General features: G+C 35.0%; 3 protein-coding genes and 1 long non-coding RNA gene across 8 annotated transcripts in view; 2 read left to right on the top strand and 2 right to left on the bottom strand.

Moving 5' to 3' along the window:
• LOC125659378 (stAR-related lipid transfer protein 7, mitochondrial-like) overlaps positions 1-5,952 on the bottom strand; it is a 10,948-nt gene extending 4,996 nt beyond the window's left edge. The window contains exons 1-5 of the mRNA XM_048891032.2: positions 5,463-5,952; positions 2,896-3,059; positions 1,831-1,880; positions 1,612-1,722; positions 348-392 (exon numbers count right to left, since the gene is read on the bottom strand). Of these exons, the coding sequence (XP_048746989.1) occupies positions 348-392; positions 1,612-1,722; positions 1,831-1,880; positions 2,896-3,059; positions 5,463-5,857 (765 nt within the window). The 5' untranslated portion in view covers positions 5,858-5,952. The remainder of the gene's footprint in view (positions 1-347; positions 393-1,611; positions 1,723-1,830; positions 1,881-2,895; positions 3,060-5,462) is intronic.
• Positions 5,953-14,697: 8,745 nt separating this feature from the next.
• On the bottom strand, positions 14,698-60,384 carry LOC125657953 (transforming acidic coiled-coil-containing protein 2-like). 4 transcript variants are annotated; one of them, XM_048888919.2, is made up of 17 exons: positions 59,984-60,384; positions 58,774-58,852; positions 56,045-56,264; positions 53,813-53,868; positions 51,243-51,303; positions 43,216-43,270; positions 38,623-38,743; positions 34,199-34,261; positions 31,406-31,468; positions 28,611-28,631; positions 27,306-27,484; positions 26,019-26,062; positions 24,556-24,623; positions 23,859-23,951; positions 22,565-22,671; positions 19,422-19,542; positions 14,698-17,348 (listed from the first exon to the last, which is right to left on the bottom strand). In XM_048888919.2, the coding sequence occupies exons 1-17, from the start codon at positions 60,382-60,384 to the stop codon at positions 17,286-17,288; spliced, it is 1,815 nt and encodes a 604-aa protein (XP_048744876.2). In that variant the 3' UTR covers positions 14,698-17,285. The 4 variants fall into 4 exon arrangements, with proteins under 4 accessions (XP_048744876.2, XP_048744878.2, XP_048744879.2 ...); XM_048888921.2 differs by lacking the exon at positions 28,611-28,631; XM_048888922.2 differs by lacking the exon at positions 34,199-34,261.
• LOC125657954 (uncharacterized) lies at positions 43,493-61,562 on the top strand. 2 transcript variants are annotated; one of them, XR_008798531.1, is made up of 4 exons: positions 43,493-44,000; positions 56,084-56,164; positions 60,182-61,321; positions 61,416-61,562. It is a non-coding gene; the product is annotated as an uncharacterized LOC125657954 (long non-coding RNA). The 2 variants fall into 2 exon arrangements; XR_008798530.1 differs by having other exon boundaries at positions 43,511-43,814.
• Positions 61,563-68,679: 7,117 nt separating this feature from the next.
• LOC125658528 (uncharacterized) lies at positions 68,680-70,942 on the top strand. The gene is made up of 3 exons (XM_048889805.2): positions 68,680-68,802; positions 69,021-70,145; positions 70,818-70,942. Exon 2 carries the CDS (start codon positions 69,032-69,034, stop codon positions 70,142-70,144), a length of 1,113 nt encoding a protein of 370 aa, XP_048745762.2. The 5' UTR covers positions 68,680-68,802; positions 69,021-69,031; the 3' UTR covers position 70,145; positions 70,818-70,942.
• Positions 70,943-72,089: the final 1,147 nt, after the last annotated feature.

Genomic DNA, 72,089 nt, shown 5'->3' with positions numbered 1-72,089 from the left:
CTGGTGATCATGATGAGATATTGAACTAGTGGTTTTCTGGTAACCATGGTGAGATATTGTACTAATGGTTTTCTGGCAACCATGGTGAGATATTGTACTAGCGGTTTTCTGGTAACCATAATGAACCATGATGAGATATTGAGCTAGTGGTTTGCAAATAACTACGGTGAGACACTGTACTAGTGGTTTTCTGGTAACCATGATGAGATATTGATTTTCTGGTAACCATGGTGAGATATTGTATTAGCGGTTTTCTGGTAACCATGCCAGGCTAATATATAATTTTGAGTAACATTTTTAAATTGTCTAAATAAAACCCACCTTATTTTTTCTTAAATTAAACCCACCTTAAATCTTCTGATGTAAAGGAATTCTCTGCTGTACCATGTTGCCTGCAGAAATGAATGGATGAAATTTATAAAATTAATCAAACACATGACTTCGTCTTGTCATCTTCGCTAGCCAAGGGTTTACGATCTGCTCTGCTTCTGTAGAAGTTTTTGTTGGAAAGTAGAGCGGATCGTAAACCCCTGGCTAGCGAAGATGATGAATTGTCACCATACATTGTATTAAACACACCCCTATACAAGACGTATACGTGATAAATTCAATGAGACAAAGGGCAAGATCTTGCTCATTTATGGGAGATATTTGAGGGGGGAGATTTTATTGGTGTTGTAATGATATAGATTTTGACAAATTTCCCGTAAAATAGTCATGTATATATTGTTCTTTTTTTTTTTTTTTTTTTTTAACAAAAACTGTCCCTCCTTTTCAAACAAATGTAAAACAAGAATAAGATCTTTATTTACTAGAATATTAACATCTAAATTAAAAGCTAACATTACTAACAAATACCAATTTTATTAAATTCATTAAAGAGGAAAATAAATTTTATGAAAGACATTAAGACATTTCTCTGCAGTGAGTGCTATCACAACTGCTGATCAGCTGTGGCAGTTGGCCTCTTTATCACACTCACTACAATCCAATTAATAATTAATTACAGACAGCTTGCTATGTGCAGGATCTGAATACACCAAAGCTAATTTTAAAATGTTTGCTCACTCAATCAACATTTTTTTCTACCCACTGGTACCCATTCAATTGGGAAAAACAGCATCAAAATCGAACAAATTGGGAATTTTCTACCAATGTATCGGCAAATGATTTCAACTAAATTAAAAAAAATCAGGAATTGCCATAGGATCACTCTAGAATTGTCGTAGCTCTACAACACACGCACTGCCATGATCTATACTTTTGATTTAATACCAGAAGTGAACATTTTAATTAACTCGTACAACGTTTCAGACTAAGTAAATTACGATGTCAGCGGTCTATTTTTCGGCAAATTAATTGGGAATATTTAGTCTCAAAATTGGAAAAAATCAACGTTTTTTGGCATTGGGAATGGTACCATTTATCAGTACCAGTTATATAAGGGGGGAAAAAACATGCTGTCAATAATACAGAAAATGAAAGAATGGAAGGGGAAATTTTTTCAAGGGGAAAAATGCTGAATTTTGGTACAGTTAATTTAGCTTAGATTAGTCTCTGGTTCATATTTAATCTAATTATGAACATTTTAAAGACAAACCATGCCCTTACTGGATAGTTTGTGACCCACTGAACGACCTCCGACTTGGACTTTGGATCCTGGTCGACAACATCCAGTTTAACGACAAAATGATCCCACTTCTTCCTGTATTCCAGGTCAATCTGTCAAACAAAATACAATGTCAAACATAACACATATATATATACTTCACATGGTATCTTTCTAATGAATCATTAAAGTTCTCAAGTCGTGAAAGAGGCAAGACTTGCCTGTACTTGGTAAAATGCTGACGGTGTAACATCATCATACTTTCCATACACTGAAAAGAAAAAATCGCTATGGAAATACAAGTTACAACATATATATAGATATATGTGTGTGTATATATATATATATATACACACATATTCATGGAGTAATACAGTTAATATATCAACAACTGAGGCCAAAATAAAACATATGTGTGTTTCCAGTTTCCCGACCATACCTACCTTTTTGCTGCCAACCCTTAAGATTTTATTGACAATATAAGTAAGATACAAATCTGCAATTTTCAAAACTGGAATTTTTTATTCTTGACTATTGATCTTCCAAATGTTTGAAAAGTAATTGTAATGTATATATACCTGTATTCAAAGTGTACCAAAAACTGAGATTTCAAATAAAATATTTCAATGAAATAAAATGATTTACCTACCCACCCTACCTAATTTTTTGGGGGAGCGAAATAGGAAACACCCATATATTTCATTTTGGCCAGATCTGTGATGTATTTCATCATGATCGCATTGCTAGGCACATGTTCATAATCATTGGCAATAAAAATTCTTTTACTCCATGCATTTTCAACAATAAGACAAATTTGAAAATGTAGTAAATAAAAGTGGGCAAACTAATTTTCTAACCAATTTCTCAATGTCAGATGCCCAGAGCTAGTGAAAATAAAATCAAGCCTTTTCAAAATGTTCAATGTCAGATGCCCAGAGCTAGTGAAAAGAAAATGGAATCCTTTTAACATGATATTCAAGCTCCAAGTACCTTAGTATTCCTAAACACAGGTGTGAATGGCATGTACCTAAGTATTCCTAAACACGGGTGTGAATGGCATGTACCTTAGTATTCCTAAACACGGGTGTGAATGGCATGTACCTTAGTATTCCTAACCACAGGTGTGAATGACATGTACCTTAGTATTCCTAACCACAGGTGTGAATGACATGTACCTTAGTATTCCTAAATTTAGGTGTGAATGGCATGTACCTTAGTATTCCTAAATTTAGGTGTGAATGGCATGTACCTAAGTATTCCTAAACACAGGTGTGAATGGCATGTACCTTTGTATTCATACAAGTGGGAATTGGGCAGGGGTCGTCTCCAGATTTTCAGTGAGGGCTCATTGACAATGAGAGTCCAGTCCATCAAGCATCCCTTGGGATGAGTCCCGTCCAGCTGGTGATGTCGGCTCATGTCCTGGATCTCCGACATGTCATCAATAGCTCTGAAACGAATTGCCAGAACATGATGTTTCAAACAGAGGCACTTCAAGGGAGGAGAGGGATGGAAAGGGGATGTCTTCCCATTTTATAAATTACCATAAGTTAAGAATTTACACTTCAAAATTTCATGAGCCACCTTATTGCAGGCAATTAAACTTTGAAGTAATTGAAGCATGATTCAGTTGTGACATTTTGCTTGGCTGTGAGAAGGACTGAGAGTATATACACAGGTTGACACTGAGCTTTATGAATTTTTTTTTGAGCTACTAGTGAGTAAAGCTAGTAGGTTTGACATTTTTCCTAGCCCAATGAAATGTTAACTTGCACAGAAAAAAAAAAATAATAAAAAATGAAGTTGCATCATTTAATCTCTTTCAATTTCATATTCTATTAAATAGTGTCTCAAACATGTGAAATGATCATTGCTTCTATGTTGCAATTGTGCAAAAGCCATGGTCTCCCTTGGTAACCGTCGTTGCAAGCCACACCTATTGTCTCCGTAAGATAGGGTAAGTACTACCGAACTAAGTAACCATTGCTAGCGACGATGCTTGGTACCATGTCTCTTGAAATATCCTTACACTCCATCTATTTCTTGTGCTTACTTTGTTTTTGATTTTTAGCATTTTTTGTACCAAAACATCAAAGGTTTTCATTTTGAAGGTCAAGGACATAAAAAAAATGCTTTTAAACATGACATTTCATTTTTATTCCAACATGTTTCTCTGTTGATATCAACAAGAGTAATCTTTTTAATAATAGCATAAGTTTAAGCTTTCCGAGTTTACAAATTTTCTACTTTGGATTTTTGAAGCATCTTTGGAGACAGTAGTATCAAGAGTGGCTCATTCTAAGACATAATGCTTTTAATCCAAGTACATCGGTGAAATAAACATAGTCTGTAAAAGTGACATCCTTTTGTATACAAAATAATGTTTATTTGATAGAAAGGCAACATTTTTATTATTGTATCTCTAGATTCTTAGCGCGTCCTCGGGTATAACCAGCTAAGTTCGGTTTGGCTGGATTTTATCAGAATTAAGTACGTGCTAATAATTCAAACTTGGAACAGTGAACGTGAAAATGGATTAATAACATGCATGTGTTAATTTCCTTGTGACAAATGCATGCATTGATTTTAAAGTTGTGGATAACTCGTCTGTTACTTAAATTCAAGCATATATGAGTCTAACCTCGGCTGAATATTTGGACTGAAGCCTTCACCGAATCTTGGACCAGTCCTTCATAATTCATGTCTGGAAATTTGGAACACTTCTAGTATACCAGTCCCCAAAATATGGCGCTATAATACGTGCCGCAGAAGGCGTTTAGTACCGAAGGCGGTTTAGTATATACGATTGCGTTAGTGATCGGTAATCACACAATCGGTAAACTAAAATCGTTTAAACGGCAAGAAATCGCAAAAATAAGCCCAAAATTAAATTCCTTGTGTAAAATAAAGTTTAAAAATCTGGTTTTTAATCACAGTTTTTTACATTCAAAATGAAAACAGAAAGCAAAAAAGACATACAATTTATGCTCCAAAATAGATAGAATCCGTTGTTTAGGAAATCGTCACGTGTGCGTTATTTTACGTATTTCTCCTGAATATTCTCGTCACTGATGCTGATGTAAGGAAACTGAATTTCATCTGGGATTGAGAAAGGACATTGATTATTTCTAATTTACGAAAATCTTAATCAGTTCAACATTGAAAAAAAAACTTTTCAAAAACGTTTTAATCAACATTTTAGCCCAAAGACATTTCCAAATTTTGGGCTGCCCCCAACGTCCTCGCTTAATTCTTTTTAAAAATCTGTGACAGTCATAGACTCAAATGATCAGCTTGACGTATCAGGGACTGCTGCTCCCAAGCCCACGCTTAATTTCCCTCAAACACTTCGGACCTTTCTGATCAATTTTATTACCCGAAACATTGAAGAGTTTCACATCTCAGTATCCGAGGTTAAAATACAAATGGCAGCGTGTTTACTGTCTGCTTAGCAATGGCAAGAACTGCTCATGCACAGTTGCTTGCTATTGGAGACCGGTATACTAGAAACTTCCCAGAAATTTATTTTCAGCTTCAGCCGGTTCTAGCAATTAATGGAGATTTGGTGGAGGCATCAGTCCAAATATTCAGCTGAGCCGAATCTCGGCCAGGACTAATATGAGTCGGAATGTTGATTAAAGCGTAAACCGTCACCGGTTCCACCATTTACACATTTTTCACAAGTTTGCAAAGACAAGTGCCTGTTCAATGCTCTAAAGAAAATAGTCCTGACCGTTTAACCATTTTTGATTAGTCTACAGCACGTACGTATCAGTGCAGTGCAGTGCATGGGTCTGGGATGAATGGAAAAAGGAGCGAATGATTTCGAACTTTGTGTAAAAATTTCAATCACCTTGTAATTTCCTGATCTGATACATTTTCCTCACTCCATGAAAACAGCGACGCTGCGAATAAAACCGACAATTGTGGCCCCTTTCTGCTCCAGAAAGCGTTGCGAAGACTATCTAGAAAGCGGATGAGAGACTTATGGCCATGCGTGTTCTCATACTTAATCGTCCGCCGAATCTTCTGAGCAATCACTCCTTTGTACTGAGTTTTTACTTTTTCAGAGAAAGTTTTGAAATTCTCTGTGATGTATTCGATGTATACACGATACCGGGGATCTGCTTTCAACCTCGAGGACAGACGATGGAGGAGCTGCGATCTCTCCGTCTCAGTTGTATGATTAACTCTAATCAGTCTTTGTGAAAATTTTCGGAATGCCATATAGAGTCCTTCTGGTGCCATGATCAGAGAATAAAATACGCTTAACGTCACTCGTGTTGTATAATACAATTTGAAGGTTATCAGCCCAACTGTCGACCATGTGTACCGGAAGTGAACACTGCACGGTATAATATCCCGATAAGTGTAGAGGTCGGATTTACCGGCTCCGAATCATCGGTTATCCGAATGATATTTACTTAATTTTTAAAAGAAATTTTGAATAGTTTTGTAAAGAAACAGTTTCGTGAAATTATCATGAATACTATTATATTGTTTTTACTACAGTTTTTTATGAAATTTTGATAATGCTGTTGAAGAAAAAATACAATTTTCTGAGGTTGAGATATATTGATTTAATTTGTATATCATTATGTATGTCTTACATATCTTAAAAAGTATGATGACCTACATATTTTATTTGATAATTCAATAGTTTTAACTCTAATAAATTGAAATAGATAAACAGTTAATTTAAACTTTTATCAAATAATAATGCGAGGATGATCGAGTTACCTTAAAAGATAGGGGCCTAGGTTAAAGTTTTTTAAAAGTAGGTCTAACTCCTAAGTCAAGAAGTAAAAAAAGGTCCTGTCACAAGGAATGCACAGGTCAAACTCCAAGGTCACAAGATAAAAACTTTAGGTACCAAAGGATTGATTGATAAATCATTGTAATCATTATAATCATTGTATATATTGTTTATCGTTCCTCTCAAGAGTTTTTCACTCGTATGGAGACGTTACCAATTAGGAAATGCTTTGCCAAGAGGAATACATGTGTGAAATAGGAAAGCCCGATCACCATCCAGTCAAAAGTTATGGGCAAGGTTAAAGTTTTTACAGATAAACAGGCAAACTGATGGACGGACCAAATGCTACCTATGCCCACAAATCTCTGATTACAGGGGCATAAAAACAAAGAACAAAAAACCCCAAAAAGGGAAAGTTATATATATATATATATATATATATATATATATATATATATATATATATATAGGGCCATATCACTAAATGAAAGGCAAAGATAACAATGAATCATGAGAAATATGTCATGTGATTTAATTAGTTTCATTGATGAAGATCAAATAGTATGTATCCTAAACAACATTTCTTACCATATAGAAAGTATTGACATATTTGGATCCAAAAACAACTGGGAGTCAATCCTTAACTTATTGAAAGTTTCATTGTTAAATTTCAAACAGCATTTTTAAACATCAGTGGCGTAGCTACATTGTAGCACTGTAAGCACGTGCTTACAAATATTTTCGTTAAATTTTTATTACGAAAAATGTCCTCAGCTTCTGGGGGGCTGCCGCCCCCCCGCCCCCCCCCCCCCCCCTGACCACAAATATTTAAAACCTAGCTATGCCACTCTAGAAACTGACATTCATCACAATATATGACACAGTGACCTTTACCATCTGATCAAAACAGTATATTACAGTAGTATGGAGCACCAAATTAACATAAACTCAAATAATTGAAGATATCTTTAAGGTATTCCATGTATAATGAAAGGATAATGAACAGTTTTGAAGGATTTAGATCAACATAAATGTTTATTGTTAAATAATGATGAAAGTGAAGTAGATGAAATTCACATGACTGGTAAATGATTAGAAGCTGACCTTTTTGCACTTAAGACTTTTTGGAAGAGTTGTCTGCCCTTTGTAAAATCAAGAAAAATCTAATTTTCTAAAAATGTGTGTGGTCAATGATTAATTTTATTTCATATTTTCACTAAGAGAAAGTGTTTGTAACTTTCTACCAAGAGATTTGTGTGAAAATATAATTTCTTTTTAAAATATTGTAATAAAACATGCTTTTCCCATATACTTCAATGTTAAATCCTAGGTGAAATAAATCAAGCAGTAAACAAAATTTTGAAAATTCCTACGGTGGATTATTTTTATTTGATGAACCCTTCAAAATGATACCATGATTACAAAAATTCCACCATCCATTTATTAGATATGAAATATAGTCATTACACATTGAATACCTTAATTTGACAATATCATCAAATAATTGATAATATCTTAAATGTGGAATTATTGCACACATTGTTGATAGCATACATTATTCTGCTGAATTGATACTGTGTACTCGAGTGCTGTAAATGAATTGTTTCTTTCTTCAAATGAATTGATGAATGCTACAATCAACTAATTGGTCAGATATTCCTAATGTGATGTTTCATTCCTATATAAGGCTTAATAAATGTTTCAGTGAGATATGCAGAAACTGTCTGTTGATCACCATATGTGACCAGATGAATTAATGACATACTGGCCGATTAAACTTTATGTGAAGTTTTATTACTAAAACCCAAAACATTACTATTGAAATATCATCCGGAAACTGAACCAATTCTCTTGTCATTTTCTAACCTAAAAAAACAGTAGGGGCCACATGTTAGTCTTGTGAAGTTTCAGTGCTATTAAAAGCTGTGTCTAGAAACTAAGGTGTCAAAGCCACACAGACAGAAGGACAGACCAAAAATAACATTCCATTTTTCCTGAAGCAGTAGACCAAAAGGAACAAATTAAGTTCCAACTCCTGATATATGCGAAATCCCATTGGATTAAATCAAACTTAGATGTCCGATTAGAAATGAGAATTATTGTTATACTGATAATGAAACTTCGTATGTAACAGTATGTCACAGTATGTGACTGTTTCCAAAATAGTGAAACAGAAACAAGCTCAAATACTCTATGGGCTGATGTAAAGTACTCGGGCGTTCCGTTAACTCAGTTTTATCCAGCATCTTGTGACGAAATTCGGAAGTCGATAATGAAATCTCCGTCTAAGTCCTGCGATCTCGATCCTCTGCCAACTCGCATGTTAAAACAAAGTATCGACGAGTTTGTACCAATTATAACAGCTATGGTCAACAAATCTCTCAGTGAGGCGTTCGTTCCAGGAAGTTTTAAGCATGCAACAGTAAGACCACTACTTAAGAAACCCGGACTAGATAAGGAAAATTTAAAGAACTATCGCCCGGTATCGAATCTCTCATTCGTATCTAAGATTACGGAGAAAGTAGTGTCACCAAGAATTGAACACCATTTGAATACGAACAATCTAATGGACAGAAAACAACCTGCTTATCGTTCTTGTCATTCAACGGAAACGGCTATGTTGAAAGTCCATCATGACGTGGTGAAGGCACTTGACAATAACTGTTGTTGCATTCTTGTTATGTTATATCTATCAGCCGCCTTCGATGTAATCGATCATCAGATACTTTTTCAACGTCTTGAATTTAGTTATGGAATAACTAGCTCTGCTTTATCTTGGATACAATCATATCTGAGTGACAGATGTCAGCGTGTAGCCGTTGGTTCCGAACTGTCTGAATCCCAGGAAATTACGATTGGAGTTCCGCAAGGTTCTGTGTTAGGGCCTCCGCTCTATTGTTTATTCAGCAAACCGATAGGACAAATATGTGATCTTCATGACATGGACTATCACTGCTATACTGATGACAGCCAGATCTATATTGTAGTCGAACCGCGTCAAAACTGGGATGATGTTTCGAATAGGTTAACACAGTGTCTCTCAGATATCCGTAAATGGATGTGTACTAACCTGCTAAAACTAAATCAAGACAAAACAGAATTAATGGTGTTTGTCCCAAAACGAAGCAAATACGATAACAATAATTTCAACATAACTTTCGATGGAAACATCATTTGTGATACTGAAAGTGTGAAAAATCTCGGAATGTATCTCGACAAATCCCTTACAATGGAAAAACAATGCAGTTCCGTTGCAAGATCATGTTACATGCATCTACGTCGGATAGGCAGCATTCGACCGTTTATAACTGATGATGCTTGTAAAATTCTAGTGAATTCTCTCGTTACATCGAGGCTGGACTATGGTAACGCTTTATTGTATGGAATCAACAAACAATTCACAAGCAAACTCCAGCGAATTCAAAACACCGCTGCAAGGATAGTTACACGGACTAGAAAACACGATCATATCACACCTGTTCTGATCAATCTTCATTGGCTTCCCGTTGATTATCGTATCCAGTACAAAATTCTCCTTTATGTGTTTAAAAGTCTCCACAACCTGGCTCCAGGATATCTAATGGAACTCATTATTCCATACAACCCGACAAGAGCCCTGCGTTCAGAAACCGCAAATCTATTAACTGTACCATCAGTCAGAACTAAGACCTACGGTGAACGTAGATTCGACAAGGCTGCATCCACACTCTGTAACAATCTGCCTAGCCAGCTCAGAAACGCCAAAAATCTTGAATGTTTTAAACGTCTGTTAAAAACTCATCTTTTCTGTCAATCCTATAACCTTTAAATAGCTATGTACTGTTAAATTTAATGAACTTTGGGCACATTTGTGTTTTAGATTCCTTTGAGTAGTTTTACTTGTTTGTTTTTCATATATTTAGGACGTTGTATGCTTGCATCATATTTCATACTTTAAATTGTCTTGATTTGTACTTTTTATCCATTACGACATAATGTTGCATTCATGCTTATATGTGTAAGGATTATTCGTTGTGTATTCTATGGTTTTTCTTTTAATTATCAATAGTAAATTTTAGTATGTTGTACAGCGCTTTAGAGTATTTTTAGATAAGGCGCTATATAAGTGTATTTTTATTATTATATTATTATTATTATTCATACAATTATATAGAAGTTTGCAACTGATATCTTAACTAATTCTCTTAAAGTTTGCTAAAAATTTTCATTGAAATGGCCTTTGTCACGAAATGATGACCTGTCACCTATGAGATCAGGTCGAACGGCAAAGGTCACCAGGTCCTGTTGGGTGTTTGGATGATACATCTCTAATATTGTGATTTAGCACTGAAACTTACAAGAGTCTCAAATGTTTCCTCCTTTTTATTGATTGATTGGTTGTATTTTGCTTAACGTCTCGTTCGAGAATTTTTCACTCATATGGAGACGTCACCAAGACCGGTGATATGGAGCGCCAAATTAACATAATCTCAAATAATTGAAGATATCTTCAATTATTTGAAGATATCATCAATTCATTTGATGCGCTCAACATTTAATTAAAGATCTCTTCAAATAATTAATGATATCTTCAATTCTGATTTATTGCGTGCATTAAATGAATTGATGATAGCATTAATTCGATCTTCTGCTGAATTGATGCGCGCTTTTAATTGAATTAATGATATCTTCAAATGAATTATTGATATCAAGAATTGAATTGATGCGCGCTACAATTCAATTGAAGAGAGCAATAATTGATATAATGCGCGCATTAAATCAATTGATGAGAGCAATAATGGATTTAATGCGCGCATTAATTCAATTATTGCTCTCTTCAATTGAATTAATGATATCTTTAATTCATTTGAAGAGAGCAATAATTCTTTTAGAGAGAGAGCAACTATATAATTAAAGATATCTTCAATTCAACATATCCACAATTGAATTAATGATCTCTTTAATTCATTTGAAGAGAACAATATTTTTTTTAGAGAGAGCAACTATACAATTAAAGATATCTTCAATTCAACATATCCACAATTGAATTAATGATATCTTTAATTGAATTGTTGCTCTCTTTAAAAGAATTGATGCGCGCATTAATCCCTTATACAAAAGCATTGTAAATGATTAAAGATATCTTCAATTGAATTAAAGAGATCATCAAATCATTTATACCGAGCTCTAAATCAATTATTGCGAGCAATATTTCTATGAAATTGATGCTCTCATTAATTGAATTGAAGAGAGCAATAATTGAATTAATGCGCGCCTCAAATCTATTATTGCTCTCATTAATTCAATTGATGCTCTCATCAATTGAATTGAAGAGAGCAATAATTGAATTAATGCACACATTAAATGAATTATTGCTTTCATTAATTCAATTGATGCACGCATTAATTCAATTGATGAGAGCAATAATTGAATTGAAGAGAGCATTAATTCATTTGATGAGAGCAATAATTGATTTAATGCTCGCATTAATTGAATTAAAGAGAGCAATAATTGAATTGATGATATCTTCAAATAATTGAGGATATCTTCAATTATTTGAGTTTATGTTAATTTTGGCGCTCCATACGGTGAAGGGCTTCAAATTTAGGCCTATGTTCGGCGCTTACGGCCATTGAACAGTGAGGGTTCTTAAGTGTGCTACACCTACTACTTTGACACGGGGCATCCGTTTTTAAGGTCATCTCCGAGGACCCGTGACCTTCACACCTGATGCCAAGCGTTTGGCGATGGAACTATCACTACCTGTTTTAAAGGGACTGATTCACGATTTTTGATAAAAATATTTTTCATTTTTGTTGTTAAACATTAAAAATATAACTCATTTAATGTTGACAGCCAAAATTGTGACCTTCTGAATGCAAGAATAAAAGCAATATTTTAGCCTTAAATCTTTGTTATGTAAACATTTTCATGTAAACAAACAAATAAGTGAAATGTTGATTTAAAGGATCTTAATTTTGCATAGACACAAATTTTAACTTTAGATGACACATTTTACCCCAAAAATGCTTGAAATGTGAAAGATATAATAAACTTAGATCGATATCCATTTCTTTTGAAAATGTCGTAAACAATAACATACCACAATCTTTGTTTACAAAACAAATTAAAAAGTTTAGAAACATGCGATGTGTCCTTTAACGAGCTTCTGTAATAATGTATAACATTGATTTTTATGTGAAATCTTTTAAACACATTAGACAGTAGATTTTGATCATTAAAAGTGAATTAGAAAATTTTGGGGGAAACCGTGAATCAGCAGTCCCTTTAATGTGGTTCAGATACTATATTTCAATGATTTTCCAAAACAGCAATATCCAAATGAACTATGATTCTTTTTTAAGATAATGTGACATTGTAAGAGCTCTCTACAACTATTTTTGTATGTATGTGCAGTGTAATGCATTGAAAGTAAGCTATGACTGATCGTTACAAGCCATGCCTGAAACATACAGCTGTGGCTTACAACAATGGCTAGGACTCCTTTTCAAACAACTCTAAATTTGGTCTGGGAGCAACTTTAGGGACCAAGGTTTGTACATGCCTGAATCATCATAAATACGCACATTTATGAGAAAAGTTATTTAGTTCAATATAGGAGATAATACTCACGTACACTGATTGTAAGAACCATGCAACAGAAGAGGCATGCTGGGAGATTAATACTCAATGAACATTGATTGATTGTATCTGGAGAATTTTTCACTCGTATGGAGACGTCACCAAGACCGGTGAGGGGCTTCAGATTTAGGCATATGCTTGGCGCTTATGGCCACTGAGCAGTTTAAGGTTCTTTAGCGTACCACACGACATCCATGTTTAAGGTTATCTCCAAGGACCCGTGACACTAATACCAGGTGGCAAGTGTTTGGCGACGGAACTGTCACTACCTGTTTTGACGACATAGGTCTGTCACGGCCTGGATTCGAACCTCCCGCATGCGGGGCGAACGCTCTACCTCTAGACCACCGCGGCGATTCAGTAACAAAATGTTACCATTAGGTACGAGTGCGAGTCAATAAGTAACCAGCCTAACTTATTTCCGGTTGAGAGCCACCTCTTCTTTTTCGAAGTAATTGCCCTCTAGTATGATGCACTTAGATCAACGGTGCTCAAGTGCCATCAGCCCAGAACTGGAAAAGTCAGGGTCCTTTCCATTGACCCACTCCTCAGCTGTCGTCACTACTTCTTCGTCAGACCGGAAATGACGTCCATGGATATCCTTTTTCAAGTTTGGGAATAGGAAAAAGTCGCCAGGAGCTAGGTCAGGCAAATAGAAAGATGTGGTATTAATTCATACCCGTTTCGCTCTACAGCATCCATTGCAAGTTTGGACTTTCACGTTGTCCTGTTTCAGCAAAACACGTTTATAGAGTTTACCTCGGAGGTGGATCTCAGCTGGTCTAGCAAGTTTGCATAGTACACTCCAATTACTTGGTACTTCTCTTGGGTAAAAAGTCCAACATAATCAACGTCTTTTGCGTCCCAAAATATTGTGGCGCCAGCAGATGGTTGCATCTTGAACTTCCCTGGCCTTGGGGACCCAGGCCCTACCCACTGAGCTTTATTCTCTGGCTCATAATAATGAACCCAAGTCTCATCTACAGTCACCGGACGCAAAAGAAAATCATCTTTTGACCTAAAACGCTTCAATAAGGCGCTGCATACTGATGCTCTGGTTGCCATTTGCTCATTGCCAAGGGATTTGGGGACCCAATGGGCTGTTAGCTTGCGCATACCTAAACGATCATGCAAGATTGTTGAAACACTACCATGTGAAATGCCTAATGCCTGCGCTATTTCTTCCACCTGAATTCGCCCATCAGAGTACACCAGATCCCAAACTTTCTTACACATTTCCTCGTCGGTGGCATCAAGTGGGCGTCCAGACCTGGCTTAATCTTTTAAAGACGTTCTACTGCGTTCAAATTGCCCTACTCAGAATTTAACCACAGCATGAGATGGTGCAGAAGACCCATAAACACCAGTTAACTTGCCGTGTATTTCCGTGCCTGTTTTACCATTTAAATACAAGTACCGGATTATAGCATGGTACTCAACTTTAGATGAAAAGCATGCCTTTGCATCACTAGCCATGTTTGACATTTAATATCTTATTAAAGAACGACTCGATACGCGTGCAATTTTGTACCCAGGTATAAAACAGGTATTGAAACAAGGCACGGTCACCGTCTCGGTCAATCGGAAATGGGATAGGCTGGTTACTTATTGACTCACCCTCGTATAAACTATCCGATACCTGTCAGTGATCATAGATCATCCTATAGATATTATACCTGGTACTGTCCCGAAAAAAACCAAACAACGAATGTTTCACATCTTCCTCTTTAGTGTTCATTAAAAATCATAGTCAATATAAATAACATGCACAAGTGTAATAGCAACAAAATGACCAGATACAATGATAAAACGATCTCGGTGTCTAAACTGATTTGTCTCTACACGGCTAAAGTTCATGCTCCTAGAGTTTCCCCCATTATCTGCTGAAGCAAATTAGAGTAAGCCTTTGAAATATTTTCTATTTAAATTAAGTTTAAAACTTTTTATAGCTTTCTGGCTAATTAACATCTCATACTCATCACAAATGACTTTGTTTTAATTCTTAATTGTTATACAAATTAAGATTGATTCATAACAAATTACACAATACTGTGGTGGGGAACATTAATTTTGCTCTCTTAGAAAGCGATTTCTTCAATGTGGAAGCAAATTACATCATTTGTTCTTTTACCAATACTTTTCCAAAAGGATAATCCCTTTCTTCTTATCAACAAGTATACATGTACGAGTGAAACAAACTTGACTGTACTTTATGTTGATATAACAACATATGATTGATGTTGAGGAGACTGTGAGACAGTGTAATGGTTAAACCAAGTCAGGGACTACAGGACCGTAACTATTGCAGAATTATCTCCCCCTACATAGCCAGGGACTGCAGAACCATAACTATTGCAGAATTACCTCCCCTCATATAGGGACTACAGAACCGTAACTATTACAGAATTATCTCCTCTTACGTAGGGCTGCAGAGCCGTAACTAATACAGAATAATCTCTCTGTATACAGTTAGGGACTGCACAGCCATAACTATTACAGAATTATCTCCCCTTACATAGTCAGGGACTGCAGAACTGTAACTTTTGCAGAGTTACCTCCCCTTATGCAATCAGAGACTGCAGAAGCGTAAATATTGCAGAATTACCTCCCTTTACATAGTCTGGGACTGCAGTGCTATTACTATAAATTTATCTTTATTCTAAAATCAGACAGATCAATAACGGTACTACAGTCCCACATACATTGGCCAAAATTCACTCGTACATTTCAGAGATTCTTGATTAGATGGGTAGCAAGCCTAACGATTTTAACCAGAGTTGACTTCTTTCCATATTTTTAAATCTCATTTTGCAACTTGGGTACTTGCGAAAAAGTTAACAGTTTTATATCAATCACATAATTTCCTTTGACTTTTTACAGTGTACTAAAATACCAACAACCACAAAAGATAGCCCTGACCCTCGTTTTCCGAAAAATTAATTAAAAAGTTAACAGCAGAAATAATTACAGGTGTAACAATGCATCCAATAGGCGTATCAAAGAAATATCATTTCCACAGCAAATGAAAATTTGCACCGTAAATATAACAAATTGTAACAACATATAGAAAAATATTTCAACAGATTCTATATATAGTGTCATATCAAAACAAGAACAAAAATTTTCTTCAATATCACATTCTATACCCAGTTTTCTTGATGTTTCTCAGTTTCATGCATTTACCTGAATCAGATTGGGAAAATTGGCAAAAAGTGAGTATATTTAGTAAAATGAACTCTCTACACGCAATAAGCCTTCATTAACTTCAAAAGCAGAGCAGAAGTAAAATAAAATTGAACAAATTACTAAGAGGTGGATATACTTAAATTTCCATGATAAATATTCAATTGATAAGTCATATATATATATATATATATATAATATTACATAAAATGACTTTAAACATTATGTAGCAGACCACCCAAGAACCATGCTGACATTGGAAATGAGTGTGAAATGTTCTAAAACAGCTTTCAAATGAATATTTTTGACACCATATAGTGCTATGGGAGTACATATTGAAAATCAAAATAATTTATCCATATACTGCCTGCACAAAAAGATAACAGAGAATTTCTAGTGTTTACTACAGACAATTAGAAAATACAGTTATCTGCCCTTTATACATACTTAAAACAGCGCAATTTTGTAGAATGTTAATCTCACTACGACAAGGGCCTACATGTCACTATATCCACATTTACATTTTTGATAATTGAGCTTTGAAAACGTTCATCACTAAATCAGCAACTGCGTGATTCTGACATGGACTGCTATTTCATTAAAACATAAACATGAAACATGTTGGCAGTATACGTGAATTCCTTCACACAAAAGCAGATATACAGTTTACAGCATTTAACTTGGCATCAACATTCATTCTCGTAAAATTCTAAATCGATTTTCATGAAACTTGGTATCAGGTTCCTTAAGGACACTTGATACAAACAAAACAACAACAACAAAAAAAGAAAAAAAAAAGTACAATTATAAAATAAAATTCCTTAAAAAATAAGGAACAATTTTCTACTATGTTCAAAATTTGAAATACAATACTATTCCCTTAATAACTCTTTTTTCCCCAATGTTTGGACTGAAATGAGAAATCATGGAAATAAATCACATTCCATACAATAAAATGTATTCATTTTACATGTACTTATAAAACCGTAAATTTAGTTTTCATTTTTATTAATCTTGAAAAAAAGTTTGTTTGTAGCAAGTGTCATAAAGATGATAAATGTTATATGTGAGGTGCAAGAGTCTGTCACATGACTTAGTAGTATAGGGAAGGTCCTTTCAGCTCCCAACTTTCGCTATCAATTCATCACATATTGAAGTCAGCTCTTCATTTTCTCTGACCTGCAAAGAGACGGAGATATTTACCAATACAATATGGATGAAAAGTGGAGGATATGTTCAGCAATATTTTGAAATTGAAAACTTTCAAATTTACTTTATTTAGTCGAACTCGAACCCACAATCTGCAGTTCAGTAGCCGATGTAAACTACTGAGCAACTTAGCTAAGCCATTATTTTTTAAATGAATAGACAGATATTGCTGATATTTATATTTTTTAAAAGGAAGTCAGCCATTAGGACGAAGTTGAGTACCTCCTTAAACAGTACACATGGTTATAAAACATACTGATCAAAAAAAGAAATGCAAAATAGTAATACTTTGCTGCATCTTTACAAATACTGTAAAACCAACTTTTATTTGCATGCACGAAAATTTCATGAGAACCTCATCGTCGCGAATATTTCTTGTTGCGAACCAGTCATTGAATGTCTGTCATAGGCTTGATTGCAAAAATAACTTGCCGTGAACTAGTGTACCACAGTTGAATCGCAAAACAAAGTAGCAGAGAATAAAAGTTGGTTTACAGTAATTTTTTCATGCATTTTTGGGGTCTAGAATGAATAGCCTGATTACTCCTTGGTACATCTAACACTATTATTTACTGGATAGATATTTTTATAGAATTTGAGGACCATAAAATGTGTTTTCATAAAATCCTAAATCAGTCTCTGTAACTTTAAATTTTAAGTTCCTAATGCACGCGATTCAGGCACCTGTAGTCTATTATATACACAGGTTCTCTGTATTTGATTGCGTTGTCTTTAAATGTAACCGCACTTTGTGAAATGCAGCGTCTGAATGATGAACAATACCATTAGACGACTGGAAGCAGGTGTGTCACAATTTCAATGTTGCACAAAGCACCATATCTCGCCTTTGGCATAGAAATCAACAGCTTGGTTCAACAAATGATCGTTATAGAGCAGGTAGACTATGCTTAACATCAGCAGCACAGGACTGTATCATCTTCCTCAATGATAACAACATCGTCATATACAGCATCTGCCATTCCTGGGATTCACAGAATATCAGATCACACTGTTCAGAATCGACTATGGAATGCTGAGATTAGAACGCGCAGACCTGTTTGTGGCATTGTTCTGACTCAGCAACATCACCGGAACCAACTTCAATGGTCTCTAACTCATAGAGAATGGCTGCAGCAACACGGGTGGACAGTTTGGTTCAGCAGTGAATCTTGATTTTTACTGCAGAGGCCTGATGAAGACTCAGAGTGTATAGGCGCCAAAATGAACATTTCGCACAAAATTGCATTTAGGAGGCTGACCGGTTTGGAGGGGTAATGTTATGATATGGGCAGCAATATCCTATACAGGCAGGATAGCATTGGTTCACATACATGTACAGGATACTGTGATAGTTCAATGGAATATTGATGAAGTCAAACAGCCGGTCCCAATACTGCAGCATCTCGGAGCAGTATTCCAACATGACAATGCCAGACCACATACTACTCATCTAACACGTGATGTTTTACAGATATAATATCCAGGTTCTTCCTTGGCCATCCAAATGACTAGATTTGAACAAGCATGGGACAAACTGGATAGGCACATCCACCAACGACAACCACAGCCTTAGACTCTGCAACAACTGGCCCAAGCTCTGCAGTTAGAGTGGAACAACATTCCTAGACAATTTTTTAGAGACTTCATTGCATTCATGGGAAGGGGTGTTATCAGGCAGACATTGGTGCTCGTGGGGAAAACACTAGATATCTAACTTGGGTGACCTTGAACTGTCAATGAGTGTAATTATCATTAGTGGTTGTGATACTTTGATTATTCACCCAGCGTTTACATCATTTTTGTGTTATCAATAAATCAAATATTGAGTATTTCTCATCTCTTAAAAATGAATATGAAATTGTACTATGCATTTCTATTTTTGATCACTATATTTTCAATAACGATGACTTCACATTTCCCTATATGCAAAGAAAAATCATTAATTCTACTCCCCACCCTCAAATCTAAATGATTCACCTTAGTACCCCCTACACTCTATCAGACAATGCCCCCCTCCACCCCCTCTACTGCCCCCACATTTACCTTTTGATCTAGAGATCTTTGTAAACTATGGACTTGAAGATCTGCCTTTTTCACTGCAGCCTCCAGGCGGGCAATGTCCGATGCCGCTGTTTTGCGAGTGCGCTCCATTTCACTAGTAGCACTACAAGATATAAACTTCAAATTTCACAAGAACTCCTCTGTTATGCGAGGTTAGGTAATAAGTTTTTAATATGAACTTTACAAAAATATTTGGTCCCATCGTTAAAGCGAAATAAAAGTTCACGCATAATAACAAGCTAACTAATTTGCTTATCAAAAAACAACAATTCTGTTAATCACTTATCTATCATATTTCTGTTAAAACTATATTTGCTTAACAAGAGGTTCATGGGCCACAATGCTAACCTGAGTCACATTGGCCCTGCTGTTCTTAATAGAAGATTTTTTACCTTTTCATTGTCATGAAATATTTGGACCGATTATTATGACCCCACCCTAGCCCAGGTCATGACTTAACCTAACTCAAATCCACACACCACAGAGATTACATCTGTAGCAATATCACTAATAATATTACTAATATGGTCTTAATCCACACACCACAGAAATTGCATCTGTAACAGTATCACTAATATGGTCTTGCTGTTGAGTTTTGGAGATAAAAGATTTTTAAAACAGATGTCTTTGTCTATATTCATATAACATGTAAAACTTGATTCCTGATTCTAGCCCCACTCTTAAACTCCAGATCCATGATTTAACACCCAACACCCCCCCCCCCCCCCCCCCCAAAAAAAAACCCTTTCAGTTCACTAGACTTAGGAATGTTGACGTATTGATATGATATAGTGTGGTCCTGCTACTCTTAAAAAGAATGTTTTAATATATCTTATCTTAAGTAAAACCCTGAATCCCTATTTTAGCCCCACCCTAACCTCACAGGTCATGAATTGATGGATCCCTATTTTAGCCCTACCCTAGCCTCATGGGTCATGATTTGATGAATCCCTATTTTAGCCCTACCCTAGCCTCACGGGTCATGATTTGATGAATCCCTATTTTAGCCCCACCCTAGCCTCACGGGTCATGATTTGATGAATCCCTATTTTAGCCCCACCCTAGCCTCACAGGTCATGATATGATGAATCTGCATTACATTGGAATGCTTGCATATTAAAATGACTGATCATGGCCAGTGGATCTTCAATGGTTTTCTCTTATATATTGTTATGTGCCACCATTGATCCCCTATTGAGACCCCATCTGACACACCCCTCTCCTCCTATGAGAATGTGTGCATACATGTATCAATATGACAAACCATGGCCCTGTGAAGATGATTCCAAAAAAACATATTTCCCATATATCGCCATGTAAATATTCGATCTCCAATTGTAGTCCCACCCTACCCTTCAAGGCCATGATTTGAATAAACTGAAATTATTATTACCAAAGGATCCTTGCATATCAACATGACTAATCACAATCTAGCAGTTCATGAGAAGATTTTTTACTACATGTACATGCACTGTATAAATTCTCGTACTAAGTAAAACTTTGATTCCCTAGTGTGGCCCTACCCTACTCCTGGGGACCACAAATTGAACAGATTTGAATCTGCACTTCCTGACAATGCTTGTATATTGATATGACAAATGATGGCCCTGTTGGTCTTGAGAAAAGATTTTTAACGTCCCCCCCCCCTCCAAAATATTTCCAAATAAAATTTTTGTTCCCCTGTTGGACCCACTCTACCCCCAGTGGCCATGATTCCAAGCAGCCATGATTTGAACAAACTTGAATCTGTACAATTAAAGATGCTTGTATATTGATATGACTAATCAAAGCCCTGCTGTTCTTGAGATGATTGTTCCTATATATCTCTATTTAAAACTTTAATTCACTATTGTAGCCACATCCTACCCCTGGTCCGGTCATGATTTTAATTCCCTATAGTAGCCACATCCTACCCCTGGTCCGGCCATGATTTTAATTCCCTATAGTAGCCACATCCTACCCCTGGTCCGGCCATGATTTTAATTCCCTATTGTAGCCACATCCTACCCCTGGTCCGGCCATGATTTTAATTCCCTATTGTAGCCACATCCTACCCCTCGTCCGGTCATGATTTTAATTCCCTATAGTAGCCACATCCTACCCCTGGTCCGGCCATGATTTTAATTCCCTATTGTAGCCACATCCTACCCCTGGTCCGGCCATGATTTTAATTCCCTATTGTAGCCACATCCTACCCCTGGTCTGGTCATGATTTTAATTCCCTATAGTAGCCACATCCTACCCCTGGTCCGGTCATGATTTTAATTCCCTATAGTAGCCACATCCTACCCCTCGTCCGGTCATGATTTTAATTCCCTATAGTAGCCACATCCTACCCCTGGTCCGGCCATGATTTTAATTCCCTATAGTAGCCACATCCTACCCCTGGTCCGGTCATGATTTTAATTCCCTATAGTAGCCACATCCTACCCCTGGTCCGGCCATGATTTTGACAAATTTAAATCTTCATTATGTAATGAAGCTTCCACATAAGTTTCATCATTTCTGACCCATTGTTGGTTTTAAGAAATGATCCAACCCTATTTTTTGCATTTTCTTGATTATCTTTCCTTGGAATGGGAGATGGCCCTTCATTTGAACAATCATGAATACTCTTGACCAAAAGATACTCTGTGTCAAGTTAAGTTGAAATTGGCCCAATGGTTTTGGAGAAGAAGAAAAAAGTTGTGAAAAGTTTACAACAAAACAGACAAATTTTGATTACAAAAGTTCACAAAGGGTCTAAATTTTGGTCCATCATTATCATACTGATTTATAGTAGACATACATGATCTACAGAGGGTGTCTAAAGTTTGGTCCATCATTATCATACTGATTTATAGTAGACATACATGATCTACAGAGGGTGTCTAAAGTTTGGTCCATCATTATCATACTGATTTATAGTAGACATACATGATCTACAGAGGGTGTCTAAAGTTTGGTCCATCATTATCATACAGATTTACAATAGACAGACAGGATTTACAGGGGGTGTCTAAAGTTTGGTCAATCATTGTCATACTGATTTATGGTAGACAGACAGGATCTACAGAGGGTGTCTAAAGTTTGGTCCATCATTATCATACTGATTTACAATAGATTGGCTCTATAGAAAGACTTACTCTTCTATTTTGTTCTCCGCTTGCTGCACAAATTCTTGGAGTTTGTCTTCGGCCACCTTTAATTTCCCCTGGTAGTCCTGAATACACTTCTTTAGTACTTCCTCGTTCTACAGTCAACATCAAACTTACATCAAACAATCCTAAATGTTTAGTACTTCCTCATTCTAATGTCAACATCAAACTTACATCAAATAATCCTAAATCTTTAGTACTTCCTCATTCTACAGTCAACATCAAACTTACATCAAACAATCCTAAATCTTTAGTACTTCCTTATTCTACAGTCAACATCAAACAATACTAAATCTTTAGTACTTCCTCATTCTACAGTCAACATCAAACAATCCTAAATCTTTAGTACTTCCTCGTTCTACAGTCAACATCAAACTTACATCAAACAATCCTAAATCTTTAGTACTTTCTCTTTCTACAGTCAACATCAAACTTAAATGTATCAAACAATCCTAAATCTTTAGTACTTCCTCTTTCTACAGTCAACATCAAACTTACATTAAACAAACCTAAATCTTTAGTACTTCCTTTTTCTACAGTCAACATCAAACGATACTAAATCTTTAGTACTTTCTCATTCTACAGTCAACATCAAACAATCCTAAATCTTTAGTACTTCCTCGTTCTACAGTCAACATCAAACTTACATCAAACAATCCTAAATCTTTAGTACTTCCTCTTTCTACAGTCAACATCAAACTTAAATGTATCAAACAATCCTAAATCTTTAGTACTTCCTCGTTCTACAGTCAACATCAAACTTACATCAAACAATCCTAAATCTTTAGTACTTCCTCTTTCTACAGTCAACATCAAACTTAAATGTATCAAACAATCCTAAATCTTTAGTACTTCCTCGTTCTACAGTCAACATCAAACTTACATCAAACAATCCTAAATCTTTAGTACTTCCTCGTTCTACAGTCAACATCAAACTTACATCAAACAATCCTAAATCTTTAGTACTTCCTCTTTCTACAGTCAACATCAAACTTAAATGTATCAAACAATCCTAAATCATAAACTAGTCAATCTCAGAACACACATTGGCTGCCAAAGTTGCGTGATCGATGACAGAAGGCTTATAGTATTAAATAAGTTTATCATAAGTTACGAACAATATTGAGGATACCTAGAAGTTTCATCAATTCTAATGTCTGTAAATTTGCAAAGATCAGTGCATTTATAATCATTCAGATCCTTTCAATGTAAACTTTATATGTAATCATTAAATTATTTTAAATTCACTATCTGACAATAAAAATGTTGCACGAAACAATACCTTTTTAAACCCTTCCACCACACCTTTCGTCTTCTCGTAACGTCGGTGTAAATCTGAAAATGAGGCTTCAACACCTTGGAGATCCTCTAGGGCCTAAATTCGTAAATAAAAGATGAAATATGGAATGCTTAATTTTGTACACTGTCGCAGTCTCGTTTACAAAATGTTTGTGAAAGAGTCAGCGAGAACATGAAAGCCTGACTTGCTCAGACCACGAAGAATTTACCCATTACTGTGGAATCATTAGAATTCGTGGTGGCTCAATTTTCATGGAATTCGTGGGTACCCCTCACCCACGAATTTACATCCTCAACGAATATACAATACATGTATATATTATATAATACAATATATATTACAAATATAAATCCACGAAATTACGTCCCCACGAACCCGTAAAAATTCAGCAATCCACGAAAATTGGCCCCCACGAATTTAAATGATTCTACAGTACGTTCTATCACTACTGTGGAATCATTAGAGTTTGTGGGGTTCAATATTCATGGGTATGCCTATCCAACAAATTTCAAACCACTACTAAATACACAATTTATATAATAAATGTTTCATTGTCCAGAAACCCCACAATCCCAATGAAACTATAAAATCTAAACAACTGATGAAAATTGGCCCCAACAAATTGATATGATTCCACATTATGTTCTATTTTACTTATTGCGTGGATTGTCTTGCCAACCTGATCTCGCTCTTTGATGACCTCATCGAACGTCTGCTGCGATTCACTGTGAGATTTCTCTTTTTCAGCTGAAATAGGAATTATGAAAAAAAAAATTAAAAAAATCAAGTTTCAAATATACACTCTATGTTGTTGTTGGTTCCTATATCTCCCAGCAAATTTTCCTCCAGCAAATTAAATTGAAGGGAAGGAAGTGGGGAGGGGTGGGGTGGGGGGATCGGTATTTGTGATGGAGTGCCAGCTGTTCTATAACATTTTATGGGTTTGTATGTTCCCTATATAATATATATAATCCAGAAATTAGTATAGAAAAATCTACTCAAGTGGCAGTATAATGAAAATGTCACAAAGTCAATTGAGTATACCTGATAGTTTCTTTACTTCTTTAGGAGTATAATGAATAAGGAGATATATACACTGTACAACTGAAGAAGTGAAGAAACTACTTGTTGAGTATACTTAATCGGCTTTGTGATATTTTTATTTTATCAAAAAGAATAAAATCCCAAATTATCACATAATAATCAACAATATATTGATTATGATGTGTTAATTTAGGATTTTATTCTTTTAAATTATTTAACAACTTCACTGGTTTCTTCATTTATATATATACATATGTATCTATATAATTAAGCTTAACAGCTAAGTTCAATTCAGTCTTGACACTTGTTGTGAACAGACATATTTTTAGAGCTCCATGTTTTCTTAGCCTTTGTCGTTTAGCGTTAGTGCTAAATTGTTTTTGTTTTTATTGCATTAATTTGGCTTGATTGTCTATGTAAATATTCTATTGTCATGAAGAAGAGACGGGTTGTTCAAAAAAATTGTCAATTCCATATATACACACACAATATATTATATAGATAAAACAACCCAGCAGATATATATACCTATGTCAGACTTAACCTCTGTCTGACTTAACCTTTGTCTGACTTAACCTCTGTCTTACTTAACCTCTGTCTTACTTAACCTTGGTCAGACTTAACCTCTGTCCGACTTAACCTTAGACAGACTTAACCTCTGTCCGACTTAACCTCCGTCAGACTTGACCTCTGTCTGTCAGACTTGACCTCTGTCAGATTTAACCTCTGTCTCGCTTAATCGCTGTCCAACTTAACCTTGGTCAGACTTAACCTCTGTCAGACTTAACCTCGGTCCGACTTGACCTCAGTCCGACTTAACCTTGGTCAGACTTCACCTCTGTCTGGCTTAACCTCTGTCAGACTTAACCTTGGTCAGACTTAACCTCTGTCCAACTTAACCTTGGTCAGACTTAACCTCTGTCTGTCAGATTTGACCTCTGTCTGACTTGACCTCAGTCTGACTTAACCTTGGTCAGACTTAACCTCTGTCTGTCAGACTTGACCTCTGTCAGACTTAACCTCGGTCAGACTTAACTTCTGTCAGACTTAACCTCGGTCTGCTTAACCTTGGTCAGACTTAACCTCTGTCAGACTTACTTTGTAGCTGTGCTATGGTCTTCTCAAACTCAGCAACAACTGCCCTACAAAAAACAAAAACAAAGGGCTTCAATTGCTCATATAACAAAATGTTTATGTCCACTATAAAACCTAAAGAAAAGGCTTCAATTGCTCATATAACATGTTTATGTCCACTACAAAACATGAGAAAAACGGTCATTACATGTACTGATACATTAACTATAATCAACTATAACCTCATATCCTCATTGATAGACTTGTATAGTTTATTCTACTGATACAATAACTATAACCTCATATCCTCATTGATAGACTTGTATAGGTTTATTCTACTGATACATTAACTATAACCTCATATCCTCGTTGATAGACTTGTATAGTTTATTCTACTGATACATTAACTATAATCAACTATAACCTCATATCCTCATTGATAGACTTGTATAGTTTATTCTACTGATACATTAACTATAATCAACTATAACCTCATATCCTCATTGATAGACTTGTATAGTTTATTCTACTGATACATTAACAATAATCAACTATAACCTCATGTCCTCATTGATAGACTTGTATAGTTTATTCTACTGATACAATAACTATAACCTCATGTCCTCATTGATAGACTTGTATAGTTTATTCTACTGATACATTAACTATAACCTCATATCCTCATTGATAGACTTGTATAGTTTATTCTACTGATACATTAACTATAATCAACTATAACCTCATATCCTCATTGATAGACTTGTATAGTTTATTCTACTGATACATTAACTATAACCTCATATCCTCATTGATTGACTTGTATAGTTTATTCTACTGATACATTAACTATAACCTCATGTCCTCATTGATAGACTTGTATAGTTTATTCTACTGATACATTAACTATAACCTCATATCCTCATTGATTGACTTGTATAGTTTATTCTACTGATACATTAACAATAATCAACTATAACCTCATGTCCTCATTGATAGACTTGTATAGTTTATTCTACTGATACATTAACTATAACCTCATGTCCTCATTGATAGACTTGTATAGTTTATTCTACTGATACATTAACTATAACCTCATGTCCTCGTTGGTAGACTTGTACAGTTTATTCTACTGATACATTCACTAACCTCATATCCTCACTGATAGACTTGTATAGTTTATTCTACTGATACATTCACTAACCTCATATCCTCGTTGGTAGACTTGTATAGTTTATTCTGCTGATACATTCACTAACCTCATGTCCTCGTTGGTAGACTTGTATAGTTTATTCTGCTGATACATTCACTAACCTCATATCCTCGTTGGTAGACTTGTAGAGCTTATTCTGCTCTTGGAGTTCCGTGATTACTTTGTCGCGGGCTCCAAGTTTCTGACTCCATTCCCTTTCTTTGTTTAGGAGTCTCGCTTGGAAGTCTAGTTCCAGCTCCTGCTTAATCTTGTTCACATCAGACTGCGAATATTTTAGCACCTGTTGAAAATCAATCGGAAAACTTTTGATTTTTAAAAAAATGACAGCCCTTCTGAAATTAATTTCATTCTTTTCATTTAATAAATCAGTTATCTCTGTACAATTTATTTTGTAAAGCAATGACCTTTGAAGAAGGAAATACGTAAATGATTATTATACAAAGGAGTGAACACATACACAGCATATTCAGTCAATATCCTATATCGTTAGATATATTTCATATACCTCAATGACACTGAAGAATGGTAATACATTTCATCTTTATGCTACACATTAATAACAGATAATTGTACATTATCAAAATTTACTTTAAAAGAACAAAAATACAGTAACCGTATAAATAAATCCCCCATCCCCCCCCCCCCCCCTCTTCCCAAAAAGCCTCCACAGTAATTGGGATTTGTGGGAAAGGTGAAAAAGTCAATATTTGCCCATAATAAGGAGAATTTACACATACATATGAATGTACACAATTTTATTTTGATATTATCAGTTCAAAAGTTACAAATCTTCAGTTGTTTTTTTTTTTCTCTTTGGTTTGATGTGGACAGGTGATTTACAATATACAAAAATGAAGGTGCTTCAACCAGGTGTTAGTTCATATTATCCAATCACCATCCAGGTCAGAGTTCAACAAGCAGGTGATTGACACTCTATGAGGACACACACAAATTCTACTGTTCTCTGAATTCAAACACTGCACAACACCAGAAAAGCAAAACCTGATTATAGCGAAACCTTCATTACACAGACAAGACATTTTCATTTCATTATAATCAGGTATTCAACTGACTTTTCTTGGTAGATGAGCCTAATCTTGAAGTTGATATTAACTGACATTAAATTGTGCTAGAATAAAAACATCCAGCTTTTACTGATTATTTACTTTCCAACAATTTCAACATTTTGCATGAAAACAATGTCAGATGAAATCAAATTGTTGTCTTAAAAATTGATTCAGAAGCAGTCCTTATCTCCGTATTGAATGCAGACATACAGTCCACCATGCTTGTAAACATGAAAGTCAAGATAATTAACCCAGTACAATCCAAATTTTTACTGATCAGAGTACAGTATTGAGGTTACAGGTGGTACTACCTAGCTCAGGTAAGCAACACTCTACTACCTTGTTATTGCTGGTCTGCTCCTAGAGTATATACAACACAGGTAAAACACAGGTACAATACAGGTAAGACATATGTACTAAATACATACAATAGCAACTAAAAGCATGAACTCCATAAAATGCACTATCTAATATGGATTTTATTACCTAATGTGACAGAGTTTGTTGCTTTATTAAACAAGTACAGTAAAATATCTGTATCTCGAATATGGTTTATCTCGAATACCCCGCTTGAGTCTAAGTCGACCGCTGGTCCCGGCCGTGTTCCCTATATAAATGATTAAAAAAACTTCGGATATTTCGAACACGGTAATCTTGAATAGCCCGCTTATGTCGAAGTATTTTCAAGGTCCCATGCGCTAAATTCACCTGGTTTATCTCGAAGTGCAGTCAATTTTCCGCTCTGCTTACCACATCTGGTGTCGTTAAGTCCCACATTCACGCCCGCGGCTTCACCAATCGACTGCTAATCCATGCTCGCCTTTTTCGAGTAGACCCAGGTCGCAATAATTGGTTCAACAGCTTGGGTAATTGGTGAGGCTTTCCCACATTACGGATTAAGTCCACCGCCAATTATGAACTAACACGCCCGATTCCAGGAACGGTGTTTTGAATAATACACACTATATCATTAACATGTGGTTTAGATAAATGAACGAAATTGTCGAAGTACGCTTGAAAAAAAAGTAATGCCCATAATTATGAAAACGCATTTGATAATACACGCTTCATCATTACATTAAAAAAAAATATTCAAGATCGAATTTGGATATCTCGAACTCCTGGTTATCTCGAAGTTTTTTCGAAGTCCCTCGGACTTCGAGATAGAGATATTTTACTGTAGTATTTTTCACTAGTTTTTCTGTATGTTCATCTCTCTCTCTCTTTCTCTCTCTCTATTCATTCTGGTAACCACCCCTGCCCCTGATTTAAGATTTCAAAGTTTGGAAATTATTCTTTTACTGGTCATGAATCTGAGACAGCTGTGAAAACAACTTCTCTTCTACCCCCCCCCCCCCCCCCCTCTCCTTGAACTTTGAATGATGTTACATTCGGTTTGTTTTCACCCTGAGAAAACCATAGTCAATTGAGGCGTAGCCGAGGTTGACAATGGTTTCTCTTGGGGTGAAAATTTTTCAATGTAACCCTCAACTACATGCAATATTTATTTCATTATACTGAATGTTATATAAATAACAAAGCAAAAAACTTATGTCAATTGATCAATCACTATCATGCGATGTTTTGTATATCAAAGCGGGTATTCACGTTACAAACGCTCAAACAAGATTGTTAAACAATCTATGGCAAACATGCTTCGTTTTTTAAACAGATGACTTGAATGCACAATAGAATTGGTAACTTAAACTTTGACAAACATTAGGTAATAAAACAGTTATCTAATGTGTGATCAGTCAATACACCAGAGTTTTTTTATATTGCCCTCAGCCACTGGCCTGGAGCAATAGAACACATTAAGCTGTTCTCAGCGCCTTGGGGAAATATTTTGGGCAGGTTTATTGACTGCCAATACATTGAATAACTGTATAATGTTTTCTACAAATATAATTATTAAAAACAACATAAAACTATCACAGCTCAGATAGTCAAACACAACTAATAAATACCATCACTTTACATAAAAACTACAACTAATAACTAATAATTACTAATATAATTTCATTCAATTACTATGTTTATATCAAAATGCATACTTGGTTGTGTTGTATGTTTGTAAAATACAACTATCATACTGCCTTATATCAATTGCTCATACCTGAATTATCCCAGAGTTGACCAAGTACAGGTGCACTAGAATGTTGCTGACCATGTATAGGTGCACTAGAATGTTGTTGACCATGTATAGGTGTACTAGAATGTTGATGACCATGTACAGGTGCACTAAAATGTTGTTGACCATGTATAGATGTACTAGAATGTTATCGACCATGTATAGGTGCACTAGAATGTTGTTGGCCATGTATAGGTCCACTAGAATGTTGTTGACCATGTATAGGTGCACTAGAATGTTATTGACCATGTACAGGTGCACTAGAATGTTGTTGACCATGTACAGGTGCACTAGAATGTTGTTGACCATGTATAGCTGTACTAGAATGTTGTTGACCATGTATAGGTGCACTAGAATGTTATTGACCATGTATAGGTGTACTAGAATGTTATTGACCATGTATAGGTGTACTAGAATGTTATTGACCATGTATAGGTGTACTAGAATGTTGTTGTCCATGTATAGGTGCACTAGAATGTTGTTGACCATGTACATGTGCATTAGAATGTTGTTGACATTGTATAGGTGCACTAGAATGTTGTTGACCTTATATAGGTGCACTAGAATGTTGTTGTCCATGTATAGGTGTACTAGAATGTTGTTGATCATGTATAGGTGTACTAGAATGTTATTGACCATGTATAGGTGTACTAGAATGTTGTTGTCCATGTATAGGTGTACTAGAATGTTGTTGACCATGTATAGGTGTACTAGAATGTTGTTGACCATGTATAGGTGCACTTGAATGTTGTTGACCATGTCTAGGTGCACTTGAATGTTGTTGACCATGTATAGGTGTTCTAGAATGTTGTTGATCATGTATAGGTGTAGTAGAATGTTGTTGACCATGTATAGGTGCACTTGAATGTTGTTGACCATATATAGGTGTACTAGAATGTTGTTGACCATGTATAGGTGCACTAGAATGTTGATGACCTTGTATATAGGTGCACTAGAATGTTGTTGACCATGTATAGGTGCACTAGAATGTCGTTGTACATACCTGGACTAGTTGTACGATGTTGTTATCTACTGGAGATTTCTCCTCTGTCATAGCTTTACCATTCTAAAAACAAACAAAAAAATATCATCTTACAATATACAGAGAAATATTGCATGAAGATACAGAGTTCTAACAAGTTTGTCAGAGATTTAAATATCATCTTACAATACGCAGAGAGAGAAGATAGAGAGAAGATACAGAATTCTCACAAGTTTGTCAGATATTTAAATATCATCTTACGATACACAGAGAAAGAAGATACAGAATTCTCACAAGTTTGTCAGATATTTCAGACATTAAAACATCATCTTACAATATGAGACATATGAATATCAGACCAGCAATACAAATTGTATCCCAACCACCATCTAGATAACACTGAAGCTTGAGATCAAAAGACAGCGAGATATTTATTGTCTCATCTAAAGATCAAACAACAGCAAGATATTTATTGTCTCAGTTTGAGATCAAATTCACTGTCTCAGTTTGAGATCAAAAGACAGTGAGATATTTATTGTCTCAGTTTGAGGTCAAAAGATAGCAAGATATTTATTGTCTCATTTTGAGATAAAAAGACAGTGAGATGATTATTGTCTCAGTTTGAGGTCAAAAGACATTGAGATATTTATTGTCTCAGTTTGAGATCAAAAGACAGTGAGATATTTATTGTCTCAGCTTGAGATCAAAAGATAGCAAGATATTTATTGTCTCAGTTTGAGATCAAAAGACGTTGAGATATTTATTGTCTCAGCTTGAGATCAAAAGACGGTAAGATATTTACTGTCAGTTTGGGGGCATGCCATCTTAATTCTACATAACAAGAACAGAATTTCTTTCAATAGTTACAAGGACGCTATCACTCATGTCCATGCATATTAAAGAAACATTCCAATAAAAAGAAAGGAAAATCTGACAATTTGTTTTGTATTGCTGATAAATTTCGTTTCATATATATAATCAAAATAATTTACCACTACAGAGAAAAGTTTTAATTAGATTAATTCTCAGTTTGTGTTCAGTGGGAAATGTATGTTCATAGACCTGCTGTTCTTGCTTAAGATGTAGTGCTATCAAACAGCTGTTTTAAAAATGTGATTTTTGTTACAAAAATACCATAACTAAGAAATAAGTGTGAATTATATTACTGAGAGTTTTAAATTCTGACTTGATATTTTAATCATAAATCAATTTTTCATCTTCTCTAGATTCTGAGAATAAAAAAAGATATAGTGGAATATTTTTTATTATTATGGGGAGGGAGGGGGAGGGAGGGGGGTAATTTTCATGGATTTTGTGGATACCCTTATCTTTTGAATCTCAAACCACAAACAAATACACAATTTATACCATGAAAAGAAACCATACCCATTAAATAAGCATCCAAAGGAAACTGGAAACTTTCGACAATTCATGAAAATTGGTCCCTTCGAATTCAAATAATTCTAGTACCATGTTTGAATAAAGAATCTCAAATGTACACTACAAGCCCACAATGCAAATTTATTACATCATAAATCATTCAATACTCCACTAACTGAATAACAATCCAAAATCCAAAAACTGCAGCTAAGCATTTCAAAACATTTCAGCATTCAGCGAGCCCACTAAACAAACCTATTCATGCTCATTTCCTTCATAGAAAAAATTGGCAGTGAACAAATTGTCTTGATAAAGACTTACAAATGGACAAATGGTCACGCCTATTAAGGGGCATCATGGGACATATTACTTCAATAGAAACACACGATCTTAAAATATATATAAAATATCTGTTGTTGCTAATTTTTTTATCATTTACTGTACAGTATGCTGATATTAATTTTCAACAAATATTTTCAAACATCAGACGATTACATGTAATGCTCTAATACAGATACAGAGGTATATTTTTATGTCTTATATATATATCTATCTATATCTATATCTATAAGCAAAGGACTACACCGTTTATAGTTCCAGTTGACATATAAGGACATTGAAAGCAGTTACATGATTATGACAATATCAAAATTTAATGAACTAAATTGACATCATTATTCATGCAATTTCAGCATTATACAAATTATATTAAAGTGGGATAATTTTACAAGGCATAATCTTTTCATTGACTTCCATCTACCACTTCATCAACAACAATTTCAAACAAAAATGAAAAAAAGAACAAGAAAAAAAAAAAAAAAACGAAAAAGAAAATGCATGCAGAAATATGAGGATATAAACCAAGTCCCTTCCTGCATTTTAGGAATTTGCTCTCAAACTAAACAATGAAAGGAGGGAGTCATAAAATACAAAGATTTCTTTGGCAATCATTAATTCTTCTGGAAACTTGCAAACATTTATCCCTTAAACTCATTACAGCATTTTCATTCTGAAACAATTGTTCCCTTGTGAAAAGATGACTGCTTAATTAAAGCTAGCATGCATGTTTATCAGCAACAATCTTAGCATTATGATGCAATATGCCCTGCACATTTGGGGTGCTGGTGAGTAGCTGTTTCATATGTGAGACATGTTTGAAGGTCTTATCACTTAAAGTTTGTTGCAGAAACATGCTAAATATCAATAAACATGCAACTTTAAAAACACTTCAAAATGACTAAGCCCAAATTTCACGCATTATTTTAAAAAAAAGTAAAAATATTACAAATACCCAGTATATAATGCAACAAGACACGGTGCGCTTCTATACTTATGCAACACAATCTCAGCCAGTTAGTAAGAAAATAGGTTGTTATGGAACAAGAAAAGAAGGGCTACAACATTCCTATGTCTGGCTAGGTTTGGTGAGAATACCTGCTTGGGCGGGTAATCGTAAGCATCGTAGTATTGCCCCTCGTCTGTTTCATCACTGTTGCGCTGAACAGGATAGAAGAAATTTAACATCACTGGTTTTTAGAGAATATGCCTTTTTCTGCATTTATATATAAATCATCAGACTATTTTCTGTCTACACACCTCGTACAGATGAGTCATTGCAGTGGTGAAATTAGGGAAGGGCGTCTATGCCCCCACCCCCATTTAAAAACATCCATATTCTTAAAGACACTTGATCACTTTTTCAAAGGCACCTTTTAATAACTTTAAATTTTATATAATAATTATATCATCATAGATATACAAAAAACAATTTTGACTCAAAATTAAATGTTCTACAAATTCTGCTATATTGTACTGGGCAAGTAAAATTTGCAGAGATGCAAACTAAAACAGTCCTAATGGGACTAACCCCCCCCCCCCCCTCCTGCAGGGCACTTTGGATGGTGGAAAATAGTTAATTTGTGCTAATTGAAAAAAAAAAGGTTTTTTTTAAAATATACTTTGGACAGTAACAAAATACACCACCACCCCTCAAAATGGAAACAAATTTGATATTCATAATTTTCTTGAATGTTAGAAACTCTCAATTCAAACAGCAGGTGCACAATTTCATCATTCATATAAGAGATGCAATTTTAATGTTTGATTTAAATCCCATCAAGAATTTTTAACTCACATTGAGATGTCACCAGCTGTAGGTAAAGTACCACAAATTTAGACCTAGTATGCTTAGCGCTTAGGGCCATAGCAGTGAAGGATCTGTAACGTGCCAATGCCTACCGTGACACGGAAGGTCCGATTTTAAGATCATGTCTGAAAGACTCGTGATTCTCTATTCTAAATGCCAAGTGTTTGGCGAAGGAGCAATCTCTACCTATGTTAACAAAGTTTTAATGAAATCTGTTCGATATACTCTGGATGGACGGACAGATAGATACATGTAAGGTGCTTTCAAAACAGCCCTAAACTTTGTAAGTATAATGAAAATTTAAAAATACTGGGTAAGATTTCCCAGTTAAGAACTAGAAATAACCATTTTGACATCATGGTAATGTTTATGCTTTAGATTTGAAAGTGTACATTTATTTGAAGTGCTTACATGACTAGATGATTATATTAACTGCATGATAAATTAATCAAATACTGTATTAACTGAACGATAAGAAATTACATTTATTGAACTGACTGATAAATGATTATATCAACTGGAGGCTATAGACCAGCTAGGGCTAGGTATGGTGGCTGATTTGTGACATTTTACAATTTATCGACTTTTTGTTATTTCATGGCAAAACGACAACAAAATGGTATTTAACAACTGTTCGTCCCAAAATAACAAAAAGACGACAAAATGCTAATTAGCTCTTTTTGCCTCAAAATAATGAAGAGACGACAAATTGTAAAATGGCACAAATCAGACACCATGCATAGCCCTAAGGCTAGCTGCTATGATCAAGAACCCAGCCCAGTTCTAAGGGTTAAAGGTCAACCTGCACTATGCAGAAAATCCTGTTCAAATGACTGTGATATTATTCCTTAAAACAAATATATTTACTACACTAGTTCTGACACTTTTAAGCTAATGAACATTATATTCTAATGTTCATTAACAAATTAAAGTAATTCCTATACTCATTTTTTATGATCCCTATTATAAATTTTAAGATACAAAGGGAGACTATGCACTTTATAAGCCAGGACCCTTAAAATTATCTTTTCTAAACTGCATTTGATGTAATTCAACAAAGTATAAACTTTAACAAATTTGAACTTTACATGATGCAGAATAATAAATATTGCCATAGCAATAAATCAGAGAGAGGGAGAGAGGAGATAAAAGTATTATGGTGTCATTATTAGGATCTCATACGACATAACCTAGCAACTAGTTTACACTGTATGAAAATGCCGATGAAGTCAAATGAAACTATCAAATGGCATTCTATACATGAAATTCAATTATTGAAAAATATTGTTAACTACAAGCTATATTAATTCTGACTGTAAGAAATCATTAAATTGTAAACGATTAATGTCAATCAAAGATAAATATGTTAAGGCTTTAAAACAAAAATTCAACTTAGTGATGACATGTATACAGTAAAGTTTTTAAACAGTAAGATAGGAAAAATGGTTGAGCAAGGAATGGGAGACAGAAAGGTTAACAGAGATCTAAATCAATGTTATATTCACAACACCCAATCCCTTTGTTTAAGGAGGTCCATACCTTACAACAAAGATCTAAATCATTGTTATATCAACAACACCCAATCTCTTTGTTTAAGGAGGTCCATACCTTACAACAAAGATCTAAATCATTGTTATATCAACAACACCCAATCTCTTTGTTTAAGGAGGTCCATACCTTACAACAAAGATCTAAATCATTGTTATATTCACAACACCCAATCTCTTTGTTTAAGGAGGTCCAATTCCCTCATGACAAAGACCTAAATCAATGTTAAATTCACAACAAACAATCCTTTTAGTTAAGGAGGTTCATCCCTCAGCTCTCACAAACTGGAAATGTCATTTTCCTTACTTCTTAAATTGCCATTCTTTTGGTAAAAATGAAATAATGAAAATCTTTTACTATGTACATTACTTACGGGTAAAGGACTATGCCCTACCATGAAGTTTAAAACTCTTAGCTTTAAAAAGGCAGTAAGTGTAACAATGTGAATGTGGTCAGTTTTGAAATATAAGCCACAATTCAAAATTGGAACATCCAAGAATCAGGGCCGTAAATTACATGGAGGCGGAGGAGGCAGCTGCCTCCTCCTACTTTTGAGCCAAAAAAAATTAAAATTTAAAGTTCATTAGAATTTATGTTGTTTCCAATAACTAAGAACATGATACCTCCCTTAAAAAGCATTCCAAATCTTTCTTTTAGAATGAGTTAGTCAAGTAACATCTTAGAAGGCCCTAGAATCAAGGATTTTGCACGAAACGTGTTCAGTGTGCACAAAATGTGCTCAGCGTCTGGGGGCCTGGGCGGCCCCCCGACCCCCGCCTAATTTCCTGCCTCCTCCAAATTGAAGGTTAATTTATGGCCCTGAAAGAATTCTTGGATGCAAGATGCAAGAGTATAATTAATGGCTGAGGGATGCACATCTTTAAAGGGGCATGGACACTATTTGAGCTGAAAATTTTCAAATTCTATTTTTTCTATTTTTTATGCTTAGAATACTTAACTGAGGCATTTCTAATGGTCAGCAAAAATTTGAATGTCAGTTGTCGAGGTATATGGGAGATACAGATCTCGCAATTCTTTGTTATGTAAACAAGGCTCATGCCATGTTTTTGTTTCAAAATGTTAAATATACTAGTAAAACTTTATTTAAAGCAGATTTTTCAATTTACTACTTAATTCTGAACACAATTAAATAGTTTCTAGTGTTTGGTACATCTCATTTTGTTTTAAACATGCTATTTTCTAATAGCAATCTATATGAAAACAAAACATGGCATGAGTCATGTTTACATAATTTACAGATAATTGTGAGTGCTGTATCTCACTTGTAACTCAACAACTGATATCAAAATTTTGGTTGACCATTAGAAATACTTTAGTTAAGCATTGTAAACAATAAAAACAGAAAAATAAAATTTTCAGCACAACAACACCAGATTCTAACATACTGACAGCATCAAATAATCTCTAAAGACTCAAATCACCTGTCATCACCATATTCACACAGACACTGCACTCTCTAAATTCTACTCCATAGAAGTTAGTAACGTTTGACAAAAACATTATTACAATCACTACATCACAAAAACATGCACATTACAATCACACTCACGGACAGTTCCCTACATAAGATTTTCACTCATGGACAGTTAAATTCCCTACATTACAATCACACTCATGACATGGACAATTCTCTACATAAGATTTTCACTCATGGACAGTTCTCTACATAAAATTTTCACTCACTGACAGATCCCTACATAAGATTTTCACTCATGGGTAGTTCTCTACATAAGATTTTTACTCATCGACAGTTCGAATTCCCTACACAAAGATTTTTACTTATCGACAGTTCCCTACGTAGGATTGTAAAAGGAACATTTATGAAGAAAAATGCACATCATGAATATTTTAAACGACAACTTCTTACAATTACAAGCACCACACGTAATTACTAATTGCGACTATCAAGCCTGAATATACATTTTTGATGCATAAAGAAAACTGTTCGTAAAAATCTAAATGCACAGTGCTGTAATTAGTAAAAAAGTGCCCTAACTCATTAAGAATCATACAGATATTGTGGACAGTATTCTACAATAACTTCTGTACATAACTATGCTCACAGAAGCCAATTACATGACCTCCCAGAGTATCATACAATATGCAATAAATTTGACAGCGTTCTTTCTTTGGGATGGCTTACCTTGCTGCCCTCCCGTTTTACACCCCCATGATCCTCGAGGTTTTCTTCAAGAACTCGGGCAGCTGGGTGCTTGGGAACACGCGAAGAAGCCTTAGGTGTGGTCATCAACAAACTCGGAGAGCTTCAAAGACAGAAAAACAAGGATTAAGAGCTTCAAAGACAGAAAAACGAGGACTAAGTTTTGTGCTGGATTCACTCATGATTCTTTCTAAATTTCTATTTTGATTACACTTTAATGCTAGAAATTACTTATTTCGTTTTGAGTTGGTTCATGGATATTTACATGGGACTAGATAAAACTTGAGTACACTCCACTTAATACACATCGGGATTATCCCTTGTCTGTCGCTGTTGATGAAAATGGTTCACTTTAACATAAAGTTAATGTAACTGTGATGTCACAATTTTTTGCTGAATACAGATTTTCTTGGCTTAACGGATTGTGCCACTAGATCACCGAATCTTGAAGTGATAGGCAAAATACAAAGTTTGTTCATCGAAGAAAGAAAATAGTGAAAACATCAACAAAAATATGTATTAATGAAATACAAACATATAAATACTGTCCATAAAAAATAAAACAAACATTATAAAGAGAAAATGTCCACAAAAATATGTATTGATATACTACAAACATACAGAAACTGTCCATAAATAAATATACTACTCAAAATTTGATAAGGATCATAGATATTTTTCTGTTTAAAAAATTAATAACTGCATAACTGGCAATATTGTGTCCAAGTGAAATCAAAAATGTCTTCAACAAACTTGCACGTGCATTGCATGCCATGGGAAATGCGTTTCTCATCACAGTTTATGCTTTTGCTACCATTGCACGATTTTCACTCAGGCATCGGTGTCTGATTCTTTCTAAAATTTCAAACTCATTTGAGTGTTTACACTACGTTTATCAACACAATGCCCACACAACGTGTAAGGCGTCGCCTGACGACAGAACAACTGGGCAGATGTATTGAAATGATTGACGCTGACTATGCACAACGTGACGTTGCAAATGCAATAAACGTCAGTCAGAGCGTTGTAAACAGGGCCTGGAACCGACAGCAAACTTTCGGTACAGCAGCACACCGATATGGGGGTGGTCGTCAGAGGTCGACAACCCAACGCCAAGACCATTTTGTGGCTCTTCAGGCACGACGCCATCCCTTCTGGACAGCAACCAGCCTACGTAACGACCTCCTGAACACCTCGGGGGTGAATGTGTCCACTCAGACGATACGGAATCGGCTTCACAATGCAGGTCTCAACTCGAGAAGGGCATGTGTTCAAGTCCCTCTGACTGTTCGACACCAGCGGGAGCGATTGGACTGGGCTGCAGATCATGTCACTTGGACACAGAACGATTGGGTTCAAGTTCTGTTCACCGATGAGTCCAGGTATTGTTTGGACTTCACAGACAGGAGGCACCGAGTGTGGCGACGACAACGTGAACATTTCCATGATGCCAACATCAGTGAACATGACCGTTATGGTGGTGTTCCATCATGGTCTGGGGTGGAATCAGCAGGGATGGAAGAACAGATCTTCATGTCCTGGAGAGAGGAACCATGACGGGGGTGCAGTACCGGGATGAGATCCTCGATGTTTACGTCAGACCCTACGTTGGTGCTGATGGCCCTGAGTTCATCCTGATAGATTATAACGCCTGTCCTCATCGCGCCAGGGTGGTGGAGCAGTACCTTCAGCAGGAGACAATTGTCCGTATGGACTGGCCAGTGCGCTCGCCGGACTTGAACCCGATTGAGCATGTATGGAACATGCTGCAGGTTGCCCTTTCACGCCATAGAGCACAACCCACGACTTTGGCAGAGCTCGGAAACGCCCTCGTGGAAGAGTGGAATAACCTTCCCATTGGAAACATCCGGGTGCTTATTGACAGCATGGCTCGACGTTGTCAAGCCGTCATTGATGCAAGGGGAGGCCATACCCGGTATTGACACTTCATCGACTAAGTGTAATGATGGACTATCCCCCAAAACTGTGTAATTCTTTCTCTGGTTTGCTGTTAACTTTTTGTAATGATATGCCTTTTGGTGTTGTTATCAGATTTCAAGCATTCTGTATTGATAAAAGTTCATGCCGTTCATGATTTTTCATTCATAACCTGAGTAAACACGTTTCTGAGTCAAATTTATGTCTTTTGTTATGTTAGTGGTAAATTACACACATATAACCTAGTGATCCTTATTAAATTTTGAGTAGTATATATACATCAATGGAACTGTGTGTCTACAGATTGATGCCCATAAAAATTTACGAAACAATGGTGTAAATATATAATTGCCTATCCACGAAAACAGTGAAAATAAAAAAGACTACATGCAGTGAAATTAAAGCTCTTTACAAAAGATGTTATCAAGAACAAAGATTTTGATGTATATTAAACACTTACTTGACTCATTTCAATACCTGCACAGACTGTGCACAACTAAATCTTTTGTTACCCCCCCCCCCCTTCCCCTTCTCTCTCGTTCTTTCATTATTGCACTTTACTTAAGAATGTACAAATTACTAACAAGCCTGCTTTCACCTATACCTTAAAGTTCTCTCTAATATTTCTGTTTATCATGATATTCCACAAAAATGTTTCTTATCTGCGTCAATACATAAAGGGCATAATAAATACATATTTACATAAGGGCATAATAAATACATATTTATCACAAAATACAAATGACACTGATTGAATAATTATCAGAACAATGCACAATTCTTCTAGTCATTTACCTGATTATCTTGTCTTTGAGAAATTTAAAATTTTGATGGGGACCAGTAAGTGCCCACTTGACACATTGTACCTCTTTCATTACCCTGATGTCTTTGTGTGAAGTCAGTAACCATCTAACACACACACACACTGCTCCTCATTGTCTGGTCCTCAATAACAGGTATTTATTACTTTTGTTTACGGTGTATCAGGTTTCATGGAGTGTTTTTTAAACTGATCTATACACTGATCATAATGATTAAGACATGCTATGTTCAGTCTGCACTGTCATTTTGACAACACCTGCATTTGTATGGTCATGTGGGCAGAGTAAGTTAAAATGCTTAAACTTAATTAAAATCTGACCTGTCCGAATTGCACCTGTATGCAGAGCAAATTGACCACTATGCACCTAGTTTATCCAGTATAGAGAAAAACATCTGATTTCTGACTTCAATTGACCTTTATATAATTTATGATCGAGGAACAGCTGCAATTGTTTATCTGAGGCATGTTACATCATATGTTTCTGCAGATTCTTCTAGTATAGAAATTTCACTTAGTTAGAAATATGCATGCACTGAATATATTTATAAATAATTTAATGAATGACTTCCTTCTGTTTTTATATAGTTAAAAATTCAAAACTGAAGTTTGTAAATTGATTACTTTGACTCAGTGTGCATTCATGTATACATGAATGAGATATTTTCTATTTGTTTATTTACATACATTTTTGTGTTTTCTATTGCTATTGTTTGCAACTTAATCCAAAACATGAAAAATTGGAAAAAAATAATAAATCATGAAAAGATAATATGTCTGCAGTCATTGTTTATTTCAATTATTCATATCTTCTGTTTTGCATGAATTGTGTATTGACCCGTATCCTTCATAGAGTGATATAAAACCTCACCACAACATTCACTATACCAGGAGTAAATCAATAACTCACATACACACATCACCCTGTACACAACTATCCCATAAACATGTCATCTACCAACCGTACAATATTGTACTACAGGAATGGGAAGTTTATATGCATTTTTTTCTTTGGAGGTATAATTAGACTAATCAAAAACCATAAACACAAAAATGTAAATTATGTCTTAGTGTCTGATCTGGGGAGAGGGAGTATGTATATTTTACAGTACATTTAAAAACTCTTAAGTCACTCATGGTCAGCCTTGTGATTGGTCAGTATGGTATATAATGACTATATAAGTAATTCCTTATTGTAAATTTTCACATGGCCCAGTATTGAACATTGCAATACATCCACTCCCTTGATCAATTAATTGTCTGCAGGCAATGATTTGCTGCACTGAGAAATGCTGTGGAACTCAAGCTGAGCGACATGCTGGTGACTAAGTCTGATTCCAAATTATATAACCTTAAGTCTGTGAGGTATGTTCTCTGGAGGGTGAACATGATCTGCACATTAAGCTAGCACACCTTATGTTTGTCCAAAACACAACTGGCTTGTACAAGTGGAGTGAAACATCACACAAATAATTTTCAACATGTATACAACTCTTCACGCCTCAAGGGTATTCTTAATACTGGTCAACTTTTTTGAAATCCATTTAATTCTAATTGCTGGGAACAAGATTTGAATTGTAAGAATCAATATAGTCAATGAAGATATGCTAATTAAGCTCCCTAGTTTTGCATAGTATCACTGAATATATTGATCATTGTATACGAATTAACGACAGACACACATACTGCATTATGTGAAGATGGCAGTGCCCTTTAAATCAGTACTATTATGTGATTTACGTATCAGTAATAAATTAATCAGACTATACACACAGTACTTACATGTACATACAGTAGTCCTGAACTGAAACACTCACCTGTTTATCAAGTCTGTAGGACCCTCTCCTGATTCTGAGGCAAAAATGTCTGTCTCTGATAAAACAAAAACAAAAACAACTGGTGGAAGAGAAATCACTTCATTGTATCCACAGCTTAAATCAGATTTAAGAAATCTCCTGGTGCAGTAATACACGGCAGGTCCTAGCGTGTGTTCTAAGGTAAGCACTGGGTTATTGATATGTTTTAATCAATACTCAATCAATAAGTTTCTATTATGCTCATGGTGACCTTTAAACACAGGATAATACCTCTGTTACCCTTTACGCTAGGAGATTTAAATATCTCTAGTTCTGCACAGGAACCCAGGGAGGAAAACCTTACTATGGGGATAAATATCTACACTAGTTATGATTTCACAAGCACATATTGATCTCTGCCATGCAAGAGATCAGCCTAGTGTTTCTTGATCAACCTAAGGGAATCCGCTTGGTGAAATGGACATATTAAGTTGGAGATAATCTCCCTTTACAGATCTGACACCAGTCAAGGACTTGGAGAAAACAATGAGAGTATCATCGGACCGCAATGGAAAGCCCCCCACCTACCCCACTCAGGAAGAAGGTGGTTTTGAGTGAAGGTGAGATGATTATGTTGCTGTTGATAACTATAGAGCTGCTTCAGAAGCTGAGCAACACACAGATCGATAAAACTCTCGGTGTGTCACCTATCTTACATTGGAGCCAGCTTAATTGCCTGTCTAAATGACTATAATATCACTACATCTCACGGCACTCTCAACGAACAGAATTCAATAATGCAGTTGGTATGTTTTTAAGTGGCTCTGTATGAATCTTTTTTCTCTTTTTGTTTCTTACACTTTACAAAAATTGCACATATATATTTATTTAATATCATGACCATTTTTTAGCTCACCTGAGCTGAAAGCTCAAGTGAGATTTTTTTTCACCACCCTTTGTCATCTGTCTGTCTGTTCATGAACTCCAGGACTCATGTTTGTTCAAATGAAGGGCCATGCCCCCGTCAAAGGGGAGATAATCAAGAAAAGACAAAAATAGGGCGTGGTCATTTAAAAATATTCTTTTCCAGAACCAATGGGTCAGAAAAATTTAAATTTACATAAAGCAGTGATATGCAAGCATCCCCAGGTAGTGCGGATTCAAGATTGTTCAAATTATGACCCCCAGGAGTAGGGTGGGGCCACATTAGGGAATCAAATTTTTACATGCCAATAATAGGGAAATAGGGAAACATCTTTAAAAATCTTCATCTCAATAACAAAAGGCCATGATTATAGTCACATTGATAATGCAAGCATCTTCAGGTAGTTCAAATTCAACCTTGTTCAATTCAGGTGCCCTAAGGGCAGGGTAGGGCCACCATAGGAGATCAAAGTTTTACGTGGGAATATACAAAAAAATTAATTCAAACAAATTCTTTTCAAGAGTCGCAGGGCCACATTGAATCATCAAAAATGCAAACATTTCGTAATTTGTGTGGATTCAAGTTTTTTTCCTTCATATTTGCCCTTGGATTAGGGTGGATTAACTGCATAATATATGTAGACAGGAAAGAAAATGTTCTAAAAAGTCTTCTAAACCAGAATAGCAAGGTTATGTTAGTCATATTGGTATTGAGATATGGCTGAAACGATATGCCCCCTTTTGGATATGACGCGTATTGCAATATTTGTGCCACAATTTAATCATATTTTCAATACAATACAATTTATTATAGAAAAAACAAGCAATAACATTGAAGAAAAACTTAAGTCAGAAAATTTAGAGACACAATTCTAAATGCAAAATGTTTCCAAAACGGTGAATGGTAAGATGCAAGTAAGCTCTGTAGTTTAATCAGTTTAAGTTCATTATTGTTTGCGTCAAACTCACAGTTAACAAAAACCTTCACATTTTTGGCCACCATCTTGCCCTCTTGCATGTCAAAATAATAAGTATAGGTCAATTAAGCCCGCTATCTTTCAAAGGGCATAGCAGGGGGCCGGACCATATGCACATGCATACTGCTGAAAAACGGTGCAAGGCAATAATCATGCTCTGCATGATGCAGTGCACCCATAAATGTTTCGTAAAACGCATGCATGCAATAATTTTCACTTTGCTATCGGATACATCAGTAATTTTACACATTCGATATAGCGTCCGAGGAACTGTAATTTAACGTCATGCTGACGGCTGTAAAAACAAACTTTTGTCTGATGTCTAACCATGATGTAGCTTTGATGAGGACCATTATAACTGTACACTGGTTAAAAACTGAGAACTTACCACTTTAAATTTTATCAGAGATACAAGTATTTTTAAACATTAACAAATAATGATCATTTAAAATTGCATATTGCCCCAATGTACACTATTTCGGTCCAATAAATTCCAGAATGGCCCCACAATTTTAATATGCAGGGCCATTGGCTGTTTGTCCTTCCCAAGCACTACTTTAACCTTGACCCAATTTTTAAAAAGTATCGAACCAAAGATCGAGGCCAATATAACAAACATAATGAGCATTTATTTTGAAACAGTATCAATATTTTGATGAATCATTTTAGCCCTATTGGAGGCATCCCCATGTTATGTGAATTCAAGTTTGGTAATGTTTCCACCCTTTGGGGTTAGGTTGGGGCCACAATATGTGGGTAAAAAAAATTCATGGGAAAAATCGCAGGTGAGGGATGTGGCCTATGGGCCTCTTGTCCCCCCCCCCCCCTTGAATTGATGTATGCAAAGATATAACAGTGAATTCAATGGAAAATCAATTTAAATCAGGTTGAAAAATTAAAAGAAAAAACTGCTACATATCAACTCATTAAAATTAATCCAAAAATAATATCACTGTTAATTAGTCTTAATGTTAGAATTCAAATTTCTAATGAAAAATAAATCTAAATGACTACAAATTATCACCACTCTAGCATGGTAACACACCATATTAGGGTATATTAGTGTGTGTGTGTGGGGTGGGGGGGGGTGGGGGGTGTCCTGGATAGGGGTATTCATCTCTCCTTCCACCCTTCCTGCCTGTTGACCCTAAATTACCTCTACCTCTTTTATTCTTTCTTCCCATCTTCCTATCATTTTCCCCACCTCCTCCTTCCCCCCATCCCCTCTCAATCTTCACTCTGCTCTACCCCCCCCCCCCCCCCCTCTCCACCCCCACCCCTACCTTCCTCTAAGGCATAAGGATACATTATTGAATTGATATCATTGACAATGCATTGTTGAGTTTAGTGTATCAATATTGAATCAGTACAACAGCATTGACATGGCAATGTTAAATGTATGGTAATAGTATTAATTCACTATTACTAACATTGAGAGTATAGATCTTTATTATATAGCTAATAAATAGTCTATTATAAAATCTGCGAAAAATCTAGAGAATGTTAGCATTCAATATCCTGAGAATTTATTGAACACTAACTTTGCATTGCGTAAATTGTGTGCGCCCGAAACATTCCGAGTATGAGCGTTCAATATTGACGTTACCGTAACGACGTAAACAAGCCAAAATGGCAGGTGACGGTCCTCTGAATCTGACAGAGCCGGTATTTGATATCATATTTATTTATTTAAACAAAATGTTTTACTGTACATAAATTATAATGTCCCCATTCACAAAATCAGTTTGCTTCATACATTAATGACGGGTTTAATATTGAACTGTTAAGAAATGCATGTTGATATTGCACACCTTCACCTTAGATGCCAATATTGATAAATTCTCGTCTAGTTTGGAGTATTTTGAGTGAAAAGGAATATGATTTAACAACTAAATACTTTAGCTATATAATAAAATAGTGCTGATATTCGAAAGCTCGTGCATTTAAACTGCCAACTCGTGCCAATATTCACCAATATAAGTTCAATAACCCTATATTATTGACGTGATTTGATTGCTAAAATGGTTGATATTGACAATATTGAACTGGCTACATCAACTAGGGATGGCTATCGCCAAATAGTTTGTGTTGCGATATAATCACAAAATTTGTTCATAATATCATGATTATATCACCATATTATGACATTCTGTTTTTCCTTAATACTCTGTTATTTACACTACTGCTTTGGTGTTAAAAGCACCAAAAAAAAAACCAAATTCAGATTTATTTTAAAGATTTATTTTGTATAAGTAACTGTATTGACTGTATTAATAAATAAATAAAAAAACAATTAGATAAAATAATGATTCACAGCACCTCCGCTTTCCCTTTTGAAAATTTTACAAGATCAAATTCCTCCACATTTTTACCATGTTCTGACCCATTCTTGTTAAGTTTTTTACTTTCTGTAACAGTTAAAAAACCTAACACATACACATAATTTTTCTGGAATTTACAAATGTCCAAAAATACCGGTTTTTCTCTCCGCCATATTGCAATATATATCGTGGGATGAATTATCACGATATACCAGTAAAATCGCACATCCCTTACATCAACAAACTCAACAGCCTGATCAATGTTTATTAAATTTGATCTGGTCTAGTAAAATTGTTTCAAAATTACAGTTAAACTTCGATATCTTGAACTTGTTAGGACTAAAGAAAAACTTCGAGATATCTGAGGGTTTGAGAAATCGAGGTTAATGCATTTGACACCAATATTACGTTATGTTTTATGCTGAAGAAAAACACTTTTAGCGGTAAAAGTTTCAGTTTAACATTAGGGATTTTTTAAAATATGTTTACATAATTTGCGTGTATATTGAGTATCTATTACTTTGCTACTGCAAAGCTTACATTTTACGAATTTCTGCCGTTTTTCATTGCGATAATCACCATTATCACGTTCAGCTCAGTATTTCTGATATTCAGATTCGTGTTACGCTTTGTAAACGATAAACCGATCACTGTAATAATTATGAAGATGGAGAATATCGTTTTTTAGTACTTTATTGAAATTGTTAATAAACTTAAACAAAAGTACTACAGTTATAATGATGATTTTTTTTTCGATTGTATGAACTTTAAGTTTCCTTTTAAAATCACTGCCAGATCCAACTATCCCCCGGGTTGGATACCAGGTCCTTCATTAGATTGTGTATCAGACATGATTTGTAGTGAAGATTTTGAATTTTGGTGCTGATATTCATAATAAATAATTGTTTAATTTCTTGATGTCCATATCACTTTGATGTGTAAGTGTTCAGTGTGTACTTTGATCTGTAATAGCATGTGTAAGGGTGTATTACAACAAAATTTTAGTACTCGTCCCAAAGCTGCTTGTTTAATCATCGTGTCATCTTATGTGTGAGTGTATTGTGCATTTCATTATCACCTCCAAACATCCAGTCTGCATAATTAGATATAGCTACTAAATCAACAGCTTGGGGCTAATTAGGCATGATCATCAGCAATGGTCCATGAAGCTCGACTTAGACCTAACGGAAATGACCAACAGACCATAAAATTACTATAACAGGATGATTGTGTATGTCAGGTGTGAATTCAATGGAGTGAGAAAATTCTTGGACTTCGACATAATGCATGTGTTTTAGCACTTGGAACCGTAAATCTACTTTGAGACAGGCCAGGTATTCGAGATTTCCGTTTTCGAGATACCAAGGTTTTAAAATCATGAATATACAGGGCTCGAAATTAGCAAGAAATACTCACAAAATGTGAGTACATTTGAAAAATAGCGAGTAAAATAGTTGACACTCGAAAATCTTAGCGAGTAGTGATTTACAAACTATGATCATATCCGTTTTATACGGTGATGTGCTATTCGCTTTTCTTAAACTTGCACTCTGAATCATACAAATGCTTACATGAACGACCGATTTCAAGAACCGTTTCTATCCGGATTTTTCTTCTATGATTTTTAAAAAAAAACTCGGAGTCAAACAAATGCTTTAGAGGTCGGACATCGCATTATGATGAAAAATATAGACATGTGCCACGCGGCCACGAGTCCTGTTCACCAATAGGGGTGATTAAATTGAATTGAATTCCAAGTATGAAGTTTTTGTTATTCATTTATCTAAAAAAAAAAAACATCGGAGTATATGTTTTACCAAGTTTTCTGGTAGTCATGTTTATCAGAATCATGAGAATTAATGTCCTATCTAAATTAATTTATTGTCATATTGAGGTCAGGTTGTAGTGATGACACAAGTGCACTGCTCACCGCATAGAAGATTATCAAAAAGTTCATGGGGCTCGTGATCGTGCTGCTTATAAAACCATGAGTCCGGGATTCGCTTTGAAAAATTATTAATGACAACCCTGATGTGGCATGAAATCGGAAAGACTGGATCTAGACCTGCGGTAAACGGTACATTGTGGATTAGAGGTGCGATAATCAAGAGACCTAAACATTGCATCTATGACTTACGTAACTTAGTGTGCTGTCCAAACGATGCCTGTTGACCCACTAGGCTAGGTAATTATGGGGGAAATCGTTGAATTAAAAAAAAACATGAAAAAAGCTTGTAGGTTTTTATTTTAGCCTGTGGATTTTTTACCCACAGCCTAAAATTAGCCTGTGGTAGAAAAAGTTAATTTCAACCCCTGATATAGTAAAAATCAGCCAGGGTCATCAACTCCCTTCAAGGCATCCGTGGTATTCGACATATCGGTGTTCGAGATACCGAAGTTTACCTGTATATCATAATAAACTATGTTTGAGTTAACTTTTCCTTCAATTAATTCTTTTGTTACTATACGCTTATTTCTTTCACACGCAACACAAATGATTAAAACAGTTTTAACGCATAACTAGAAAACTGACTAGTTAGACAGGGCCCCACAATAAATCTGAAAATCTTCCTCTGCCTATAAATCTAAGTATTACGTATAATTTACGTGAATCTTCCCAAAGAAATGTAAGTTATTGTGTGCCATGGAAAGTGTTGATAGACAGACAAACAGACACTAAAGGAATCTAAGCATCACCTTTAAATTCCATAGAAATCTTCTCATGTTATTGCATGCCATAGAAAGTGCTATTATCTTATTAATATTAAAAAATTCTACGTCTCATAAAGTAAGTTTGCCTAATCTAAGTATTACATGTACGTACAAAATTTATGAAAATCTTCCCAAAGAAACTTAAGGTAATTCCATAAGCACATTTTTATCTGATAAAAGCATAGAAAATGTATATCTTTCCATTTAACAGAGTTAAAAATACATAATTATCATAAAACAAAATATATAGGTCATTGCACTTAAGATGTGAGCCAGAATCATACAAAATGTATATCAAGGTTAGAAAATTGCGACTTTCCTTAAACAGCATTATCAAAATTTAATAAAGACTGGTTTTAAATACAACAGTATACATAACTATTCCATGAAACGGTTTCTCTACAAAAATATGCAAAATGTCTGTGAAAAATAAAGGAAATATATCACATAATGGACTAGATTAAGAAATCAATAAAAACAGAGTTATTGCCCTTGGATTCAATATTTTGAAACATATATATTGATCTTTCATTTATAACTTTAGTTTTTATACCATATCAGCAAACTTCAAGAAGTATCTTAAATGATAAAGAAAATAATCACTATAATAATTTTGGCTCCACCCTGAAACAAAAACCCTAGGATCATGAAATTTACAATTTTGGTAAAGGACTACCTACTCCTTCTAAATATCTATTTAATTTCAATTGAGTATTGATAGCATTAATTAAGATATCATTTAAATGTTTTTCACATATACACGATATACCAGGTCACTCCCCTACCCCTGAGGTAAGAACCTCTACCCTGGGGATCAAGAAATTTACACATTACTATGCATTTAATTGTTCTTACTGATATGCAGTTGTGGGAAGATTTTTGGTTAATTTTTGCTCCATCCCTAAAGCTCCAGGTGCAGGGGTCCAGAAATTTACATTTTATGTCCCCCTTGTCACAAGGATGCTTCATACCAAATTTTAAGAGAATTGGAATGGTAGTTATGAAGAAGTTAAAATACTCAATTGTTAATGCATGACAGACAATGGACGCAGACCATCTGCATTAGGTCACCTGATTTACTCAGGTGCCCTAATAATAATAAAAAATCCCTTACTGTCTATGTGCTCATCCGGCGTAAATTCCTTGTCATATGTGCTCACTTCTCCATCCTCACACTAAAGACAAAAACAAGAAAACAATATATGATGCTGTTACTCTTTATAGCACATTTATACAAAGATGAGAATACAGTCCTTTCATTTCTGTTTTCATGCTCCTACTTTTGCTTTGATTTATCTAGGTCTTATTTGATTCTTCCATTCTCATCTGCATGCTACCAAGAATTTAATTTGATTTTCTGTAAATATAGAATGGCTGGAAAAGGTTCCTCAAAGCAATCATCACCATTAATTGTTATTAGTAATCATCATTATCAATGGAAAATATATAAAAATCTTGAAATATTCATTGAGCATTACACTAAATAGTCACACTTTCCATAGGCCGTTAAGGTTTGAGAAGAATCCCTGTGTTAAAATTCACAAACTCTAATAGGACGTACAGAACTTCAGGATCAAAAGATACAAAACATCTTTGTACCGATCTCCAGTCTGAGATGTATGGAGCGCCAAATTAACATAAACTCAAATAATTGAAGATATCTTCAATCATTTGAAGATATCATCAATTCATTTGATGCACGCACCAATTTAATTAAAGATCTCTTCAAATAATTACTGATATCTTCAATTCTGAATTATTGCATGCATTAATTGAATTGATAATAGCATTAATTCTTCTGCTGAATTGATGTGCACTTTTATTGAATTAATGATCTCTTCAAATGAATTAATGATATCAACAATTGAATTGATGCGTGCTACAATTCCATTGAAGAGAGCAATAATTGATATAATGTGCGCATTAAATCAATTGATGAGAGCAATAATTGAATAGATGCACACATTAATTCATTTGATGACAGCAATAATTGATTTAATGCGCACATTAATTCAATTATTGCTCTCTTCAACTGAATGAATGAGATCAATAATTCTTTTAGAGAAAGCAACTATATAATTAAAGATATCTTCAATTCAACATATCCACAATTGAATTAATGATCTCTTTAATTGAATTGTTACTCTCTTTAAAAGAATTGATGCTCGCATTAATTCCTTATACAAAAGCATTGTAAATAATTAAAGATATCTTCAATTGAATTAGAGATCATCAAATTATTTATACCGAGCTCTAAATTAATTATTGCGAGCAATATTTCTACGAAATTGATGCTCTCATCAATTGAATTGAAGAGAGCAATAATTGAATTAATGCCCACATCAAATCTATTATTACTCTCATTAATTCAATCATTGGATTGAGGAGAGCAATGCTTGAATTAATACGCGCATTAAATCAATTATTGCTATCAGTAATTCAATTGATGTGCACATCAATTCAATGGATGAGAGCAATAATTGAATTGAAGCACACATTAATTCATTTGATGAGAGCAATAATTGATTTAATGCGCGCATTAATTCAATTAAAGAGAGCAATAATTGAATTGATGATATCTTCAAATAATTGAAGATATCTTCAATTATTTGAGTTTATGATAATTTGGCGCTCCATAGAGATGTAAACAATATATCTCAGCACTGACCTTCAGTGTGAGATGTAAACAATATATCTCAGCACTGACCTTCAGTGTGAGATGTAAACAATATATCTCAGCACTGATCTTCAGTGTGAGATGTAAACAATATATCTCAGCGCTGACCTAAAGCATGAGATGTAAACACTATATCTCAGCACTGACCTACAGTGTGAGATGTAAACAATATATCTCAGCACTATCTCAGCACTGACCTAAAGTGTGAGATGTAAACAATATATCTCAGCATTGACCTAAAGTGTGAGATGTAAACAATATATCTCAGCACTGACCTAAAGTGTGAGATGTAAACAATATATCTCAGCATTGACCTACAGTGTGAGATGTAAACACTATATCTCAGCACTGACCTACAGTGTGAGATGTAAACAATATATCTCAGCATTGACCTACAGTGTGAGATGTAAACAATATATCTCAGCACTGACCTAAAGTGTGAGATGTAAACAATATATCTCAGCACTGACCTAAAGTGTGAGATGTAAACAATATATCCCAGCACTGACCTTCAGTGTGAAATGTAAACAATATATCTCAGCACTGACCTTCAGTGTGAGATGTAAACAATATATCTCAGCACTGACCTACAGTGTGAGATGTAAACAATATATCTCAGCACTGACCTTCAGTGTGAGATGTAAACAATATATCTTAGCATTTACCTACAGTGTGAGATGTAAACAATATATCTCAGCACTGACCTTCAGTGTGAGATGTAAATCATTTGTCTTGATGAAATTACGGCGATTTTGATTGGCAGAAAAATTCATTTGATTTCTGCATCAAAGAAAACCTGAGTTTGATGTGTATTGATACGTCATATGAATTTGAAAAAAGATTCTGTTTTATCATTTAAACTCAATGTTTTAGAATACATGTATTTAAATGAAAATTAAATGATAAGTAATGAATCTCTTAATTCTTTTCTTGATGGGGAAAATTGGACGGAAAACTTAATCAATGTGCTACACTTTATTTCTTAAACAATGAATCTCAGCACTGACCTTTCCTTCTGTTCCATATTTATCCAACATTTCCCAGGCTGACTGTTCATCAATACCTGTTAACAAGACAAAAATACAACAAGGAGATGGTATAATTTTTACACAAAAGAATAAAAGTTCAGAAATATTTAAGGAAGATCCTATGAATGACTAGTATATATCTGAATAAGCTCTATGTACATGTAAAACCCTTTACGGTTTATATTGGATTCCGATAACTTTCTCTTTTCATAAAAGTTCATTTTACCAGCATTTGAATAAGCTCTATAGATGTATTAAAACACTTTGGGTATATTTAAGAACAAGGTATGATTGTGTACATAAAAAGGCCCAATTTTTTTTAAGTAAGTTAAATATATGTCAATTATACTACCTCAACTTTTGAATTAAAGTTATTTCTTATTTGATAGCATTATTACATCATGAATGACTTTTCCCGCCTTTTTTCAAAAAGAGCTTGAAACTGTTAAATTTCATCCAGATTATTGCTTAGGAAAAGGTGTGCCCATCTGTCGAGCAAAATGAAATTAATGTATATTGTGTATCAATAGAAGATAAAATGTATTTGAATATGAAATTGCTCGATGTATGAGCTATATGTTTTCTAAAAGGAAAACCCCCTGAATTTATGAACTTTTTCATTAATTTTGGCATTTTTGGCAATTTTTTTTTTTTTTTTTTTGGTTCAACACAATTATTCAATTCTTTTAGTCAGGATTTTTACAACTGCCCCTACATCCCAACCTGACCAGCGGGTATGGTGACTCAATGCTATTTACACAAACATTCACTTTCACACTAATGATAGACTTTCATACCAAAGATAGAAGTAAAGAGTAAGAAGATAGAGGGAAAAATTACTCTGGCTGCTGAACAAATACATAAAATAATGGGAAATAATTGCCAACATAGGTTATGTTGTTTTGTTTACCCTGTGCACAATCTAAATGTCTTAAAATTTTGGTATCAAAATCAGTAGAAATATATATTCATGAACAAATTATGCTGATGTAATGTAGCATCTATGCCTATAATATTCTTATACACAATGTAATATAAAATCATTCATTCAGTTTTTTAAACAATTTCCATTTTTCCTCAAATAGTTCTATACAACTCTTCTTAAGAGCTATGTGTCTTTCAATATGATATACATTTATCCAGATATTCTTAAATTTTACTAAAAGCAGTGGACTTTCTTTACATCGGGAAGAATATATATAATGTTTCAAATGAAAATTTATGATATTAATCAATTCATTCTCTGAACAGCCAAGTAAAAATGCTTTCTTATCTGTGACAATATCATATGTAAAAGATTAAAAAAACCAAATATAAAAAATACATAAAAAATTCTGCACTTTTTCACACTCATATAGAATATGTTCTAGTGTTTCTTTTTCTCTAACACAAAAACTGCACATGTCATGATTGATTATTTTAATTTTTTTCAAGAAAGTATTTGTAGTTAATATTCATTGGTTTATTCTATATTGTAGCCACTGTATTTTTCTATCATTTGTAAATTTAAAAACATTTAGATTAATTTTTTTCCATTCTTGGTCTGTAATTGTAAATTTTTTGTTCCATTTCTTTTGACCTGTTGGTGTTTCACCACTGTAATTGAAAATCTTGTATATTTAGCAAAGGCAAATGGTAAAATATGTAATGGCATAATAGGTTCATCTTCTTTGCTCAGATGATTAAGAGCAACATTTTTACAATGTTTCTTAACTGCTTGTAATACACTAAAAAATTCTAAAAAGTTTGTATGCACCCCAACATTAATATTTGTAAATTGATCATATGATAAAAATGTTCCATTCTCATTTATCAATGAGTTTACCCAAAAAAATTCATTTTCATACCATGATTTAAATTTTTTTTTTTTTTTTTTTAAATTTGGCAATTTTATGCCAACTTAATGCTCCAGTCAAACAACACAAAGCAATTTTGGATCAAATTAAAAGAAGTTTGGGTTTGCTTATATATTCCTTATTTGAATGCCAGATATTGGGACTCCTACTGAAATCATTCATTTTCTTAGCCAGATGACTGTAGAAACTGTACATGCTTCTTTCATAACTTTTTCTTTACATAAAAGTTCATCTTAATAAGCTCTATATACATGTAAAACCCTTTGGGTATATAATATTTAATAAGTTTATTTTTACCAGCTTGAGCTGTATAAGCTCTATATACATGTATTATATTTAATGACTTTATTTTTACCAGCTTGAGCTGTAGCAAATCCCTCATTATCTTCTTCAGGCATCTCCCCTGCTCCAAACTCATGAACCATTTCCAAGCTCTGGGCCATCTGATTGGTCACTTCCACATCACCTGACCCTGGTAAGTCATTCTCATTGACTGGAACCTCTGCCACTTCCTTGCCTTCAGTCGTGGTACTGCTCTTTGGGGGTGGGGCAAATATTTCAATTTCTCCACCTCCCTTAAATCCAAATTACAGAGTGGAAAATTCACAATGGGACAAATAAGAAAAAAGGAATACAATGACATATTAATTAGAGCTACTTTGCTCTGATATTTAAAGTTTAACCAAATCTTATTCATGACTATATTTATTTTTTAAAACCAAAGACAAGGTCCTATGTAGCTGCAGAACTTAGTAGCTCTCTCAGAAAAACTTGGGACTGATCTGTCCCAATATTTTTTCTCAGAGAGCTACAGTTCTGCAGCTAGACCCTATGGTGACATAGATCCAAGTGTAAACAGACAGCAAATTACAATATCTATGACTGGTGATTTTGGGTTATCAAAGATATGCCATATCCAAAAGCCTGATACAGTCTCCTCCTCTTATATAGAAGTCACTTATATTGAACTATCTGTCATATTGAAGTAAAAATAAATCCCCAGTAAAATCTAATGTGTCTGTAATGATGAGAAAACAAGTTTTTATGTGTAAATTTTCATGACCACAAAATCTTTACAAAAAGTACTGAAAAGGTATTGAAAGGGTATCCACTCCCTCTAGTCTGTGTGAATGTCAGAAAGAGTTTAAACAGGACCACCATGATGTGATGTTGATCAGTATATTTTTAGAGGAAATAATTCTGTCATGCCCATAGCTCCCTATAATGACACAAACTCCCTTAAGATTTAAACATATTTGTATGGAGAGTCCCCTATACATGAATTTATATTTTTCACAAACTATTTTTGTTTTACCTTTCAAAGGTGTCCAATTTATTTTTAATGCCAACTAATGCAAGCTTTGGACAATACATAACCACACAAGTCAATATCACAAATATATGGCATGAGTGGCATTCATTGTAATATAACACACATTGTATTCATGCACATAGGATTGTGTAAAATGTAACGCCTGAGGATTATGAAATGAAAGCGCTTGTGTTAAAATTTTAACTTTGTGTACTGTTTTTTTTTTTTTTTTTTACCATATATACTCGCCTATAGGTCGGTTCGCCTATAAGTCGGTCGTATATTTTGTAGACTATTTTGGAGGGATTTGCAATTGACCCACTTATAAGTCAGTATAACTTTTTTCAAGAATCGGTTGACAATTTCTAACGTTTTCACCCCTGTTTCAGATAATATTTTGTGAAATGCGCTGATATTTATTCATTTTCTCAACAAATTAATAGTATACACCTATGATGAATAAAATCATTAAAATATGTAAATACTTGTACTTTATGCATATAATCTAAGAATACATGAATGATATAATATGTCTAGTCAACATTAATCATGATAATCGTCGGAATACGAAGTTGTTTGAAAATACTCTACATTACGCTATCCAGAAAAATGCTAATCTTCTTAGGACTCGCCTATAAGTCGGGTATAGAGTTTTGGACCAATTTTTAACTTGTGGAAATAAAGTCTTGTAAAATATAAGCCACATATTGCATCAAAATAAGCCCGAAAAGACGACTCACCAAATGGGAATTCAACTGACTGAAACTTTCATCATCTGCATGAGAAAACTAGCCAAAGTGTTTTTTTTAACCAAAGACAAGTGTCCAAAAAGAGAACTCATTGAATACAATATACTGATTACGAAATATTCAAAAATAAATAACAGAATCCGCCTATATATATCAACATAAGTCAATGTTGTATCATTTCTGACACACAATTTTCTGTAACATTCTGAATCATCTATAGTAATGCCTTTCCATTTCATGACCTCAAAAAGCTCATCCAGTACAAGTTTCTTTAACGTCACAAATCTCGACATGTCAATGCAATAAATATAAGCAATACCATTACTATATTCCTGGTGATATTTTGCTCATAGTCCAATTTGCTAATTACTTTTGTCACTTAATTACTTGTTTTTCAATGAATTCTGCAGTACACGAAAGAAACATCAATATAACTAGCTTCAAATGTAAGTGCAGAACTGTAGCTCTCTGGGGAAATAATTCGGATGGATCAGCGAACAATAGATCTGTATGTTAAAATCATTTTGATTTACAAAGCCACTTTCACTGGCAAGTCTTGCATATCCGTATTTTCACATCTGCTGCTAGCTAAAACATCAAATCTCGATGATAAGCTGAAAGATCAAATCTCTGGGTTAGCTAAAACACTTGTAACAGGAAGGGAGCAAATGCAACAGACTAGACCAGGATTCAAACCCGGGCCCCTTGAATCTCTAGTCAGGTGCTCTACCAACTGAGCTATCTGGCCACTGGCAATCAAACCCGTCTGACTGCCACCTTCCTCCCTTTTTAAATGTCTTCACACCTTGAGGACATAACTGAGGATCTTTATCCCCTTGCAGACATTTTCACCTGTCAGTTCCTGGGACTGGTCTATGGCACCAAATGTAACAGGAAGGGAGAAAATGCATCAGACCATACCAGGATTGAATCCCAGTCTGGACCATTGCATTTTCTCTCTTCCTGTTACACACTACACCTAAATTCATAAAAAATTATTTCACAATGTACAATGATTTTTACCTGAAATCCAAAGTTTGCAGGTGGTTTGAATTTTTTGGGTTTCTTGATTCCCTTCTTAGGAATTGTAGATTTCTTTGTGCTTAAAAAAGTTTTTATAATTAGTACACATGCACTTCCACAAAATAAAAATCAGCTGGGTTTTTTGTTGTTGGTTATATGTAATTCTTTACAATGGATAAATTTTCACTGATTACACAATTTCATATAATCCATTCTTTCATAGTTTATAAACCCACATAATTTATACAACCTAGCCATTAATTCCCTAAATATCTAAAAATTTTACAGCTGGAGTTTGCCCTTACATCTAAAATTATGTTCATGCAATGAATTATGTTAGTATGTTTGATGTATATTTTTCTAGTTATTGAAAATAACGCAAAAATAATCTGATCCTCATATAAAAAGTTTCGCTTATTCATACATACACTGTACATGTATAAGGAAACAAAGTGAAAATATTTCTGTGATTACTGAATATGATAATTTTACATGAATGGATCATAAAATGTGAAAAATGAAGAACAGATCTAACTGAATTATAGCCAACTTGCACCAAGGTTAACTCATGCCCCAAAAGTGAATTTGAAGCAAATATGTCAGTCAACTCAAACCCTATAATCATAACATTTTGTTTTCTTTTTTATTTCACTACACCTATCAAATAAATGGGATGGGCACATGTCTTTAATACTTCATGCATGTATGTATATATCAAAATCAGATGTTAGTTATGTTTATGTTATCATTTTTATCAGTAGTATGTGAGCAGTTCAAACATTTCATTTTATTCAGACTGAAAATATATAATGAACCCCTAATACTATATTTACATGTTACATGAGTTTGTGGATTGTTACTGTTAAATCTATTTCAGACATTCTCAATTATGTGCTTCAACAAATAAAACCACAAAAGTTTAAAAAAGAATTTTAATCATGAAAAGTTTGAATAAACTTAATCATGAAAATTTCCAATAAACTGCTAATTACACAGGTATGGATTGTGTATTATGTATGTATGGATCAGAAAAGAGTGTACTAAATACTGTGAGGTACATAACACTACTAATATTCTGATGAATCTTCAGACCTCTGGTGAACTTTTACCCCGATTCCATGGTACAAGTTGACCAGGGTGTGAATTGATCTTGTTACAAGTTGACTTCAACCCATCTGAAATACATGTACCCCTACTGAATAGTAAGTACCTAGGGGCCTTTTTAGGACTTTCATTTTGTGGACTAGAATCGGACATTTCCATAGGATCTGCGTTGACCTCTGACCCCTCCGGTGACCTCGGATTCTTCATTCCCTGGCATGACTGATTCTTTATCTCAGTATCAACCAATTCCGAGTTCTCATTCACTGGATCCTCATTTTCTGATTTGATCTGATTTTCATTGCAGTCACTGAGAGGCGGAGATGATCTTAATTTACTTCTGGATTGGAAAGGGTCATGGATATTGTCTGCTGGGTTGGATTTGTCTGTCCTTGGTGGGGAGGACCCCATCTTGACATTGGACTGGAACGGGTTAATATCATCTAGGTTATCAAAGTCAATATTGTACGCTCCCCTGGAGCCTGGTAAGGGTAGTTCCTCCTCCTCCATCACTGCTGTATGACGTCAAATAATTATATTGGCCTTGCTCTACTTCACATCACCAGTTATATGTACAGATTCTAAAAGTAGAAAATAAATTTGAAATATCAACTTTTATCTGTAGGAGCAACATGCAGTAATGATAACAATGCAGAGAGAGAGAGAGAGAGAGAGAGAGAGAGAGGGAGAGAAAGAGAGAGAGAGAGAGAGAGAGAGAGAGAGTGATAAAATGTACAATATGAGGACAACCCAACCCTACTGTATTTTCAGTTATAATTTTTCACACATAGCAAGAACATACAATATTTGTATGGTATAAATTAGAGTATTCTACATATACTTGGACACTCAGTGAAACCATGTTCAACTGGCTAAAGTATGGAAAATTTATTTCAAACCTCCTCCATCAGTCCATCAGATTTGCTTCCCAATAACTGGAAAAGTACAAATAAGGAAGAAACTTGAAAAATTGCTACTGTCAATGTTCTACTAATATGGAGTCCCATCGATATTCAAAGTACAGAGCCATTACTCCCCCACCCCAATAAAAAATGCAATAGGGAAAAATATGGATGATATTCATCAGAGATGAGTACATTTATTGCCTTTACAATAACCCCTATCCTCTCCTAGATATCGTGAGCATATCCTGAACTAGACAAGTTTCTTGGACTAGAGAGAGAGAGAGAGAGAGAGAGAGAGAGAGAGAGAGAGAGAGAGAGAGAATGAGAGATCATGTTGGTTAACTTTCTATTCAAAACAAATCTATTTTAAAAGAAAACCTATTTTGCAATTAATTTAAAACAATCACGATAATAACGATCATAATAATTACATTATAACTTGATGTTCGCTGAATCCCAGATTCACTTCCCGCAGGTGATGAGTCCAACCTAAATATCAAGTTAAAAACGATGACTTGTGACTAGAAAATGCTGAAGATCTTGTATGTATTGTCAAAATTATTCATTAGATAAGTCATTTTTATAATGATTTACCATAAAACCGGTATATTCAATCTTTCTTCTCTCAATTTTTAGGTTTGGGACACGAACAGAGAAAGTTTATTGACAACTTATGGACCTTCAATGTCTGAAGAGTTTACAAGGAAGATAACTCTAATTTCTAGAATTGCCTCACAGAAGTGTTCATTTGATGTTGCAAATAAAGTATGACAATGTTTGATATCTGAGATCTAAATGTTAGTGATTTCCATTTTCATACTTTGATATAATCTACAAAAGTAGCTAAGTACAGTATTTCCCTAAATATTTCATCTTTTTTTTTTCAAAAGCTTCTCCGGGAGTCAATTTTGATGATTTTAGAAATATCAGAAGTTTCTGACATAATTTTTCAAGAACAAAAAAATCTTGATAAAATATTGCAACCGGATATATAACATTAATTCACAACTAAAGCTGCAAATCCTTAATTCGAAAATTACATAGGCCTATACTTACATGTATATAAAGACTGACTGAGTACTGTTAAATTAAACTTCGTGTTTAAGATTGCCTTATTCCTGGAATGGACGATTGTAGAATTATTCTGAAATCATTAGATAATACTGTGAATATTTGTGAAATCAGTGTTTTTATTTCATACAAATTGACTAAAATGAGTTCAAGTGAAAGTTTTGAAAAAATATTCTTTTTTATGAAATATATAGAGAAAATTCTCTATGGGAATTGACTTTTAGGCATTTTAGCCATATGGAGCGCCAAATTAACATAAACTCAAATAATTTGAAGATTTGAAGATATCATTGATATCTCAATTCTTTTAATGCGCGCAACAATTCAATTCACGATCGCTTCAAATAATTAATGATATATATTCAATTCTGAATTATTGCGAGCATTAATTGAATTGAAGAGAGCAATAATTGATATAATGCGCGCATTAAATCAACTGATGAGCGCAATGATTTAATTGATGCGCACATTAATTCATTTGATGAGAGCAATAATTCATTTAATGCACACATTAATTCAATTATTGCTCTCTTCAATTGAATTAATGATATTTTTAATTCATTTGAAGAGAGCAAAAACTTTTTAGAGAGAGCAACTATATAATTAAATATATCTTCAATTCAACATATCCACAATTGAATTAATGATCTCTTTAATTGAATTGTTGCTCTCTATAAAAGAATTGATGCGCGCATTAATTCCCTTGTACAAAAGCATTGTAAATAATTAAAGATATCTTCAACTGAATTAAAAAGATCATCAGATTATTTATACCGAGCTCTAAATTAATTATTTCGAGCAATATTTCCACGAAATTGATGCTCTCATCATTTGAATTGAAGAGAGCAATATTTGAATTAATGCGCTCATCAAATCTATTATTGCTCTCATTAATTCAATTTATGCGCGCATCAATTGAATTGAAGAGAGCAATAATTGAAATGAAGCGCGCATTAATTCATTGGATGAAAGCAATAATTGATTTAATGCGCGCATTAATTCAATTAAAGAGAGCAATAATTGAATTGATGATATCTTCAAATAATTGATGACATCTTCAACTATTTGAGTTTATGTTAATTTGACGCTCCATATAGTAATTAGTATAAGACTCTCGCTCTGCATTCGAGATGTCTTGCGTTCGATTCCCGTCGCCGTGTGAAACCCAAAGCATATGGCGGGAAAGTTGAAGGTATATTACCAATTTTGACTACAAGAATACAATGTACTCCGTTTACCTGATCGAGATACAAGCCTCAAGGCGAGTATGACCAGTCGACAGGTGATGCTTAAACCGGTCCTCCTAGGCAAATGACCCCACCTCTGGTGTGCCCGGGGTCTGTGTTTGTCCAACTCTCTATCATAGTTTGTATTGCTTATATAGAGATGCTGGGGCTAATCTACAGGTTTTTTATTTTCACTTTCTCCAACATAAAATATTCTTCTTTCAAATTTGTGTTATGTTCAATAAATGTGATAACTTGTGAGGGGAAAAAACAGACTTGTGGGTCCTTTTTTTATATACGTACAGATAGTTTCTCCTAATTTACATGGTATTATGTCTTGAGAATATATACAGTTGTACATCTTCTTTAATGAATGCAGATGATTTGTACACGTTTTATACGATATAAAGTTTGTACAATTTACGCTATACAAAAGACGTCATATGGAGTGGCTTCAGGTTACACAATAAAAAAAATGTTGATAAAATGAATTCGACCGATAAGAATACGTTTTACCAGTGAAATTAATTTCACAAGTCTAATTAATTTATATACAGAGAAAAAATATGTTTCAAATATACAATTTTTCTAAAATATATATTGTAGCTCTGGCTAGTTTTATTCAGTAAAGGTTCATGTGCTTTGAACATTAAAAACATAACTCATTTAATGTTGACAGCCAAAATTTTAACCTTTTGAATGCAAGAATAAGAGCAATATTTTAGCCTCAATACAAAAACTGTTTAAAAATAAACCAGTGAAATGTTAACTTAACTTTTTGATGACACATTTTACCTAACCTCATGTACAAGTAATGGTTTGAGAGAATAAACTGAACTTGAACTTATTCTTGTTTTATTACGGAGGTTAGATACCCAATTCAAAGGACGATAGGTTTAATGATCCTGCTTTTGTAATTGGAATGTGTAAAAGTTGTAAGCTGTAGGCAGAGGATGCATGTATGCTTCCCTAGCTCGCGCATGCAGATGAATTGTCCCTATTCGTTTGATTTATATTCCCATCCCCTCAATGTTTAGACGAATCCCCCACTTATTACCTTTCTGTTTGGCCAGATATAGTTCAAAATGTATGTTCATGATGGCTAAATTGATATTTTGATTTAAATAAACATACGGTGGTGATAAGGAAAGTAGATTAGAAGTTCACTGAAATTTGGTTTGCATTTTAGTCTCGCTAAATACCCCTTCCCACCATCATCGCCACTCTACTACCACAGACACTTGAGGTTTTAAATCAGGGGCGGATCTAGGAATTGTGGTTACGGGGGTGCCACTTTATGAGGCAGGGGGTCTGGGGGCTCCTGGATTTTACAGATTTTATAGAGCTTGAAATGTCTCCTATTTAAGTCATCTGTACTATTTTCTATCGTTTTTAATAAGGTGAAATGATTAAAATGACGCAAATTTTAGGTTTTTGGAAAAAATTAAGTTCTCCCAATAAAGTAATTTAAGAAATCAAAACATTTTGTCATTTATTTCTCCGGGAGTGGAAGAAATTATTGCTTCTTTTATCGTTTTGTACATTTTTCTAAACAAGATGCCACAATTTACCTTAAATTTGAAAATTTTAGAGGGGGGGGGGGGGCGGATGCGCCCCCCTTAAATCCGCCACTGTAAATATCTACGTCTATAATAAGAAGAATTGTCTTCCTATAAACAAAACATTCACATTTTTTTTTTATCATAGATATTTAAAACGTCAAGTGCCTGTGTCTACTACATGCATTTTCCTTATTTCTAAACTCCGAAAGACAATTACACTGGATTTGTGTGTAAAGATTACTTTTATTATGGATCTATAAACTCTACTAGCTAGTGAGCTACTTTTTCTTTTGTGGTAGTCTCTCTTGCATGATCAAGCAAATACGAATGTGTTCAGACCGCTGCACGCTACAAATTGGTGGCATTCATTCATTTTATTCGCTCAAACCACAATGGAATTGGTACATGAGGAACAATACCAGACATTTCATGTATCAATACAAGTAACGTCAGAAGAATGTATATAGGTATGCAATTAAACATTGTAAAATATATTCATAAATATGTACAAAAATTTGAAGTTGTGTGTTAAGGAGAGCAGACTAAATCGTATATCTTTAAAGTAAGCATGCACAGGTTATTAACATTACTCTTCGACATAATTTCATAAAATTCATTACATTTGGTCTCGTAAAATATTTTCTGTGTTGATATTCTTTTCTTACACCGGATGAAGAACTGCACTCTAACACAAAAATGATATTCATCTGCAATTTTTGTTTCATTACATAAAACGCATATGGTATACTAAACCATCGGCCAGTCTCTAATGGGAGGCGATGGTCCGTGATATGAAATTTCAAAAAGATGCTACTGAGTTTCTTCGGTAGATTTTCAAAATAAGTTTCCAGACAAAACCTGTTTTAAAAATTCTGTACATTGTAACCTTGGAAGAGCTAAAACATCACTTGGCCAAGACTTAGTCTGGACAAATTGATCCTTAAGACTTTGTTTTACAGTATTTGTTATCCATTTTGCAGTGACAATACATGCATGTACCTTGTTTATACCAAATGTAGATTCTAAAACATTCTAAAGAACTTTTAGTAAATGCAAAACTTTTCTCAAATCAACAGCATGAATACGTATGACTTTCCAACACTTTACACGACCATTCTCACGATAAATTAAAGATATACTTTTTGACATTACAGACAGTTGCTTCTTCAACAAAAAATGGAAAGCGGAAATATTCATATCTAGTGATCAGTCATCCACAAAATTACTTTGTTAAATATCACTCTAATTCCACGTACAAGTACTTTGAAATTGAAATACAAAATATGCTGGATTTCCTAATTGACAATATCTTCGTAGTCTTTGGTGAGCAGGTCTTCCAACAGTCTGTTGGAATTCCCATGGGCACGAATTGTGCTCCTTTGTAAGCTGACCCGTTTTTATATTATTCATTCAAAAACGTACATGAGAAGAAAATAAATTCTTTCTGTGGCCTTAAATTCGATTGATTGATTGTTGGCTGTTTTCCGCCACATTCAACAATTTTTCAGTTATCTAGTGGCCCCCATATTTTATTGGTGGAAGAGAGAACCCAGATACAATGTACCTGGGAAGGGACCACCGAACTTCCGCAAGTAAACTGGAAAACTTTCGCACTTATTGGCGCGAGCGGGATTCGAGCCCACGCCGACCAGAGGTGAGAGGTCGTGTGATTTTGAGCGCTATGCTCTAATCACTCGGCCACGGAGGACCCCCATCCCCATTCAATTCGAATCTATATATATAGACGACTTTTTATCTATTAACAATAATAATTTTCATTCATATGTCGATTCGATATATCCCTGTGAACTCGAAATAAAACACACCACAGAGTCGTCCACTTCTGCTTCATACTTAGATATTTTGATGAAAGTAGATATTAACGGCAAACTAACAACTCAACTTTATGACAAAATGGATTATTTCAGCTTCTTCATCGTCAGCTTCCCATATTTATGTAGCAATATTTCATTATCACCTGCATATGGTGTGTATATATCTCAACTTATTCGATACACAAGAGCTTGTTCTACGCATGATAAGTTTTTAAATCGAAACAGGATACTGACAAATATTTGATGGTGCAGGGGTTTCAAAGATTTTGTCAAAACCAACATTTCGCAAATTCTATGGTCGTTATAACAATCCAGTTTGCCAATACACCCAATCATTGGATCAAATGCTGTCTGACGTGTTTCATATCGATTGTTAGGCCGTTCTTGGCACACTGCTTTTGACTACGGACAACTCCGTTCAACTGATCAAAATATAGGGCTCACGGCGGGTGTGACCGGTCGACAGGGGATGCTTTATTCTCCTAGGTACCTGATTCCACCTCTAGTATATCTATGGGTCCGTGTTTGCCCAATTCTCTATTTTGTATATAGCATATAGGAGTTATGCGATTGATCACTGTTCGTTATCTTCACCTTTAATTAGATAGTCCACATATGTTCAAAATTCTATGAATACATTCAAACCATGCATTTTTAAATGTGCCATTATAGTATTGTGTATATAAATAATTGTAAATAATATTTAGCGTAGCGAGTCTGGTGTTTGGCAGGGGCCTGCAACAGAGGTAGTCTCTGTGCAATTTCTAAGACTTTGTATCCATGTATGTGGTTTCGTCCGGAAACCACGGTGTTTGTCATCGTGAAGCACGGCTGATGCCGTTACCGAAGAGGTACCAAACAACCCGAGAGGACCAATGCTAAGGTTCGTGACGAAGCTTCTCTGAGCGGGGGAAGTGTAGCGGACAATATAGAGGGAACTTATACTGCCTCGCTAGTGAGCTAGCTTTTCTATTGATGTGGTAGCGTGTCTCTCTCTCTCTCTCTCTCTCTCTCTCTCTCTCTCTCTCTCTCTCTCTCTCTCTTTCTCTCTCTCTCTCTCCTGTCTCTCTTTCTCACATACACGTGCACGCAAGTTTAGCAACGACGAGCGTGTGTTCAGACCGCTGCTAGTTACACTATGAGTTTATGAAACATTGCCGATTCCGATAAACATTCTCCCCATGTTTACAGTCAGATGCTACACTGTTAGGTTCCAGTCTATAAATACACACAGTTCCTTTATCATTACATGTATTTCCTCAACCCACACAATCCCATTGTCAGTATTTCCTCAACCCACACAATTCCATTGGCAGTATTTCCTCAACCTACACAATCCCATTGGCAGTATTTCCTCAACCCACACAATCCCATTGGCAGTATTTCCTCAACCTACACAATCATGTTGACAATATTCAATCCCGTTGCCATACTTTCTGATATAAATTTCTCTACATGGGAAGAGACATACCAACTTGAATCCCCATTGCCAAATTAAGTGTGTGTGCTTTTTGTTAAGTTTGCATAAAAATGGTGTTGTGCTTCCGAAGAACTCTGAACTGGTATACTTAACGGTGAAGTGATGACAACCATTTATTTTTCAAAATCTCTCAATGGCATGGGAATATATTTTGATGACTAATAATAACATTTATTTTGTACAAAAAGAAGAGATACCTGATAAAAATACGTTAGATAACCACTTTTAGTGTAAACATAAGGAAAAATTATTGTTCTGCAAGACAATAGATATCTAATTACCAAAATCCCATTCAATATTTGGTGACAAAATGACAGCTAATGCCCCTTTAACTTAAAGGGGCAGTTTAAGCTGAACTTATGTTCAGGGAAAAGTTTTACTCCTGACTCTTCATAACAAATTATTATCATTATCATTCGTTATGAAGATCGCCAATCGTCGATTACTTTTTGAATAACTAATTTTAAAAGTAATTTTGATCATTTTAACGATTCATTTTGAAAGTAAAAGAATACGACTCTGATACCAAACAGTATGTTTGACTTAACAAAAATTATTCATTGCGTTCCATTCGCTACATTTGATAATCAATAATTATTCACGTTTAAGTGAAATAGAAAACATAATTTGTACTAATTTGTCAGAGGCGGTGTGATGACATAAACGTATGCTAATTGGTGACGTATCACCGGTTCTACTAACTGAGCACGAATGATGAATTAATGCAGTGTTAAGGGAAGTTAAAGTGATGAAATAGGACGCCCATTCAGCTGAATCGTAAAATAAAAGGACATATATCAGTTTGGCAAATTACCATTTGCTTTTCAGAATTGCCGGGCGATCGTTCAGGTAAGGTGACATTTATTAAAAAAAACCCATCAGTAACTGCTCGTGAGAGAGATTATTTTGATATTATATACTACAAGTCAGAGTTTACCGATTCGATATCAAAGCTATTGCAAAAACATAATGATAGATAAATAACAATAAGTCGTGTGATAAATATCCGTCTTATCGTAAAATGGAAACTTTGACCAGCTTACATTTAGGTATGTCGGTACTTTCAGGGTCCAGCACAATGCAAGGTCTCTTCTTGGTGATTTTAGCGGCAGTTGCCTCCGTTCACGGAACCAGGTACAGAGGACCGCGATTTATCGATCTCGGCATCACGGGCGTTCTCAGACCGGTCAATGCAGGTTACACTCGAGGAGCCCTCAGCCGACTCGATTCCTTTGATAGACTGACCAGAACCAGTATCAGTGGTCCAACATTTGTGTCCAGTGGTTTCAGCGGAGGTCTGACCGCTAGTCTCCGTTCGCTGGATCCCCTAGGTGGCAGAAGAGCTACTGAAGTCAGGAGGACTATTGCGCCACTATCAGGTGGAATTCAGACCTACGAGGATATAGGACTATATAATGGACTGGAGGGCAGACTGAGTAGAGAGCCATATCTAGGACCAGACCACGGACCTTATGATGGACCAGATAGCGGGCCTTATGATGGACCAAACAGCGGACCTTATAATGGACCAGAGATCGGACCTTATCGTGGACCAGAGAGCGGGCCTTATCGTGGACCAGACAGCGGGCCTTATGATGGAGCAGACATTGGGCCTTATACTGGACCAGAGATCGGACCTTATCGTGGACCAGACAGCGAGCCTTATGATGGACCAGATAGCGGGCCTTATGATGGACCAGACAGCGGTCCTTATTCCGAATTTAGTGGACCCTACTCAGATTCTAGGGGGCCTTACGCTGGACTGAGAGGCGACACTTTCTCGGATGACGGACTGGGGGTGAGGTTTGGAACTGGTCTTACAACAGTCAGAACGGGTAGATTAACAGCATTTCCCAGTCGGGTAGAGTCCACTCAATATTTTACCAGGCGAAGTCAGCCGTATGACGGACTGAGAAGTTCTATCAGATATTCAAACATTTACCCCGCCCATAGATCAGACCGATTATACTTTAATCCGTATGCAAGATTGGGTTCCAGACATAGATTTGAGTTTGGTACATCTGACAGAGGTACATTCGAATCAGCTCTCTCTGGGGATAACTCTGATGACTTTGACCTTGGAGGAAGGTCGTTAGCTGCAGCAGGAAGTGACTTTGTCCGTACCGCCGGATCAGTCGGTTCATCAGGGAAATACACCATCAAAGACCCCAAACTCGTTCCGAACTTCTAAGGTAATTTTCATGTTTGCTCTATGTAGTTTTCCACGTATAGAACAAATTTTGTTGACATATCGAGGCAATCACATTACGAATATTATAATTTTTCTTTATTACACACACACATACATAGTTAGATACTTCCGCTCCAATTCAAGGCTGAACTCACGACCTTCGCTACTGAAATTCTAGAGGCGTTAATACGTGATACGGTCTAAAATATTTTATAGCCCAATTCAGGAGGGGGGGGGGGGATAAGCGTTGCACCCATTTCACCTTTGGTTAAAAATTTTGAATGTAATTTTTTTTTTTTTTATCATTTTGGGATATACATTTCCCCTTTTGAGACAAAATAATAATAATGATCATTTTAAAAAAAATCGTGGTCGCAGTCCCCATCTCAAATTTTCTGAATGCGCCACTGACTTAAACACAGTCTGTTTAAAATCAAACCTTCACTAATTTTTTAATTATTATTTTGATTGTCGCGTGCGGCACGACAATCAAAATAAAAGGTCTCACTTCAATCAAACTAACTTAAACAATGGCAAGACTGTGAGGGTCCTAAAGACTCTAGATAGTAGATTTCATAGTCTAAATCTTTTACCGTTTGACCTGACATAATATAATCTAACCGTTTCCGGTATTGATGTACAGTGCTTAACTAACAAATTACTCTATTTTCAGACCCACGAGCAAGGATTTGTTTGGAATCACGTGACCATTTAGTGGACTACGAAGATACACCATTAACATTGTACTTATCATTTTATCAGACGCCCGGGGATTTATGAATAAAATCTTTAGCACAATCTGCCTTCATTGTTTATAATATCATTTGTACCTGACGGACTCACCCCAGGTGACCCCCCCACCCCCACCCCTAAACACATCCTGTTGTCTGTTGTATCAATTTGTAGTTATTTCTTCAACTTCCATTGCCATTTTGCGCTCCTAAAGTCACGTGTACACAGGTGACCAATGGCGGTAGTCTAGTGGTTAACGCACTCGTCTCGCAATGAAAATGTCGGGGTTCGACTCTCATTTTATATTAAGACATTTAACATAGGCAATGACAGTTACTTTGCTAAACGTCCGGCATTAAAGTGAACGCCATGCGATTTGCACATATATCCTTAAAAGCAGAGGTCCAACAGGTGCGATGAACTGCTGATAAAGATCCCACACTCCCACGTCCCTTAGTGTCATGAAAAAGTCGAACTTTGTGGCACTCTACCAACAGCTGGTGATGTAATTAAAATCATCGAATGGGACATGAAACAATACAGAAAGATACAAAGCTAGTTAATCAAGCAAACCTGTAACGTTAGCTTAATCATTTCAATTCGTCTTAAAGTGTCTATAGACGGTCAGTGCTTAATCATTTCAATTCGTCTTAAAGTGTCTATAGACGGTCAGTGCTTAATCATTTGAATTCGTCTTAAAGTGTCTATAGACGGTCAGTGCATTGTTTTTGTGTATAGTATGTAATCATACTTGTGTCAAGGTCAAGCAAAACCATCTGACTACAAGCATTGTACTGAGTATAAACCTCTACTCTCGTACCATCACAAAGTTATAATAAGGACAAGCATTTTCAACTTCAATTAATTAAAATAAAAACTGGTTTAAAGTGTCCTTAAAGCTACACCTTTTCTCCTGAACAAAATTGAAATTTCTTAGATTAGTTTCATCAAAATCATAGCCATCAAGAGTCCCTTTTCTCACACTTTCAACCCCAACCCAATGATACCTTAATGGACCAAATTTCAAAATAAAAACCAGACGATTTTCCAAGATACTGCCTATATGCCCAACCGTTTACGCCCACAATACATCTTGCGCATCCGATGGCTATATAAGCCCCCGAGCCTTCCGCTCAAATGAGCTAAAACTTGTAAATCTGCATAACCTTATGTGAAATTGTTGTGTAGTACGTATCTACTAGATATTGACACA

Source organism: Ostrea edulis, chromosome 9, assembly GCF_947568905.1.
Source record: "Ostrea edulis chromosome 9, xbOstEdul1.1, whole genome shotgun sequence".
In the NCBI taxonomy this organism is placed as follows: domain Eukaryota; kingdom Metazoa; phylum Mollusca; class Bivalvia; order Ostreida; family Ostreidae; genus Ostrea; species Ostrea edulis.
The sequence above is the reverse complement of the archived record's forward strand: the minus strand, read 5'-3'. Positions and strand labels throughout refer to the sequence as shown.

Bases quoted from the DNA above. Each gene is read 5' to 3' on its own strand.
- LOC125657953 (XM_048888919.2), bottom strand. From the start codon at position 60,384: ATGGAGGAGGAGGAACTACCCTTACCAGGCTCCAGGGGAGCGTACAAT. The intron at 38,744-43,215 runs GTGAGTGTTTCA...CTGTCTTTGAAG, and splicing joins CCTACAGACTTGATAAACAG to CTCTCCGAGTTTGTTGATGA. The intron at 28,632-31,405 runs GTATGTACAACG...TATATACTCTAG, and splicing joins ACATCGTACAACTAGTCCAG to GAGCAGACCAGCAATAACAA.
- LOC125658528 (XM_048889805.2), top strand. From the start codon at position 69,032: ATGCAAGGTCTCTTCTTGGTGATTTTAGCGGCAGTTGCCTCCGTTCAC.